General features: G+C 45.3%; 9 protein-coding genes across 10 annotated transcripts in view; 5 read left to right on the forward strand and 4 right to left on the reverse strand.

Annotated features, from left to right (window-relative positions):
• The window catches only part of LOC120711286 (lysine histidine transporter 1-like), a 2,958-nt gene extending 2,211 nt beyond the window's left edge, over positions 1-747 (forward strand). Inside the window, exon 7 of the mRNA XM_039996751.1 lies at positions 1-747. This exon is cut by the window's left edge and continues 115 nt beyond it. The gene's annotated coding sequence lies outside the window, so the exon portion shown is untranslated.
• A 2,844-nt stretch (positions 748-3,591) lies between these two features.
• LOC120711285 (lysine histidine transporter 2-like) lies at positions 3,592-6,268 on the forward strand. The gene is made up of 8 exons (XM_039996750.1): positions 3,592-3,749; positions 3,850-4,055; positions 4,185-4,571; positions 4,716-5,115; positions 5,349-5,454; positions 5,540-5,631; positions 5,766-5,834; positions 5,939-6,268. Exons 1-8 carry the CDS (start codon positions 3,711-3,713, stop codon positions 6,056-6,058), a joined length of 1,419 nt encoding a protein of 472 aa, XP_039852684.1. The 5' UTR covers positions 3,592-3,710; the 3' UTR covers positions 6,059-6,268.
• Positions 6,269-20,967: 14,699 nt separating this feature from the next.
• Positions 20,968-24,361, forward strand: LOC120711287 (lysine histidine transporter 1-like). Its single transcript, XM_039996752.1, has 8 exons — positions 20,968-21,162; positions 21,348-21,547; positions 21,753-22,139; positions 22,255-22,648; positions 22,750-22,855; positions 22,970-23,061; positions 23,205-23,273; positions 23,888-24,361. The coding sequence occupies exons 1-8, from the start codon at positions 21,121-21,123 to the stop codon at positions 23,999-24,001; spliced, it is 1,404 nt and encodes a 467-aa protein (XP_039852686.1). The 5' UTR covers positions 20,968-21,120; the 3' UTR covers positions 24,002-24,361.
• Positions 24,362-27,394: 3,033 nt separating this feature from the next.
• On the reverse strand, positions 27,395-33,568 carry LOC120711288 (transcription factor GTE9-like). 2 transcript variants are annotated; one of them, XM_039996754.1, is made up of 10 exons: positions 31,729-33,568; positions 31,604-31,652; positions 31,368-31,523; positions 29,776-29,846; positions 29,602-29,641; positions 28,890-28,952; positions 28,678-28,790; positions 28,520-28,586; positions 28,316-28,458; positions 27,395-28,230 (listed from the first exon to the last, which is right to left on the reverse strand). In XM_039996754.1, exons 1-10 carry the CDS (start codon positions 33,055-33,057, stop codon positions 27,976-27,978), a joined length of 2,286 nt encoding a protein of 761 aa, XP_039852688.1. In that variant the 5' UTR covers positions 33,058-33,568; the 3' UTR covers positions 27,395-27,975. The 2 variants fall into 2 exon arrangements, with proteins under 2 accessions (XP_039852688.1, XP_039852687.1); XM_039996753.1 differs by having other exon boundaries at positions 28,884-28,952.
• Positions 33,569-36,316: 2,748 nt separating this feature from the next.
• LOC120639318 lies at positions 36,317-36,868 on the reverse strand. The gene is made up of 2 exons (XM_039915286.1): positions 36,590-36,868; positions 36,317-36,505 (listed from the first exon to the last, which is right to left on the reverse strand). The coding sequence occupies exons 1-2, from the start codon at positions 36,866-36,868 to the stop codon at positions 36,317-36,319; spliced, it is 468 nt and encodes a 155-aa protein (XP_039771220.1).
• On the reverse strand, positions 36,346-38,778 carry LOC120711289 (putative nuclease HARBI1). The gene is made up of 4 exons (XM_039996755.1): positions 37,726-38,778; positions 37,418-37,656; positions 36,590-37,332; positions 36,346-36,505 (listed from the first exon to the last, which is right to left on the reverse strand). The coding sequence occupies exons 1-3, from the start codon at positions 38,567-38,569 to the stop codon at positions 37,087-37,089; spliced, it is 1,329 nt and encodes a 442-aa protein (XP_039852689.1). The 5' UTR covers positions 38,570-38,778; the 3' UTR covers positions 36,346-36,505; positions 36,590-37,086.
• A 2,693-nt stretch (positions 38,779-41,471) lies between these two features.
• Positions 41,472-44,076, forward strand: LOC120711292 (uncharacterized membrane protein YuiD-like). Its single transcript, XM_039996757.1, has 5 exons — positions 41,472-41,802; positions 41,907-42,063; positions 42,909-42,959; positions 43,404-43,496; positions 43,747-44,076. Exons 1-5 carry the CDS (start codon positions 41,657-41,659, stop codon positions 43,816-43,818), a joined length of 519 nt encoding a protein of 172 aa, XP_039852691.1. The 5' UTR covers positions 41,472-41,656; the 3' UTR covers positions 43,819-44,076.
• A 472-nt stretch (positions 44,077-44,548) lies between these two features.
• LOC120711290 lies at positions 44,549-48,343 on the reverse strand. The gene is made up of 10 exons (XM_039996756.1): positions 48,077-48,343; positions 47,879-47,987; positions 47,694-47,798; positions 47,519-47,596; positions 46,973-47,028; positions 46,506-46,563; positions 46,071-46,196; positions 45,579-45,674; positions 45,342-45,413; positions 44,549-44,972 (listed from the first exon to the last, which is right to left on the reverse strand). The coding sequence occupies exons 1-10, from the start codon at positions 48,196-48,198 to the stop codon at positions 44,910-44,912; spliced, it is 885 nt and encodes a 294-aa protein (XP_039852690.1). The 5' UTR covers positions 48,199-48,343; the 3' UTR covers positions 44,549-44,909.
• A 76-nt stretch (positions 48,344-48,419) lies between these two features.
• On the forward strand, positions 48,420-52,470 carry LOC120711293 (pre-mRNA-splicing factor SLU7). The gene is made up of 9 exons (XM_039996758.1): positions 48,420-48,588; positions 48,879-49,042; positions 49,148-49,260; positions 49,469-49,879; positions 49,998-50,133; positions 50,243-50,542; positions 51,106-51,322; positions 51,896-51,999; positions 52,090-52,470. The coding sequence occupies exons 1-9, from the start codon at positions 48,573-48,575 to the stop codon at positions 52,234-52,236; spliced, it is 1,608 nt and encodes a 535-aa protein (XP_039852692.1). The 5' UTR covers positions 48,420-48,572; the 3' UTR covers positions 52,237-52,470.
• Positions 52,471-68,258: the final 15,788 nt, after the last annotated feature.

Here is a 68,258-nt window from a genome sequence, read left to right on the forward strand (position 1 = left end):
CAAACACCTTGTTTTGACCTACAGTTAACAGGACTGCAGAATGTCTCGGATCATCATCAGCTGAAACCAGTTCTGGATTTGATACAGCTTGACACTACAATTTTTTTGGCACCACAAAAAACTCGTATTAAGTGGTGCAAGGAAACCGACTACTGTGTCTAATATGAGCCTTTTGGAAAGAAAAAATGGGAATGCCATGGCATCAATACAAATTTGGAACATGTTTCAGTTGATGACGCCTCTTGACATGTCCTGTTAGTTAGTGTTAAACTAGGAATTTGTGCTGAGTTAAACATATACATATTCTTGGGCAATTTTTGCTTTTATGCGCATAGACTAGGGAGAACAAATCCTGGTGGTTTGTTTTTCTTCCATCCAAAGTTCACTAATGTTTTGGAGTTGGAAGTTTGAAATAGTGCCAAGAATATGTTATTTGGGACTTGGGATTTGGCCTTTTCATTTCATTTCATTCCTACTACTACATAGTAATGTTTCTTCTACTCAGCTATCCATTGGCTTCATACTTGGACTATCCTACGGAAGACAGCTTAGTGGGTTTGGTTGCAGCTGTTTTGCCCTTGTGGTCAAAGAGTGTTTTACCCAGGAATATGATGGTGGTCAGTCTTCGGATTGATAGCTATTAGCATGCATGTACTCTTTTGTTTCTTTTTTATTTTCTATCCTCCAAGATCTTGTATCATCTTGATGTAAATTGGAAATTAATAATATTTTTCTTATAATAAAACACACCAATCTTTCTTTCTTTCTTTCTCTTGAGAGCACTCATAACGTATACAAGTGAGATCTGACAAGTTTGCACTCAAGATTCAACTAGAGGGAAGTGAATAGCCTCTGGAACAAAGATGGCCCCATTAGACCATTAATTGCATATAATTAGGACTAAATTTAATTGGTGAATATTTTTAGCCTTTTAGGTTTCACGGATGAAGTCCAAATAACTCCAAGACCATCCAAAATCAAGTGATACAAGTTATAGCAAAAGAAAGTCGTCATAGTCAAAATTTAGAAATAGAATAATTTTAGCACGTCCAAATAACCAGATAAAATCCAAGGCACCGGATGATCCGCTAGTATCATTTTGTGAGCAGCGGATTAATAGATCAAACACCAGCATAAATTAAAACTTAATAGCATCAAGTGATCCGGTACTATATTTTTGTTGCACTAAGTGCTATACAATCCACCAGAAACGATGTCAAAGCTTGGAGTTGGGAACTCTTCATCACCGGATAATCTACTAGGCGTTGGATTAATGCAGCGGATCAATGTGATTGATCCGAAGAACTCTCAAAAACCTCCAAAAGTTTTTTTAAGAACTCTCTTCAGCACCGGATGATCTGACACCTTAGGGGATGAAGCCGCATTGGGGAAATTTTGGACAGGGCATCCAACGGCTATAGGGTTCAGAAGGGGGCGCACGTCTACGAGTGTGGAATAGAGAGTCTCTTGACTAATTATTTTTGTAGTCACAGCTAAATGTACATCAACAATAAGGCGTCTACGGTGATGTCAGACCCGGAGCCACGTGATACCTAACATGGCACAGATCTGTATAAGATATGGGATGGGACATGTCCCATTCCTTGACATCATGTAATGTACTCGTGTACGATTATGACTAGTCGGTATAGAAGGAAACTACTCAAGTAGTACTCGAGAAGGACTCGTAGGTTCATATGAGTATCGATCTAGGGTTGCATGTAGCCCCTATCCCCTATGCTATATAAGGGCGCACAGGGGACCCTCCAAAGCATACATCATCATAACCAATCCTCAGGCAATACAAACCATCCAACGGGATGTAGAGTATTACGCAACTCATGTCCCAAACCTATCTAAACCTTGTGTTGTTTGTACTATCGTATTCCTGATCTCAGCGACTCACTGCCTACAATCTACTGCCTTATGGTATCTCTAGATAGGCTTTCCGCTAAAACACCGATAGGTGACTTTATTAATCTCCAGATATACCAGTTTCAGTCTTTCAAAGGTGCTCATAATTAACTAAGGATATGATGTACGTCCACATATTCATAGTGGGCTCAATGTGCATACATGTGTGTGAGCGTATGTGTGTCTGTATATATTAGAGTATATTTAGGATATCTTTATAATATGTAGATTAGGATTGTATTCGGACTCTATTATACCGTAGGAGAGGCTTGCCCTCCATGTACCTCAATATATACTGGCCTAGACCTCAATACGATACAATCCATCCATTATACATCAATTCTACTATCCTACATACTTGATACCCATGATTGTCACCATCAAGTCACCCGTCAACTCTTTTTATTATTAATACATGCTGGAGGTAATTCTAAGAAAAAAAAAAGAACGTCCAGTCGTCCATGACCTCCCTGTGTCCTCAACAGGCCGGTCCATAGCTATTTCTATCCACATTTCGCTCAGCAACGTGGCCATTTTTTAGAGATAGTACATTAAAGATGCCACACAACACACGCTACACTCACACCACCACTAACGTATGCGTGTCTCCTACACAGATGACCAGTTTTACATCAGAGTTATGGTAGAGTCGTCTTGAAACTGTTTAAATTTTTTCAAGCATGGTTAAGATCCGATCAGGGGTGAAAAGTCCAAAATTATTTCATTAATCAAACCTGTCATTTTCTTTAAAAATAATCAATAGAACCGGACTCTCTACGGCTCTACCACCGTTTACCAAGACCTGCATGGTCGAGGCATGAAAGGGACTAATTGCTGCAGGCCGTCCAGTTGTCGTTAGCAATTCTTACAAATCACAATAGCAAGAGGCCAACTGTGAGTCTAGGTCCGTGATGGAGCAATGCAAGCTAGACCTATCTGCTGCAACCGGAAGTCTCCTTGCAAATTCGGATGCAGAAACTGGATCATCTCTGGAGACATAGTACAAACCAGCTGTCATTATTTCATTCAGCTGAATGACAAGCAAGGTTGAACAAGTGAAGCTGCTAGGAAACTAGACCAAGACCAGGTCGGTTTCATCATCAAGAAGATCGGAATCTTAACTTCCGAAACAGTAAAAAATGAAAAGGATGTGTGGCACACATGAAGACTTTTTTAACACAGGACACAGTCACCTACACACCATACCACCTCTATGAGGCTATGAACCTACGCACACTGTATTCTACGAAAAATCTATGAGACTGGATCTCCACCAAGAACGTCTCATTATCAATGGGGCACATCACCTACCACTAAAAGAAGCACTTGCGCACATATTAACGCGTATTTTATGAGAAGACATGTATGACTTTTCAGGGTGCGCGTCGTGACCCGCACAAATTTCTACTCCTGTTTCCAAATTTTACTTGTCCTATTTACATGAAAGCTCTATATATGGAATTCAAGAAAGTAAGTAAAATGCTGCAAGCCTGCAAGAAAGTACTAACTACCTAGGAGATTCAAACAAAAGGTGAAATCGACCGCCTGGTAGCAATGGCCGCTCTCACCCTGGCCATTCGATGGCGATCGGACACCCGGCATGGAGCCACGCAGGACGCCCGAGCCAGCTACCCTGGTCGTCATCCGCGGACAGCAGAGCTGGAGCTTGACTTTTCCATTAGCTCTATAAATTAAAGAAGAAGAGCGCTTGCGCTGTCTGCCGCCTCCGCTCCTTCCCCATTGCTGAAGGCTCAGTGGCATCCATCGTCGACGTCGAGGCGCTCCTGCCGGCGGCCATGGAGATACAGCAGCTCGACGACTACTCTCCGGCCAAGGCACGGCCACTTCCGCTTCAGTTTCATGCCATGTTTGCCGGCGATGTCGGCATCCTTTAATTTGTTGCTTGTGTCCGTGCTCACCAACCAAACTCTGCAGCTTGCCAGCCTTGCTCTTGCGCCCAGAAAAGGGCGTACGGACTCCAAGGAGGGCAGCTGGAGCGCGCCGGAGAAGCCGGTCGAGGACTGGCGTGCCATCAACTCGAGGAGGAACGCCAAGTGGTGGTACGCCGCCTTCCACAATGTCACCGCCATGGTCGGCGCCGGCGTGCTTAGCCTTCCCTTCGCCATGTCCGAGCTCGGCTGGTCCGTCTCATGAGTACACAGTCTAATTTCATCAGTTCAGTCATCTGTGACAACGTTTAATTTCTCATCATGAATATAATTTTGTTGCTTCGTCTTCCTTTATTTCTTTCCGGACGATCACGATTGCAGGGGGGTTGGCATCACGGTGCTGGTCCTGTCATGGATCCTCACGGTGTACACCCTGTGGCAGATGGTGGAGATGCACGAGATCGTGCCGGGGAAGCGGTTCGACCGGTACCACGAGCTGGGGCAGCACGCGTTCGGCGAGAAGCTGGGCCTCTGGATCGTCGTGCCACAGCAGCTGGTGGTGGAGGTCGGCCTGAACATCGTCTACATGGTCACTGGCGGCCAGTCCCTGCAGAAGTTCCACGACTTGGTCTGCCACGGCAGGTGCAATAACATCAAGCTCCCCTATTTCATCATGATCTTCGCCTCCGTCCAGTTCGTGCTCTCCCAGCTCCCCAACTTCCACTCCATCTCCAGCATCTCCCTCATCGCAGCCGTCATGTCAGTCAGGTACAGTTTCTGCTCCCATTGTACTGTAGCTCGTCCGACACATTTCCCAAAACTGCAAGTGTAGATCGAAATAAGATTGCTTTTTTTTAACGAAAAAAAAACAAATAAGATTGCTGAGTTCTTGGACACTATGATCCATGCCAGTTACTCGACGATTGCATGGGCTGCATCAACACATCATCACAAGACAAATTCGGCAGAGGTGGACTACAGCCTTCGTGCAACGACGACGCCCGGCAAGGTGTTCGACTTCTTGGGGGGACTGGGCGACGTGGCGTTCACATACGCGGGGCACAACGTGGTGCTGGAGATCCAGGCCACCATCCCGTCGACGCCGGAGAAGCCGTCCAAGAAGCCCATGTGGAAGGGCGTCGTCGTCGCCTACATCATAATCGCCGCGTGCTACTTCCCTGTTGCGCTCGCCGGCTACTGGGCCTTCGGCAACCAAGTGGATGAGAACATCCTCATCGCCCTAAACAAACCCAAGTGGCTTATCGCCGTCGCCAACATGATGGTCGTCGTCCATGTCGTTGGCAGCTACCAGGTACAAATTTACATACTTACATGTAGTACCGGCAATTTTTCGGCCCGAATTCGTCTAGAGTTTGGAATTTCGGTGAAAATTTAGCCACATTTCAAAAATTATAGACAAAATTTCGGCCGAAAATCAGTCTACCGATCTTACCGGTCCCCTCCGATTTTTTTTTTTTTGTTAAACCGGTAGCTTGAACACTGATCTGAACTAGCTCTGCGTCCTAAGTGTGGTTGGTGGCGCAGGTCTATGCGATGCCGGTATTCGACATGATAGAGACGGTGCTAGTGAGGAAGTTTTGGTTCACTCCAGACCTGAGGCTCCGTCTGATTTCCCGGACTGTCTATGTTGGTAATGCCTCTGTCTGAACTGAAAATTCTGAAGGTCTGCTCACCAATCTACTGTGAAGTCTGATAGTCAGATGCAACCTGTGCAGCGTTCACAATGTTCATAGCCATGACCTTCCCCTTCTTCAGTGAATTGCTCAGTTTCTTCGGTGGATTTGCCTACGCGCCAACAACTTATTTCGTAAGCTCCCACGGATCCATCTACCCATTTTATTCTGCTACCCACTGTGCAGTAGTTTCTTGTAATGGCTAATCAGGTTCAGACTTTTGGCATCTGAACTGAGTAGCTGATCAAATCCTACTTGCTTCTGCCAGCTTCCCTGCATCATGTGGCTCAAAATCTGCAAGCCGAAAAGATTCAGCCTCTCATGGTTCGCCAACTGGGTAAGAATAGATATTGATCTAACTGCCCAGGCTATTTTTTTTCTTCCATAAAAATGGCTCTGTTTAACCTTTTCGTTTTTCTCTGCGCTGTACATGTTCTTCAGACGTGCATTTTTATTGGAGTGCCACTGATGATCCTGGCACCGATTGGAGGTCTCCGGCAGATCATTTTGAGGGTCAAGACATACAAATTCTACCAAGACTACCATGGTTTAAGCCATTAGCCATAGTTAACAGAGCTCAGCATGTCTCAGGCCATCATTAGCATTTTTAAAAAAATTGTACCATAAAATTCCTCTTTTTTTTGTTTCTGGCATGATAAGGGAAATTGACATCATCATGTATTGTAATTTGCCCGTGGAAATGCGAGTTTTATGCCATGCAAAAAAAATACGATAATATCGCTGATGATCGAATTCAGATCTAGTTCGAGCTCTTGATGATCCGTGACATGTCGTGGTTTATCTTGAACCACGAGATGGTTTTGAGTTATCATATATAAATGTCATTGGGATGTTTATATTCTAATGCAAACACACTCAGCTCCAATAGTGAGCCGTTACTATTCAGCTAGGTACTTGCCTCGTGCACTTGGGCAAGCATGCTGAGTTTTCTATGGCTCTATGAGAGCACAACTGCCCGGGCCTTGGCTTTAATTTATGCCTACGTTTTGATCAGTGACTTGGTCCATTTTTACAATAGTACTACTTGTAGGATTGTTAGGAAGCTGAATAACTTATCATTCCGAGCAAGATAAACAATCACAGAAGATGAAAACTCCAAAATTTCGTCAACCAAACTGTAAATTTCGTGGAAACAAAATCAGTGGAACTCTCACCGTGCGTCCTGATCCGCATGTTGAATGCAGGAAAGAAAAAGTGCATGCTCTATAAACTATCCCATCCTTTTAAATATATATAACAATTAGGACAAACTAGTCAGTTCTTTTTTTTTTTGCTAAATAGCTTGTCCTAAACATCATCATATATTTAAAAATGGAGGGTGTATCTGTAGGCCAATCGGTCAAGTGAACTATTCACGAATAGCATGGGCAGAACACTTCATTTTCACAAATGGATTAAAAAAAGTAATGGAATTGCGGAATTAGGTTAACAATGTTATCAGCCAGGGTCAAGTCAACGGTGGATACTGGAAGTCTCCTTGCAAATCCTCACGCCAATGTACTCTGGATCTGATCAAACAAAATGTCACCATCTCATCCAGTTGATCAGTCGGGCTACAAGCAACTTGAAGAAGCAAAAAAGAAAACGAGCTAAATAGGCAGGTCGCTTTCACCTGCAGGCATGTCCATGTTATGCTTCTGTCCAGTGCAATGTCATCTCTGACCAAACGCCAACTCACAACCATACAAACTCAGCCATACACTGAACTTGTGAACAAGAAATTAAAGTGAAAAGTAGAGTAGCTCCAAGCCATGAGGAATCGAAACCGGCGACCAGAGGTGGGGTGAATGGGAGCCGATCAAAATTTCTTTCGAAATCGATTCGTCGGCTTATATCCCAAAATCTCCGCAAACCCTCAACCTAATGGATGAGAGAATAGCTATGGACTAGCTATCTCACAGTAGCACACCCTAGGAAACTCCGCGGAAGCAAAACGGGAAAAACTCCCCAAACAGCAGCACTGCTGAGTCAGACCGGTCTGACCGCTAGCACAGACCGGTCAGACCGGTTGGCCTGGAAATTGAATTTCCAGATCGGTCAGACCAGTTACCCAGACCGGTCGCTCCCAAACAGCCCGCAACCAAAGCTTCAAATGGCAAATCTCGAGCAAACAAAGTCGAAATCCAGTGAAACTTGGAGGACAGGTCCGCAACTAACCTGCGAACATATCCCCAAGAGATCTCTCCCAAAAGATTAAAGAATCTTGATAATTCGGGGGAAGATCAAAGTGAATTGGGGTTTTCTCAAGAACACAAAAACTCCAATTCGTGAGAACTCACGATTCCAGTGGGTTTGGCACTAGGCTAGATGCATGGAATCGTTACAAAGAGTTCAACAAACCACGAATTCAAAAGGTTGTCTCCTCCAAACACAAAACACACAAAAGAGGAGAATTCGAACCCAAAATGCACGAGAGGAAGGGGAGGACGAATACTTAGCACATATAGATGATCTCAACAAGATTTCATTCATAAAATTCAGAGGAATTCACCTATACAAAGCTAGAGCCATCCGCCCATCATCCTACCCACTAAAATTGAGAGATTAGCTAAACCCTAACCCTCTTTTGCGTTGGAGTCCTTGGCCCTAACCTGGAGCAGGGGCAGGGAAAAAGAAAAACGAAGAGAATACAAAAGACTCAAGAGACTCCACCAGCCACGGGCTGGTGGGGGTATTTATACCCAGCTGCTGCGGCCAGACCGGTCGGACCGGTCCATGGGACCGGTCAGACCGGTCGGGTCTGCAGCAGCCCGCTTCGGCCTTATTCTCATTTTTCTTGCCCTCTTCGGTGACACGCCAAACATCAAGCCCCCGGGCTTTAAGATGTGCTTGCATAAGCACTTTCCATCGTGGAAATCCCGTGCCATCGAAAAACGGAGCCCTATCGGTACTCATCCCTTTCTCGGACATGATACTCACTCGACGGTTAAGTCGACGGGTCTCCTACGAGCTTTCTCACAAATTTACCAATAGAATTGGCTAATCCTCGTAAGAAGTGTGAGACCAAGCTCTGATACCAATTGTAAGGATCACCGGGGTGTCCGACCCTAGAGGGGGAGGGGGTGAATAGGGTCGCTAATCGCTTTTTAACCTAGGGCTCAAACTATTTGCATAAGATAAACCTAACACGTCCTATACATGCTAGTTATAACTAAGGTTTATCTATGCTACTCTCTACTTACCCCTAAAAGACTTGCAACCTAGCCAATCCTAATCAAACTAACTAGGAAAGTAAAGGTATGCAAGATAGAGTAAATGCGGAAACGTAATGAGGTAAGTAAAGAGGTAAGTGCAAGAGGGATGCAAACTCCCGAGTAGACACGGTCATGTAACGTGGTTCGGCATAAACGCCTACGTCCACGGGACACCGAGGCTCTTCCGATCACCGTCTTGCTCTACGCCACCAAGGCGATGCCGGCAAGCAAAGGCAAGTGCCCCTAAGACACCGAGTCTCGTGCACCGCCACCGTCTCTCTCGGTCACCCGGCCGTAATCCACTACGGAGCTTCTCCACCAAGGAGGGGGCATCCTCTTCCCCCGCACAAAGTGTCGTTGCCACTCCACACCAAGACGGAGGGTCACACGACGGATCACAAGTTGCTTGCCGCAGCAAGACTTCTCTCAAGGGAGCTCTCGCAAGAACTAATCCCTATTACAAGCACTAAGCACTCTCACAAGTGTGCTTAAGCCTATATGATGTACAATGAAGCTCTATGGTGGTTGGAGATGATCTTTAGCTCTTGTATACTTCCTTGAACTCCAGCACTACTCAAATGGCCCGGCCTTGGGGTATATATAGGCAGCACAAGCAAATATAGCCGTTGGAGAAAAGCTACCCGAAATGTGCTTAACGCCGGTTAATCCGACGTACCCCAAAAGCCATCATCGGTTCAACCGGTGTATGTAAACTGCTACTTGAAAAACTAGCCGTTACCAATCAACCGGTGTATCGCCGGTTTAACCGATGTAATCAACCGGTGTATGTAATATTAGCGTCGGTTTAACCGGTGAGTGTAACTTCTTCACGTTCCTCCAAAAACCACCTCTCTGGACAACTGAACCGATGCAATTGACCGATGCATCGTCGGTTCAACTGGTGTATGTATTTTCATCGGTCTTTGTTTGGCAATGCACCGACATATGCATTTTCTTCAACGTCGGTTAATCCGGTGAGTCTATCTTCAGTTTCCAGCTTCTGGACAATTACACCGGCGTGTGTCTTTTCCTTAACATCGGTTCAACCGGTGTATTGAATTTCTACGCCTCTCTTCTCTTTGTCATCACTTGAACCTAAAAGCCTGAGAATAGTCATCTTAACAATCACATTAGTCCAAGTGTTGTGTGCGTCATCAATCGCCAAAACATTATATTGAAATATGGCATGAGAGGCCATTTTCGCTACACGTGGCCCTAGACGCCGTTCCCGCCTCGGCCTTCTGACAGCCCTAGACACCGCCCGATGCCCGTCACGTCCTCGCCCGAAGCGAGGCCCTAGACGCCGTCGACGCCCGTCGCCTCCGTCAGTCTCGAGACCGACGCCTGTGCCTCCACGACTTGGCGTCTTCAACCGCCGTCCGCATCCTTTGTTTTGCGGCGCAAACCAAGAAACCCGCCTTCCGTCGCCGCTTGCGCCCTCGATCCAGGAGTGGACGCCACAGCTGCCGCCCGGCCTGAGCTCCTCCACGGCAACTCTCCGTCGACACTCGACGCCCGTGTACCTGCAATCCAAAGACCAAGCGCACGATCACACCGCACGGTTGACAATTCACTCATCACAAGCAGGATAGAGTACTCAACATTCCTCAATCTCCCCCTTGATGAGTGCATTGTCAACACACCACCTGAAAACATAGAAGTGATAAAATAGAAACCAGAAAGTGAAGAACTCAAGCAAGTGTCAAAAAGCTCAGAAAGGCAAGAACAGTCACTTACTCAAGCTCAGATCGATTCCCTAAGACAAGGGCAACGGCTCGACGCAATCGATCAAAAGCCAAAACATGACTCCTCAAAGACAGAGGTAACGATCGACGCAATCATGCTGGAAGTGGAGGGAAACGAGGAAACCAGGAGCCAAAACAAAGCAGAAACTCCCCCTGAAATGCATTTCCCCCTCACACGTGCAACTCTCACCACATGTATGCACTCTCAAAGCCCTGTGCACAACAAGTTCAAAAATCAAACACCCCCTTGTTTGATCACTTCTCTCCCCAAAAACTTCTCCCCCTTGTTGGCATATGCACACATCAAGCCTAAATAGACCTAAAGCTCCCCCTGAAGCTGATACTCCCCCTGAACAGATGCTATGCAATGAATGCAATGCAGGAGGTGTAAGTGAATGCATTCAGGGATACAAGGATGTGAGCAATATCTAGTCACAAGCACGTGTGCATCCATAAACAAGACATGCATCTAGCTCAACAGGGTATATCAGATCAGTCTAGAGCTAGGCAAGTTCAGTTTAGGAGAAATAAAAGCATCACCCATGATCTAGCACTAACAAGTAGGGAAAGGAAAGCAGTGCTAATCATACTCATACAGGTGAGCCAAACCAGCCAAAACATGTTGCAAACATTCATTTTTCAGTCAAATTATATCAAGCAATTCTTACTGCCAGGGGTTGAAAGCTTGTCATGCTTTACTTAGCAACGAGGCCAAGCCTATGCCAAAGACAATCAGAAGCTTAAGACACCCGTTTCAGTCATGCACAGCCTTACCCGGGTTCTCACAAGTGCAAAGTGAGCCGTCCCGAATCAGTGCGACAAGCAATCCCACCTGGATCTTTTTAATCCATTTCAAGAACAGTTCAAGCAATTTTATCAAATTTAGATTATTTCAAGTATTAATTGCTGAACGAAAGGCTACACTAGCATGCATAAGATAGCAAAGCATATCAACACGCCCTAACATGCTAGTAGTCACGATAGGGTGATCATGTTTTCAGATTTTCAAATCAAAATAGCTTAACTCAGATGATGTCATATACACAGTGGAGCAAGCTATACATGATCAAATTTATCAACTCACACTAGCAGGCACTAGAAGATCATAGCAGTGTATACAAGAATGCTAGTGCAAGTGAATCAATGCAAAATGCATAAATGTACAATGCATATACACAATGCAACTACAAATCCTAGAAGACAAAGAGAAAGGCAAACAAGACCTACAAAGCTAACCAAAGAAAAGTCAGCGATCAAAAGGGGTAACAAACCCCAAGCTCCCCTCGCAAGCGAGCAAAGGTGTCCTGCTCAAGCGGTTTGGTTAGGATATCTGCGGTTTGCCTCTCTGAAGGGACATGGATCAAGTCTATGTGGCCTCTCTCATGATTGTCTCGCAGGAAATGGAACCGGATATCTATGTGTTTGGTTCTGGAGTGTAGGACATGGTTCTTTGCAATGCTAATAGCGGACATGTTGTCTACAAAGATGGGAACCCTACCAAAACTCAATCCATAATCCTGCAAGGTTTGTTTCATCCAAAGTATCTAGGAGCAGCAGCTAGCAACGGCAACATACTCAGCTTCTGTGAAAGAAAACGCTATGCTAGCATGCTTGCGAGAGGACCAAGACACCAAAGATATACTGAGAAATTTACAAGTGCCGGATGTCGACTTGCGATCCAACCGACACCCACCGAAATCAGCATCAGAAAAGCCCACCAAAACCAGAGAAGAATCCGCAGAATACCAAAGACCAAATTCAGGGGTGAATTTCAGATACCTGAAGATGCGTTTCACCACCTGCCTATGGGAGGTGCGCTGAGAAGCCTGGTAGCGCGCACAGAGGCAGACACTGAACTGGATGTCCAGTCGTGTCGCCGTCAGGTACAGGAGAGAGCCAATCATGCTCCTGTACTCCTTCTGGTCCACCGCCTCGCCGTCCAAGTCCTCATCAAGCGCCGTCGATGTGCTGATCGGAGTCGGCTGAGGAGACAAGTCGCTCATGTCAAACTTCCGCAGCAAGTCTCTAGTGTACTTAGCTTGATGGACAAAAGTGCCCTGAGGAGTTTGCTTGATCTGCAGCCCGAGGAAGAACTGCAGCTCACCCATCATTCTCATCTCGAACTCCCTGGACATCTGCTCAGAAAACTTGGAGATAAGAGCGTGAGAAGAGCCACCAAAGATAATATCATCAACGTATATCTGAACTAAAAAAATCAGTGCCAGATCGCATGAGGAACAAAGTTTTATCCACACATCCCATTTTAAAACCCTGAGCCAGCAAAAATGTTTTCAACCTATCATACCAGGCTCTAGGTGCCTGTTTCAAACCATAAATAGCTTTCTGAAGTTTATAAACACGGTTTGGAAACTTGGGATTTTCGAAACCAGGGGGTTGCTTCACATAAACCTCTTCTTCAATAAAATCATTCAAGAAGGCAGATTTAACATCCATTTGGAAAATTTTAAAACCCTTGGAAGCAACAAATGCAAGAAAGATTCGAATAGCTTCCAAACGAGCAACAGGGGAAAAAGTCTCCTCAAAATCAATACCCTCTTTTTGGCAAAACCCCTGGGCAACAAGACGAGCCTTGTTTCGAACAACCAAACCATCCTCAACTTGCTTGTTTTTGAAAACCAACTTCGTTCCGATGGGATTACAAGCAGGTGGAGGCTCGACTAAAACCCAAAATTGGTTTCTTTCAAAATTTTCAAGTTCATCATGCATGGCATTGACCCAATTAGAATCAGAAAGTGCGTGTCCAATATCTTTGGGCTCAAAAGAGGCAACATACGCTGAATGAGCAAAGCCAGCGATACTTGTTACCTTGGACCTGGTGACTCGCTCGATGAGATCACCTAGCATCTGTTGAGGTGGATGGCGGCGCTGAATGTGTCGCGGTGCTTCCCTTGTCGAAGTCGCCTCCTCCTCAACCAAAGCAGGTGTCTCCTCAGGTGCATCTGGTGAAACCTGAGTCACCTGCTTGACCGGCCCCCGGGAAGTAGACGTAGTTGGGTCGGGGCCGTCGTCATCGTCTGAGCTCGTGGCGGAAGCAACTGGGTCCACAGCACGCGTGGTAGCCTCAGGGTCGCCCTCCGCAGCTTCTTCCTCCTCATCTTCAAAGATGGAGGTGCCGAGCTCATCATCTCCTGCAACTTCAAAGACAGAAGAATTGCACGGTGCATTCTCGTCGAAAGTGACTTCACAAGTCTCTCTGACGATGTTAGTATCAATAATCAGCACACGGTACGCTCTAGAGTGAGAAGCATAACCGAGAAAAATGCCGTTAGACGAGCGAGACTCAAACTTATCAAGATTTCCATCTTTCAGCACAAAGCACCGGCAACCGAAAACCCTGAGATGGTCAACACGGGGCTGGCGTCCAAAGTGCAACTCGTATGAAGTCCTGTGCATGAAAGCACGCAAGAAAATGCGGTTGGACACGTAACAAGCGGTGTTAACCGCCTCAGCCCAGTATTTGTGATGAGTCCTATGCTCATCGAGCATCGTCCTCACCATCTCAACTAGCGTCCGATTCTTCCGCTCTACAACTCCATTCTGATGTGGAGTGTAGGGAGAAGAATACTGGTGTTCAAGCCCTTGGTCACTGCAAAAGGTGTCAAAACGAGTGTTTTTGAATTCTGTGTCATTATCACTGCGAATCGCTCGCATGGCCTGGGGTAGCTCGTTTTTCAACCTCAAGATCAAGTCTCGAACAAACTCGAAAGCCTCATCCTTGGTTCTCATGAAAAAGACCCAACAATAGCGAGAAAAATCGTCCACGATCACAAGAACGTACCACTTCCCACCAACTGACATCACCCGAGAAGGACCTACTGTGTACATGTGTAGCAACTCTCCAGGGTGAGCGGTCATCACCTGATTAACAGGCGGATGAGAAGCGGCAATCATCTTCCCGTGGCAACACGGATGACAAACAAGGTCCTTTTCAAACTTCAATTTGGGGAATCCTCGGATTAGGCCAAGTGAGTTAAGTCTCGACAACAAATCGAAGCTCAAATGTCCAAGTCTCCTACGCCACTTCCACAAATCGGAAGAAGGACCAGCCAACAAGCAACGAGAAGGGCCAAGAGGAGTTCCAGAAAAGTCAACCAAGAAAACCCGATCGCGAGGTGTAATCCGGCAAACCAAATCTCCTCTGGAATCCAAAACACGTGAACAGCCCTCCTTGAAGCGAACCTCAAACCCCTCATCAAGAAGTTGCGAAACAGATAGCAAATTAAAGCCAAGATTTGAAACCAAAGCAACCTCTCTCAGGGTAAAGCGATCAGAAACTCGAACAGCGCCAAGTCCACATACCTTTCCTTTTCCATTATCCCCGAACACAATGTACTCCTTTGAGCGCATCGGGGTGAGGCTGGAGAACCATTTGTCATTTCCGGTCATGTGGCGCGAACAACCAGAGTCCATGATCCACCTGTTCTCCAAGCCTCCAACCTGCACATCAGTAGTGAGATAAAGGGTGAGCAAATGTCTCAACACTGGGGTTATCAAAGTGAGAAGCAAACCAGTGTCGAGCCATTTGCTCTACAGAAGGGTTAGCAAAACCAGGCAAAGCATATCCCCCGTCCCATTTACCGCGTGACTGACGAACACCACTGCGAGGAAAGCGTGGTGCCTCGAAACCTCCTCCAAAGCCTCGGTCCCGTGGTCCATATCCGTACTGAAAACGACCAGGAGCACGGCCGGCAAAGCGACCACCCACTGGAGCACGGTAACCACCACCGTCTCCCTGACCTCCACCTACACGGCGCGCCCTAGCATCTTGCCTACCACCACGCCGAGAAGGACCATGCACCCGAGCAGAGTACATGTCCGCGTTCCGTCTCTCCTGCTCTCGCCTCACAGCCCGCTTCCTCCTGAAGCAAAACTCCTCCAGGTGACCTTCCTTGTCACAGAACTCGCAGTGGTACCTCACGTCACGCTTGGGAGGTGGAGGCCTAGCCTGCGGACGGGAAGGAGCAGCCTCCTTCTTCTGGGCAACCTGGGCTGTGGCAACAGGGAGCGTGTCGAGGGGATTTCTCAGCTCATTGGGCTTTTGAACCCAAACCTGTTTCTGCGGAGGTGCTTTCGGTGGTTCTTTAATCACACCATCCGCGGGGTCAACAAGCGAAGGCTGCGTGCTCGCGCTAGCAGTGTTTCCAGCAGCCTTGCCAATCTTACCATACAACCTGTCAAAGTCTGACTTCGTGTATGTGTAACCGACCCCAAACCCATCACCACGCTTGAACTGCTTAATCATCATGCCCAACTGCGGCTCGCTGCTAGAAACCCAACTCAGAATCGCCCTAAGATAGGTATTCTCATTCTCCAAGTTGGCTTTCTCTACCGCAAGACTATCCAGATCAGCAATCAAATCAGGGCAAACAGAGCAGTCAATAGGTGGGCTAGACTCTACGACCTTAGTCTTCCCAAAAGACTTGATCAAAGCGTTCTTCTCATCTAGCTCCGACCTAAGCGTGGGACAAAGCTTACAAGCACCAAGCAAAACTGGCCTAGACTTCATCTCCTCTAGCTCGCACACAACAGTAGCAAACTTGGACTGCAACGAAGCTAGATCAGACTTAAAAATAGGACACTCATCACATTCAAGCACATCGTTAACAATAGGAGCGTCCTTAACCAGTTCTAGTTCATGCTTGGCCTTAGCGAGCTCATGAGACACGTCAGCAAGCGAGGTCTTAGCAACATCTAAGTTCGCAATGTTCTCATCATGCTTGGCACGAAGAGCAACAAGATCATTCATGTGAGATATGCAGCCAGCGCACTCATCCTCACTAGATTTATCCCTAGCAAAAGCCAGCTCAGCCCTAAGCTTTGTACGCTCTCTAGCTGCTTCCTTAAGCAGCCTTTTCTGGTTGTCGAGAGCAGCGTACAACTCCCTAACCTCCATATCAAGCAGGTCAATCGTGGAGTTTACCTCTGAATCACTCTCGGATCCAGGAGAAGAGCTGTCATGCGTCAGTGTAGCATGTCCACCTGGAGACGCACGAGCACCATTGGCCTCACCCGCCATGGTGCAGAAGCCCTTGCGCCGACCGGCCGCCAAGCAAAGGCCGATGAAGCTGGTGGCTTCCTTGTCCCGCTTCTTCTTCTTCTTCTTGTCGTCGTCGTCGGAGGTCGGTGAAGAAGAGCGGTCGGTGTCGGAGCTCTTGTCAAGGTCGCTGAGCTGCGCCAGGAATGCCTTCTCCCGCTTCTTGGCCTTGTACTGGAAGCACTTCTTGAGCGACTCCTTGTCGAAGCGTCCTCCCCTGTCACGACTGCGGTGCTTGTGGAGCCGACGCTCCTTGTTGGAGCCTCCCTCGTCGCGGTCGCGGTGGCGGTAGTAGTCGAAGTGTTTGTTCTGGCCACCGCCGGACTTCTTGGGGCAATCGGCGATGAAGTGGTTCAAATCGCCGGAGTTGTAGCACCCGGAGTTCTTCTTCCTCTGTCTGTTGTGGTAGACGCGCTGGAACTTGCTGATGAGGAGGCACAAGTCGTCGTCGCCCAGCGTCTCCAGCTGCTCATCTGTAACAGAAGGCAAAGAGGCAAGAGAAAAGCCAAGAGTAGAGTTAGCGTTAGAGCTCGATCCACCTGGACCAGTCACAAGAGCGATACTCTTGGAAGGAGGGGCACCATTGAGCTTTGCTCGTGTCTGGTTATCCACCTCTGTGGCCTTGAGCTTGCTGAAAAGCTCGTTCACGGTCAGAGTCTCATAGCCAGCAGACTCAATGACCGTGTTCTCCTTGAGATCTCACACAAAGCGGTCAAGTGCGTAGAGCAACTTGAGGGCCTTCTCATACTCTGTGTACTCAAGGGCATCAGCAGATCTGTTCGTTTGACCTTGTTCACAATCGATTGAAACCGACTGAACATGTCGCCAATGCTCTCACCCGGCCCCTGTGTGAAGTTCTCGTATTCACGCCAGTAAGTCTCGAATAGTCTGGCCTTCACCTGAGGTGTGCCCTTGTGGTAGTTCTCAAGGCACGTCCAAACTTTGTGGGCTTCCTGAAAACCCTGGACACGTGAGAACTCTGCACGAGAAACGCCAGCGAACAAGGCATTGACAGCCTTGGCGTTGGTCTCGTGCTTGGACACCTAAAGAGGTGTGGTCTGAACGGCAAGCACCTCGTAAGCCTGGTTCTTGGTAATCTCCCAGACCTCGTCTGCAATGCTCTGCAAGAAGGCTCTCATGCGAACCTTCCAGTTGGCATAGTCCTTGCCGGAAAACAACGGGATCTTCCCAAGACTCGCCATGGTCGCCAAGTGAATTTCGAACCGGTTAAGGTACTGAAAACCTCAACCAAGCTCTGATACCAATTGAGGGACCGAAACCGGCGACCAAAGGGGGGTGAATGGGAGCCGATCAAAATTTCTTTCGAAATTGATTCGTCGGCCTATATCTCAAAATCTCCGCAAACCCTCGACCTAAGGGATGAGAGAATAGCTATGGACTAGCTATCTCACAGCAGCACAACATAGAAAATCCCGTGGAAGCAAAACGGGAAAAACTCCCCAAACAGCAGCACTGCTGAGTCAGACCGGTCTGACCGCTAGCACAGACCGGTCAGACCGGTTACCCAGACCGGTCAGACCGGTCGCTCCCAAACAGCCCGCAACCAAAGCTTCAAATGGTAAATCTCGAGCAAACAAAGTCGAAATCCAGTGAAACTTGGAGGACAGGTCCGCAACTAACCTGCGAACATATCCCCAGGAGATCTCTCCCAAAAGATTAAAGAATCTTGATAATTCGGGAGAAGATCAAAGTGAATTGGGGTTTTCTCAAGAACACAAAAACTCCAATTCGTGAGAACTCACGATTCCAGTGGGTTTGGCACTAGGCTAGATGCATTGAATCGTTACAAAGAGTTCAACAAATCACGAATTCAAAAGGTTGTCTCCTCCAAACACAAAACACACAAAAGAGGAGAATTCGAACCCAAAATGCATGAGAGGAAGGGGAGGATGAATACTTAGCACATATAGATGATCTCAACAAGATTTCATTCATAAAATTCAGAGGAATTCACCTATACAAAGCTAGAGCCATCCGCCCATCATCCTACCCACTAAAATTGAGAGATTAGCTAAACCCTAACCCTTTTTTGCGTTGGAGTCCTTGGCCCTAACCTGGAGCAGGGGCAGGGAAAAGGAAAAACGAAGAGAATATAAAAAGACTCAAGAGACGCCACCAGCCACGGGCTGGTGGGGGTATTTATACCCAGCTGCTGCGGCCAGACCGGTCCATGGGACCGGTCAGACCGGTCGGGTCTGTAGCAGCCCGCTGTACAGACTCAATCGACGGCGGAGTTTCTTTCTTCGACTCAAAGTCTTTGCTGTGATGCCGCCACGTCGATGAAGTTCCGGCCCGCGGTTTTGGAGGGTCCGCGAAACCCGGGTAGGTGGCTGGTTTTGAGAAAACCGCCAAAACTTCACGCACGGGAAGATTCCCGCCTCCACGCCGTGGCCCTAGACGCCGTTCCCGCCTCGGCCTTCTGACAGCCCTAGACGCCGCCCGACGCCCGTCACGTCCTCGCCCGAAGCGAGGCCCTAGACGCCGTCGACGCCCGTCACGTCCTCGCCCGAAGCGAGGCCCTAGACGCCGTCAACGCCCGTCACATCCTCGCCCGAAGCGAGGCCCTAGACGCCGTCGACGCCCGTCGCCTCCGTCAGTCCCGAGACCGACGCCTGTGCCTCCACGACTTGGCGTCTTCAACTGCCGTCCGCATCCTTTGTTTTGCGGCGCAAACCAAGAAACCCGCCTTCCGTCGCCGCTTGCGCCCTCGATCCAGGAGTGGACGCCACAGCTGCCGCCCGGCCTGAGCTCCTCCACGGCAACTCTCCGTCGACACTCGACGCCCGTGTACCTGCAATCCAAAGACCAAGCGCACGATCACACCGCACGGTTGACAATTCACTCATCACAAGCAGGATAGAGTACTCAACATTCCTAAAGCCAAGTACTAGATTCAAACTGAAGATAAACTGATCACCTGATAGCTACTAGATTCAAACTGAAGATAAACTCATCACCGAGCTGACTCCTATTCGTAGGCAGGTTGAAAGGATCACCGGGGTGTCCGACCCTAGAGGGGGAGGGGGTGAATAGGGTCGCTAATCACTTTTTAACCTAGGGCTCAATCTAATTGCATAAGATAAACCTAACACGTCCTACACATGCTAGTTATGACTAAGGTTTATCTATGCTACCCTTTACTTACCCCAAAAGACTTGCAACCTATAGACAATCCTAATCAAACTAACTAGGAAAGTAAAGGTAAGCAAGAAAGAGTAAATGCGGAAACGTAATGCGGTAAGTAAAGAGGTAAGTGCAAGAGGGATGCAAACTCCCGAGTAGACACGGTCATGTAACGTGGTTCGGCACAAACGCCTACGTCCACGGGACACCGAGGCTCTTCCGATCACCGTCTTGCACTACGCCACCAAGGCGATGCCGGCAAGCAAAGGCAAGTGCCCCTAAGACACCGAGTCTCGTGCACCGCCACCGTCTCTCTCGGTCACCGGCCGTAATCCACTACGGAGCTTCTCCACCAAGGAGGGGGCCTCCTCTTCCCCCGCACAAAGTGTCGTTGCCACTCCACACCAAGACGGAGGGTCACACGACGGATCACAAGTTGCTTGCCGCAGCAAGACTTCTCTCAAGAGAGCTCTCGCAAGAACTAATCCCTATTACAAGCACTAAGCACTCTCACAAGTGTGATTAATCCTATATGATGTACAATGAAGCTCTATGGTGGTTGGAGATGATCTTTAGCTCTTGTATACTTCCTTGAACTCCAGCTATCTCAAATGACCCGGCCTTGGGGGTATATATAGGCAGCATAAGCAAATATAGCCGTTGGAGAAAAGCTGCCACAAAACTGCGTAACGCCGGTTAATCTGACGTACCCCAAAAGTCATCATCGATTCAACCGGTGTATGTAAACTGCTAATTGAAAAAATAGCCGTTAGCAATTAACCGATGTATCGCCGGTTTAACCGATGTAATCAACCGGTGTATGTAATATTAGCTGTCGGTTTAACCGGTGAGTGTAACTTCTTCATGTTCCTCCAAAAACCACATCTCTGGACAACTGAACCGATGCAATTGACCGATGCATCGTCGGTTCAACCGGTGTAGGTATTTTCCTCGGTCTTCATCTGCCAATGCACCGACGTATATAACTTCTGTAGCGTCGGTTCATCCGGTGTAGAACCCTAGCCCGCAGACCTTCTCTGTGATTGCACCGGTGAGTTCATTTTGCCCTACGTCGGTTTAACCGATGATAGCAAAATGACTCAATTCTTGTCCCTTGGACCGAAGAGCTTGCTACGTCTCTCTTCTCTTTGTCATCACTTGAACCTAAAAGTCTGAGAATAGTCATCTTAACAATCACATTAGTCCAAGTGTTGTGTGTGTCATCAATCACCAAAATATTATATTGAAATATGGCATGAGAGGTCATTCTCGCTACACAGGTCGTCCTCCGCAAACACATCAGCTATTCCCGAGTTCAGACGCTGCCAGGCTGTCGCCCTCCCTTCACCTGCGCTGCATAAAGAAGACGACGACTTCTCTGCCGGCCGCCTCGGCTCGATTCCTCGCCATTGGTGAAAGCTCAGCGGCGGCGTCCATCGTCGGGCTTCGGAGCTCCTGCCGGCTATGGACATGGATATACAACTCGGGGACTATTCTCCGGACAAGGTGCGTCCCCCCCCCCCCCCCCCCCCCCCCCCCAGCATGAGCTTATCTAGCTTGGATTTGGATGCCATGTTGAATTTCGGTTGTTACAAAGCACAAAAGTTTGTTGAAGAAAAGAAGATCAAACAACTCGAGATAGATTTGATTGCTTGTCTGTGATGATCCGTTGATGAACTCGATCTCTGCAGTTTGCCAGCATCGCTCTTTCACCCAAAGGGCGCACGGACTCGCAGGAAGGCCGCTGGAGGGCGCAGAAGTCGATCGACGACTGGCTGCCGATCAACGCCAGGAGGAACGCCAAGTGGTGGTACTCCGCCTTCCACAATGTCACCGCCATGGTCGGCGCCGGCGTGCTAAGCCTTCCCTACGCCATGTCCGAGCTCGGCTGGTCAGTGCCATTAACTACCTTCCTCATTCAAAGAAAAAAAAAAGCAGATCAGTATCTTCCATTCTTCCCTATGCAAAGTCAACGCACTATGCCATGACATGGTGATCAGTTCAGTCAGTCATCTTTGGCATTATTTCTCGTAAACACAATTTTGTTGGTTCTTTCTTTTCATTTAATTTCCCGGTCGATCGATCACGGTTCTCAGGGCGGCCGGCGTCACGGTGCTGATCCTGTCGTGGATCATCACGCTGTACACGCTGTGGCAGATGGTGGAGATGCACGAGATGGTGCCGGGCAAGCGGTTCGACCGGTACCACGAGCTGGGACAGCACGCGTTCGGCGAGAAGCTGGGCCTCTGGATCGTCGTGCCGCAGCAGCTGGTGGTGGAGGTCGGCCTGAACATCGTGTACATGGTCACCGGCGGCCAGTCCCTGCAGAAGTTCCACGACGTCGTCTGCCACGACAGGTGCAAGCACATCAAGCTCACCTACTTCATCATGATCTTCGCCTCCGCCCACTTCGTCCTCTCCCAGCTCCCCAATTTCCACTCCATCTCCGGCGTCTCCCTCGCCGCCGCCGTCATGTCTCTCTGGTACAGTTTCAGAAACTGCATCTCTGAAAGCTACATTTTTTTTAGAGTTTTTCTCTGAAAGCTACATCATAATTATAGCCTGAAAGAAGATTACTGATAAGAATACCCATGGCAGTTACTCGACGATCGCGTGGATCGCGTCAGCTGCCAAGGGGAGGTCGGCGGACGTGGACTACAGCCTGCACGCGACGACGACGCCGGGGAAGGTGTTCGGCTTCTTCGGGGCGCTCGGGGACGTGGCGTTCGCGTACGCTGGGCACAATGTGGTGCTGGAGATCCAGGCCACCATCCCGTCGACGCCGGACAAGCCGTCCAAGAAGCCCATGTGGAAGGGCGTCGTCGTCGCCTACGTCGTCGTCGCCCTGTGCTACTTCCCGGCGTCGCTCGTCGGCTACTGGGCCTTCGGCAACAAAGTCCAGGACAACATCCTCGTCACCCTCGACACACCAAGGTGGCTCATCGCCCTCGCCAACATGATGGTCGTCGTCCATCTCCTTGGCGGTTACCAGGTACGCAGACATTTCTTCAATTCAGACATCACGGTGATTTCTTTGTGTAAATGCAGTAGCGATGCTGGCATCTGATGCATTGAGTGATGCATGATTGGCAGATTTATGCGATGCCGGTGTTCGACATGATAGAGACGGTGCTGGTGAGGAAGTTTTGGTTCCGTCCAGGCCTGATGCTGCGCCTGATTGCCCGGACTGCCTACGTTGGTAATGCCCATGTCTGAACTGATGAGTTCTTCAGTCTAATATGATCTGAAGGCCGGCTTACCAATCACGCTGGAGTCTGGACACACAAAGACTGATGAGATGCAACCTGTGCAGGGTTCACAATGTTCGTGGCCATCACCTTCCCCTTCTTCAGTGAATTGCTCAGTTTCTTCGGTGGATTCGCCTTCGCACCGACAACTTACTTTGTAAGCTCCCAGATCAATTTAGGCATTTACACATTTTGTTTCTGCTACATTAGCTTCTAGAGATGACTATTGTTCGTTCAGATATAGAAGCAGCTCCAGAATTTTAATCCGAGCTGACCAAATTTGGTACTTGTTTCTGTCAGCTTCCCTGCATCATGTGGCTCACAATTTACAAGCCCAAAAGGTTCAGCCTCTCATGGTTCACCAACTGGGTAAGATTGCCTCCTCAATAAAACTAGGCGTATAGCCCGCGCATTTGCGCGGCTAGTATTAAAAATTCAAAAATATGCATGTCGTTGTATCATTTACTTAAAGGTTATACTCTTTTTTTTAACCATACATCATTCTGTTCATTATCGTAAATTATGTCTTATTGTTGATTAAAACAATTCAACTATGATCTACCTATAATAACAATTTGATTTGTTGAGCTTTAATAATATTATGCAGATAATTATTCTTATTTTTATTTTATTTTGATTGATTATTGTTAGCTTTAGTTTTTATTAATAGTATATATTTGTAACTGATACTTAGCTAAATGGTATTTTATATTTAATTTTTTATAATGGCATTGGTGGGTGATTTTTATTTAGACACAGGGGTATTTTAGGCTAATTTTTATCGTAATGGCAGTGGTTGGTAATTTTTATTTTTCTATTTTTCTCCGATTAACGTGGAAATTTCTAGGCCTTGAGAGCGAACGTGGAGGCTCCGTTTGTTGGACAAATAATAAGATAATAGATGTTTAGGTTTAAGCTTCCTTTTTTTCATTTTTTTTCTGAACGCAAACATTCTTTTTCTCTGTGTTCTATATGTTCTTCAGGCGTGTATTGTTATTGGAGTGCTGCTGATGGTACTATCACCAATTGGAGGACTCCGGCAGATCATTGTGAAAATCAAGACATACAAATTTTATCAGGACTACCCCCAGCAATGATAGATTCAGAACAATCCCCTGATTTAAACCATGAGCTTTGCTATGGTATGATGAAGTAAATGAGGATCGCCCATTTATTTAGATCTAGATGGATATTATCATATATTATCTCGTAGAAGGTAATAGGAAATATATATATATATATATTGGAAATAGGACAGATATGTAAATATCTTGCAATTAGATCTTTTAAGCAAAATAGATTGCAATTAGTCATAGCTAATGCGTTGACGTTATGGCGTGCAAACATTTGTAATTTTTTTAACATGATGGATCTCTACGTCTTTAGTAATGCGTACCTAACATTTGTTGTAATTTTTTTAATATCATTGATTGATTCAGTCCTCGACTTTGTGCCAACTTCGACTTATGTTTTCTTATTCATTCTTGAACCATTACACCCCTATAATAATTATACTCGAATTTTCAATTCTTTGAAGGTAAATATATCTGTTTATTAATTTTTGTCGATTTTGTAATGGCAGTATGACAAATTTTATCTAGCACCTATTTGATATAAAGAAAGGGAAATGCTCGCAAATATACAATACATTTCAAATGGATAAAATCAAGATTGTTTGAAATATTAGTCCACAACACAATTGATTTTCAAATATTTTCAATAAAATTTTTTTCTATCAAATACTCCATCATACCATAGAGTAAGAATACCATCATACATGAATACGTGGTGTCACCACATATTCATATATGATGGAAGAGATAAGAATACCAATTTATAAATAAATTGTTCAATTAAATATATATCAACTAAGTTGTGATGAAAAATGAAATCTATTGCAACTAGATAATGCTAAGTATGTATTTTAGAGTATTTGTTAGAATATTTAATTTTTAGATAAAGAAACATATTAATATTCTAGCTTCTACAACATAGTGTGAAATATCCGGCCATTATTACAAATAGAGAACCATGGACGGAGGAGACAACGATGAATATAGCAAACAGTTATTATAAACAAAATCTGTTAGTTACTAAACTGCCACTCATTTTTTGCGAATATCTCCATGGCCATGGACTCCAATACTCGACATGTCTCTGATAGTATTCATGTTCTCCTCTTTCCGAAGCAAAGTCCAAAATTTTATCTAGTGTATCGTCCTGAAAAGAATCTGCAAACAAGGTTGTCTGTTCACTGTATTAAAAACAATATCCTTTCTACTTGGCCACATGGCTCAACAAACAACACTTACACCTGTGAGTGTTAAATTTTTTTCCTTCCACCTAATCCCCTGTAGCCAAGTCCCAAACATATGAGTGACATTGTTAAGTTTTTTAGACTAAAGGTGGTATGAATTATTCTCCAAATTAATCTAGCCATATTTAATGGATGAGAAGAGCGTAAGATAGATAATTATAATGATTAGCTATAAGTTTTATTTTTTATATTAATTTTAATTAGTCTATGCGAGAGTACGGGTTAATAGGCTAATGTGTACATAATTTATCTTTTTTGTTGAAATAATTAATCAAATTGTAACTTGTAACTTGTGCTGCGAATAGATAAGCTGGTAAGGTTTCTTGTGGTGGAACTTATATATCCACCAACTGACGCTATTTTTTTAGTGGTAGGCGATGTGCCCGTCGATAATGAAGGGATAATGATGACTTTGTCAATCTCGAGGATCTACCAGCGCAGTCTTCCGGAGGTGCTCGTAGGAGTAGGATTTCGTGCGTGTATTTATAGAAGTGGTTGTGCGTGGGTTTATAAACGTCTGCGTTGGTTTGGGAAAAAAAAGAACCGTAACTTGTGCTGAAATAATGCCTGTCCTTGTGCTCCACACACCTGTGCGGTCGCGTGAACTATTCCATCTGTAGTTCAGTACTCATACAGCAAGTCAAGTCGCCGTGGAGCATGACTAGTCTGAAGGCTACCGCCCTACCGGAAGTCTCCACGCAAATCCGCGTGCCATTAATAAGCACTGCACCACTGGACGACCAAACTAACTAGCTGTCACCGTTAGTTTCATCCGGCTGAATTATATTCTTGTCGCCGAATTAAAATCCATTCAGCTAAACTAATACGTACAAATCCTGAAGAAGTCAAGCGAGGAAAAATAGCCAGAGAAGTCAGTTTCAGCGGCAAGAATGAAACTGAACCTGTGAAGAGCAGCACACACTGTGCCTATTGTTCTTTTTTTTCCTAGGTTTGATGTTTCGGGGCGTGACGAGATGTTTGACCGGAGCATAACCGCACAAATTTCTTTTCTCCTATATATTCGCAAATTTTGCTCGTGTTTATTTATTACATGAAAGCTATGGAATTTAAGTGTCAAAGTACTAAGAAGGCTACTGCTCGGAAACTGAACTGCCTAGACTGAAGTAATGAGAGATCGACCACCAGATGATCGAGTCATCTGTCAGGCTGTCACCTCCGATCCTTTTCACTTGCGCTCAAAAGCAAGACGAGCTTCAGTTATCTGCCGCCTACTTCCTCTCCATTGCTGAAGGCTCAGTGACATCCATCGTCGAGCTGAGGAGATGAGCTCCCACGCCAGCCATGGAGATGCATCCACTCAACACTGTGCTCCGGCCAAGGCACGTCCACCATCATATATGCATTACTACCTTCACTTCGATTTCTGTTCGTGTTTCCCCAGCCATGTCAGCATCGATCTTCTTCTTTCTCTCATCATTTCCGCCCGCTCTTGCATTTATAAATTTTTTTTCCCTTTCGAAAGAACGGAATAGGACTAGTGTGAGTTTCAACAGGACACCTAGCTTAATTGGAAGCCAAGTCAAATAGCAATGGTTACAAATCGCTTTTATTTAAAAGAAGTATAAATATTCTTACTAGTACAAATATTTGTGGAAGACAAGAAGATCAAAATTCAAAACTTGCTCTGTAAAAATCCAACTCTCTGCAGCTTGCCAGCTTTGATCTCGCACGATCGCACCCAACAGAGAGCGAGTCGCAGCAAGGGCGCGGGAGAAGGCGATCGACGACTGGCTCCCGATCAACGCGTCGCGGAACGCCAAGTGGTGGTACTCCGGCTTCCACAATGTCACGGCCATGGTCGGCGCCGGCGTGCTCGGCCTCCCCTACGCCATGCCTGAGCTCGGCTGGGGCGCCGGCATCACCGTGCTGGTCCTGTCGTGGAACAAATAACAGGATTAAACCCAACTACACACCTCACTACACAATCTTGCATATCCACTCGACAATCTTGCATATTTCTACACTAATGCCAGCAGACAATGGCATGAGGAACTAAACATGTCTCCTACGACAGTACCATATGACAGATGGTTAACATCACTTCTAAAAGTAACCTGTACCTCCTTTCAAAAAAAAAGTATCTTGTACCTACATGACAAGCTACATCTCAAAACTTAATGTCAAAATAGCAACAGGATCCCAGAGCAATATGTATCAGCAGTATCTCATGAGAACCAGTAGTCAAAAAGATAGTTATCAATGACGAACAGGCACTGCATAAATTAAAGACTGTTTTCCATCTACCAGCCTAACTTTTGTACAGTTTCTGATATTACATTCACAACAGGAAACGGCTCTAAAACTAACCCTCAAAAATGGCTCATACATAAGGTGTTCAAGAGCCAAGAACCCATCACTCCTTATGCTTTCCCTTGATTCTTCCCCCTTTTTCATCCTCTTTTATGGCCTCACCATATATATATCCAATAAAATCACCAAACCATTCTGTGGTTATGGAAAGTACAGAGATATTCTCAAACGAAACGATAAGCACGCTCCTTGCAACTGCTCACATGCACCACAATGCAGCTTCCAACACATTTGGGGCTTGCTACATCTGCCAAAAATTGGCTCCAAAACTTGGGCAGTTACAAAAGTGAATACAGGACCTGGTTTTGAAGAGACTCAATCTTTCATCAGGCCACTTTGTATATCAAAGACATCAAAAGAAGCTATGCTGATCAGTCATGCCACCAGGCCTCCTGTAAAGTATCAAAAATGGTCCAGAAGCAGTTAATCTATTTCACCCTCTTCAACATCAACCACAGGTTCATCTGTGAAATCGCCCTCCTCATCCTCTTCATCATTTTTCATATATAATCCTAGCTTTTCTAGGGCGTTGCCTCTCAGTGGATACTGGAGAGCGCCTGGCGTATCAGTTGGAATTTCACCAACCGAGTTGGGTATCTGTTCACCCGGAACACTTCCAAGCATTTCAAGATCTTTCAGAAAGAGGCTCCCTTCATTGATGTCAACAGTTTTCTCCATCTGCAAATCAACAGTATTTATGCTTCATATATATGGTAACAGCAGAGCAGGATAATGCAGGTGGTAAACGTATAGCAGATATTACCTCTTGCAAAGCTTTACGAGCTGCTTCTCTCTCAAGCTCCCTTTGCCGCTTAACTTCTGCAGCAGCCTCAGCTGCTGCTGCTGCTTCAGCCTTCTTGCGAGCATCCTCTGCAGCTTTAGCCTCAGCTTGCAACCGAGCTCTCTCTGTAATAGAAATGATGTCACACAGCTGCCGTGAGCTTATAAGGATTCTATTGCATCTCACCTTCTCTTTGTAACCTCTCAAGCTCCTCCCTGTCACGCCGAAGCTTCTCAGGATCCTTTTTTGTAACCTTGATATTAACAGTCAGGTAAGCATACAGAGAATAACACCAACCAAGCCCAGACAACAGTGCCTTCAACGAACCGTTTTCACATACACACCTGGTCAAGGGCCTTTTCATGAGCCTTGAGAATTGTATCAGCAAAGCGGCTTCTCAGAAGGGCAGCTCGGATTTGCTTTTCAGGGGAGACCTGCTTCTCAGACACATTTTCCCCTAAAATTTCCATATATAGACCTGTAAGGCAACCCATTTTTCTACCATAGAAGTTTTGGGTATTCACAGGCCATCATGAAAATTCATGCTTACCCTCACCATCTGCGGTGACAGATATAGGGTCTGTACTTTGCTCTGGTAGATTTAATGTGTTCAGTGAACCTGAAAACAGAATTAAAGAGAGTATAAGATACAAGCAGCTATTCTGGGGTTGCAAAGTTCAGCAAATGCTATCTACAAGCAGCATTTAGAGGTGCAGTATCACTTGTCCTTTCTTTTCCACAAAACAAGCTGATGATATATAGAAATTTTATAGAAAAATTGCAGTATAAAGGTTCAAAGGGAATAAGGGATGATCCCAGCCAAAAAAAAAACCTGTCAGTTATTGAATTCTGAAGATCACATGCCATAATTGACACTATGAAACAAACTCTGGATCTGCCATGCTAACAAATTGCCATTTGGGAGATTAAAAGAAATAAAATTTGGATGGGCAGTTCGACCTTGTTTGGATTATTTTGGGTCAAGTGTAGCTCATATCATTATCTATGTCTAAAGCTACTTAGTTTGATCCATCAGCTCAAGCAAAGATAGCAATTGCAAAACATAGCATGTGCCAATAGTCTCATCCAGATACACGTGTAAAATACTTGTAAAATCCATGGACTTTGGGCTTGAATGTCATTGCATCATTACTCTGGTTAATTTTGAGTTGGGTTCCATGAGGATACAATAGTAGACAGGAAGAGGAAATATGAGGTCTTGGTTGGCATTCAAAATACTGATACACAAATAAAGTGAAACTTCTTACCCTTTTCCTGATCCAAGTTATCCAAAGGTAGAACATTTTCCTGTATACCAAAAAAAGGAGAGAACCATTGAGATACGTGTCATTAAACATCCTTTGCATCAACAGAAAGAAATTAGCTTGGTCGTGCCTTATACTATTGCAAAAACATTCAGATAAAGAGGTGTGTATAAGAACCTTTAACCCGCTGTTTTGCAGAAGAGCTTTGGCATCCGTATCACTTCCAGATGAGCTACTTGAATCGGAGTCTTGAGAGGTAAAAACCGAAATATCATCAGTGTGTTGGACATGACAACCTAGACAAACTAAGGAGACGATAAAGAGAAACAGTATGCTGCAGGAGATGTCAACAGTTTCTCTCCATTCTTGTTCTACCTACCAAATAGTAGGCAAGACTGTAATAGGAAGTAAACATCCAAGTTATATGTTTCACATTTTTCAATTGCAGTTGGTTGGCTGAATAGAATCTAAAATTTTAGATTTGTAATTTAAATGGAACTACATCATCTAATTATAATGGGAACATATCAGGTGCAAACCAACCTTTGTGCAAACCGTGCAAACTTCAATATGGGCCACCTGATCAACATCAAGGGGGTGCGCAGGGGGAGTGGGAGGGGGGATTTGCAAAAGTGTGATTAGAGGTGGGAGGTTAATTGTAAAACTATCCAATCCCCCATGCCCCTTGGATGTTCATCTGGTGGCTCAGATTGAAGTTTGCATGGTTTGCACGAAGGGGTTGGTTTGCACTTGATATGTTCCCAATTATAATATACCCCCATCAAAATCATGGTATTTATAGATAAAATGCCACTTTTCAAAGATGAACAGTACGGGACTGATAATTAAACCTCACAAGAGACTCTTTTGAAAGCACACTGTTTTTGTTTCAACAAGGTTTCATCTTTCTAGCCAAAGGATTTCCCAGAATTGCTGTAGTAGCATACACAGTCAGTCCGGAAATACAAAAGGATAGTCTTGATTGATCAGCTGACCTTTCTAATAAACAAATGATTCATAAGCATGTATCAATAGTTGAAGCTAGATCCTATTATTCAGTGTTACTTGGTGAAAATGTTTCTTCATGGAAGTCAGCATAATTGGTCCATTCATAGTACAAAAGGTGCTAAAACAAGGTTTCTCTATGAAATTACTGCTGCCATGAATGGGCATGCAGGTGAGAAGTAGGATAGACCATCAAAAAGAAGCACACCAGTTTTCTATTCTCTTATTTCCCTGGACTTAAGGTGAAAAGTGCACAATACTATAAAAGATGCAGACTATAGAAGAAATTGAGGCATGATCATGTTGGCTTATTGTTTTACATTCCATCGAACTGGTGAGCATGATGTAAATTCCTTATGGAGCAAGTACCCTTCACTGAGCTCAACTGCTAACAACACAAACACACAAGCATAATGGCTCTTTCTGTGGGCATGCTAATAAAGTCCAAAAGCTAGCATGGGATTACTACCAGTAACATGTAGTACTTACGGAATACTATAGTTCAGAACTACAAAAGTGTCCACAGCCAGTGTGAATTCAATATATCACAGATCGATCCCTCCCTTCTCAACTATGATTGCTTATTTAATGAACTTTAATGATGAGACCATCAATACAATCACCAATTGCATCGTGCAACATGCAAAAAAAACATGGGCAGAAAGCTAACAGCAATTTGCGACAGGAAAAAAAACACATTGCTGGTTCCAGTATCATAGTAGCCAGAAAGGAAAATTTAGGATATAACTTGTGAAATTGCATACCACTAGAGGATGATTCTGACTCGCTACTTGAGCTGCTAGATGTACTATGCTTGCTGCTTCTATCTGCTGTTTCAACTTCAAATACCACAGGAGGAAGTGTCGAAACTGGAAGGTCATTCTCCCCAATGTCAACATCCTCATCAATGAGCTCATTGCCTGTTGACATGCGTATAAAATTTTTTAACTTACATGAACAATCAGTATCATAGATGAGCAAAGGATGAGGAGAAATAGACCTTCTTCATGACATACTGATGGATTGGTAAGCTCATACTGACTTCGGGACTGTTGAACAGAACATAAAACAATCATTTACCAAATTAACCAATGAAATAACAATTTCTAATACCACAGCACCCACCTCAACCTCATGAGGGTCCTCTTCTGTAAGGTTTTTTGACGGATTAACCCTGTCATAGTCATCAAGTAGCTTCTGTAGTTCAAATAGTGTATCATCACCAAGGGCATCCATATCAAGCTCTAATTCATCTTCATCAGCATCGCAATCATCAGCATGACTCCTTATGAACTCAACAACATGATCTGGAATCAATGCACCGTATGATTGTAGCCTTGCACTTAAATCATATTTTTGCTCATTCGTCATTATTCTTTTTTCAGTTGGAGCAACGGCCTCTACCAATGGAGCATCTTGTAGCAAAGGAGAGGTTTTCCTCTTCTTTGGTTGCAAAACTGGATTGTCCACTAAATCTTCTTCATGAAAGATGTCTTTCTTAGGTGCACTTTTCTTGGAGGGTTTTTTCTTGATGGGGTCTTCTTTCTCAATGGTATCTCTCTTAGTTGAATTCTTTTTTGCAGGCTCCCTCACAGGAGGCCTCTCATCTGGTTGAGGTGGCTTCTCGTCAGGTCGAGGAAGCTTCTTTTCAATAAGCCTCCATCGACTTTCAAAGATCTTGCTCAGAGTTTTGGCCATTACATGGACATCATTATTGACCGGATTGTAATTCATAGCATTGCTGAAAGTAAGCCTCACATCTGCAGCAAATTCCAGAGTTGTAGGGTACTTGCCTGCATTCATTTTTTTCTGGATCGTACCCAAATCCATGGGCTGCTTGACTATATCAAAATAATCAGGGATGTTCAGCTTTACAACGTCAACCGGGGCAAGAAACGGGTTTGCCCAGGCATGGGCCATAAGTGACTTCAGAAGGTTGGCACATTGCTTAAACGATGCTGTGTAGTTAGCCGAGCTGGCAACAGGTGGGGCCACGGCCACTGGTGGCGGCACTCCCCTGTCTGACTGTACCGAATTGCTTCGCTTGAGCTTCTCAACCTTTTTCTTGGGGTGCACATCACCACCACCTCCGGGCGCCAAAGCTGCCCCACCATTCATGCTGACTGCAGGCCCTCTTGGGAACAGCCTGTTCTGAAGGGCCCTCACCTGTGCAAGCTCGTCCCGGAGCCTCACCTCCAGGTCCTTCCTGTCCAGAGCTGTCAACCTAGGCAGCAAGAACACCTCGCGGCGCACATTGAACCCCGAGGCCCCTTCCCCCTCCTCCGAATTCACGCTGGTGCATTTCCTCTTGGGCGGCGCGCAGGAGCTCCCCGAGTCGATCCTCGGCGGGCTCCCGAGCCCCTTTGACTCCCCCACCGTCTCCACCCCATGCCGGTAGTCCGGCACAAAGCCGAGCGGGTGCCCCTTGGAGAACCTATGCGTCTTCCCCATCATTGCTGGCGCGGAGACACGCAGCGCCACCTCCCCGCGGCACCAATGCGCCTCCTTTGCGGCGGAATTCCGCCGCAATTCCGGAAAACCTAACCCTAACCCTCCTGAAGCGAGAGGGCTAGCTTATTCCGCGGTCGCCTCGGGAGCAGGAAGGCCGACCGCAAGAACCCTCGATTCGAGGGGCGAGCAGCTCGATTGGGCGCTCCCGCGGCGAGGGGGATCGAGCGAACTCACCGGGCACCCGCCGCACCGCCGCCGCCCCCCGCCGAAACACCAGCCGGCGGCGCCGCCGCGAGATCTCGAGGCCTTCCGCAGGCACCGGCGCCGGCGCCGCCGTCCGCGGCGCGACCCCCTGGGGTCCTTTCCTCCTCCTCGAGCGGCGGCGGGCAGCGCGGGAGCGGAGGCGGCGAGGGGTGGGGGAGGGGGAGGCGAGGCGAGGCGGCTGGAGACTAGGGGTTTCTCTCTCCTCCGCCTCTCTCTCTCCTCTCGCGACTTCTCTCTCTTCGCTGCCTCGCTGTTGCGCCGCTCACGAGCCTTTGGGGCTTTGTCAGGCTCGAATCGCGGAGGCGGGGCCCGCCTGTAAGCGGCGGTGCGGGGGGGTGGGGAAGTGCCCGTGACTGGTCTGCGGGGCCGTTCGGGGCGCGGGCCCCGCCGACCAGGGAGCGCGACGCGGCGGGCGTGACTGGCTGGGAGATCGGGGCCGTTGGGTTTTTGGAACGGACGGCGATGGCCGCGGTTGCGTGTCCGAAAGGGCTAGGGCTTCCTCATTTGTTGGGAGCACGTGCGGATTCTAACACAACAGTTAGGTTCCAGTTGGGAAAAAAAGAAAGATACACTAGCCCCTTGTTTAGTTGCAAAGTTCAAAATTCCAAAAAAAAAATTCCGGCATCTGCATGGAGAATTAAATGTAGACGAAATAAAAAATGCATTGCACAGTTTGCCTGTAAATCGCGAGACGAATCTAATAAACCTAATTAGGCCGTAATTAGACGCTAAATTGCCCTTCAGAACAGGCTCTAATGATGGATTAATTAGGCTCATTAGATTCGTCTCGCGATTTACAGACGAGTTCTGTAATTTATTTTGTGATTAGTCTATGTTTAGTACTTCAAATGTATGAAAATGCCCTTTCAAAAATTTTACACAGCGCAACTAAATAAGGCCTAGTTCAAGCGAATCAGCGGCAGATTGGGAGATTCATTGGCATCCACTAGTACTTTTCTATAAATTACAAAGTAGAGGTAGAAGTATGTATAAATTGCATGTCATCATGTTGATAATAAGAACAAAACTGATAGTCTCAAACTCTCAATACTTAAGAGTTTGGACAAGATAATATTTATACTTAAGACAAGATAACGATTATAAACCATCAATACAAGACAATATTTAAGTGATCTAAACTGAGGGTACAAACTATTCAGAAGTATAAAAGGGATTGTGAGGCATTGCAACCTTCTATCACTTAAAAGCAAAACGAGACCAAGATCATGCAATATGACAGTAATGGTGTGGTAGGCAACAAGTATGACATGTCGTGGTCCAATATCAGAAATATAGGCTTGTGGTTACTTTGGTAATCTTAAGATCCATCAGTAGAGTCTCATGGATATGCTATAAATTGCTATTAAGCGCATGGTGCGCGCATGCGCATCCACAAAGGTGAGGAGTGCCTACGTATATAATATGCTTTGCAAAAAAAAGCTTGAATTTTTTGAAAAAAAAGAAAGAGATAGGAGGTGGAACCTCAAAGGTGACTTTCTTAAACAAGAAAAATGATGAGCTCCTATCTATCTTGCCTATCAAATATTGGTGAAACGATGAACAAAGTGGACTCATATGGTCACATGCTTCCTCCCATCCTGAGTTTAAGTTAATTTATGTTTATTATTAGCAAAATTATTTTTTAAGCTGTGAACATCTAAATATTACATAGATTGACAAAACAAGATCAGTATTACTAACTTTATTATAAAGTACTTTATATATATATATAAACTCAAGATTATATTTTTTATGAATATTGCTAATCAAAGTGTTATTAGTGATTGTGTCAATGCATTACCAAGTTACATTTGCAATTGGCGGAACTAGATAAATCATATGTTAAACACATAGTAAAGTAAAGGGTGACTTGGATTTTGCCCAATAAATAAACTAAATAAGAAACTAATTGTCGTAATAAGTCTATCCCAAGTCACGAGACTTGCTCTTCTACTTTTTGTAACAATATATTCACAAGACATAGCAAAAGTGCAAAACTACACTTCGACGAAACCATTCAAAACACATCCATCGATATTATTTCTATGTATGCAAACTCGACACCTAAACTCTGCGTGGCATATAACTGGAGTCTAGAATAACGACTAATGACTTATCAAAACCTAAAAATATCACTTATTCATGAGCGGAGTCCCCTAAAACTTTTAGGCTTCGTTTGGATGTAGGCATTCAGCTGGAGGAATTGAATTGGGCTTGAATACCAAATCCAAGCTGCATTGGAAATGGTCTGCAATGCCAATGTTGTTGTTTGGATGTGCTTGTAATTAGTAGCTAGAATCAAAGGCTGGAATGAATTCCAATTCTTGTTTGGATGTACAACTCATGGAATTGTGAATGTTGAAAGGTTTGAACATTATAAAATTTGTTCCTATATGAGACCATATTATCGACAAGTGCGTAGTATATGTAAACACAAAAGAAGCAAGAAAAATAATTTTCTTGTTCCGAAAATATTCTGAAAAATGTCATAATATCAGCAATATTTTAAAAAATACGTGAAAACAGCAAGAATATTTAAAAATAAAATGACACCGGTAGCATAAATATTTATAACAAGAGCCATTTTTGAGGCAATAACATGACATCAATATTTTTCATGTCTCTTACAAGTAGTAGCAACAGATTCAATCATACTTTGTGTCCATCATAGCAGCAACAAACTAATTAGGATAGCAAATCTAGGCATTACATAACAACCATGCAGAACCGCACTCAGTTGGAATTCTTCTCATTCAACATCAAGAGCCATTCCTTCCTCATGTCCATGGGGAGTTCCATAAGCGCTTGGAACAAGCGCTCATTAAGGATCAGCTTTCCATAAGATTTGAGCATGTCACATCTATCCAAATCTGGTATCATTTGAAGTGCAGCAAGGATTTCAGCAGGAGGAGTTACTTGGGGCATTGGTAATGGCTCAGTGGACTTCAAAGCATCATTGAACGAGGTTTTCATATCTCCAAGCATGTAAAGAATTGCATCACCAGTTCGCTGCCTCTTTGGGGGGCAAATCTGGGGATGCATCACCATCTTGTTCAGGTGAATCTTGAGCATCCTCAGCACCTGTCCTGGCACCTTGACCATTGGCATGATCAGTTGAGTAAATGGTGCAGATTGCATCCCAATTCTTCACTACTTTGGTCTTGTAACAAATTGCTGCCTTGTTGCCCTGCATAACATACACCACAAACTCAGTCAAGTTGTTATACTTTTAAATAGAAAGTAATCATGGTTTAGACGTGCATGTACTTACCTCCACATATCTATTCCAAACGTCATCACTATCCATTGACAGCTTATTATTGTCCCAATCCCAACCAAATCCACTCTGAGAAAGGATCTTGCTAATGATCTCATAGTGCTTGTCAAAAGTTTTGCACCTTGATGTTATGTTATCCTTTGTGATCTCCACATTACACTTGTCACGCACATTTTTTATAGCAGCATTGTAGACATGTGGCTTCCATCCATTTTGGGCATGATCACCATTGTTGTGATGCTCCACAAGGACAGCCAACAATGCACTGTCCATCTCATCTGTCCAGGTTAGGTAAACTCTCTTTCCCTTTGGTGCAGACATGATGCTATCCAAAAAAATACCACAAATAATTTACAGAAGTTAGTTAAGATAATATCATATAATATTGATTTCTTTTCCAAGATGATGCATGTACAAAAGCTAACAAAAGGCACCACCAACTAGCTGTCCCACACAGCAAAGAAAAGGCAGCTATGCTATCACACATCAACCTATTCCAAGGCAAGTTCACCATGCCTCAAAAGGTACTCAGCAAACATATCATTAGCTAGCTCCTCCCTAAAGGCATTCAATTCAGGACTGACTTCAACACTTGTAATTGAGTTAGCATCATCTACTGGCTCAATTGGCATAGCTGCTAGTTCAGCGTCGACTTCTTGCAATAATAGATCATCCATCTGATGTTGTCTATCCCTTGCAAAGTTGTGTAACACACAACAAGCATTAATAATTCGAATCTGCAATAATATTAGTTAGCTGTCAGCAATTGCCATTCAAATTGATCATGTTAGCTGTCAGCAATCCCATATGTACACATGTTACCTGATCATGTATTCTAAAGAAACTTTGTGTACGTAGGACAGCCCATTTTTTCTTCCACAAACCAAAAGTTCTCTCTACAACATTTCTAGCACGAGAATGACACAAGTTATACAACTCTTTGGGAGTTTTGGGTTGTTGTTGACTGGAAACCCATTCTTTCAAGTGGTACCGAGTGGATCTGAATGGAGCTAGAAATCCAGGTCCATTTGTGTAACCAGCATCCACTAAATAATATTTTCCTATTGTCAAGTAACTGAGTTAGTTAACAAGCAAATAAAGAAAGTAATTGCCAAGACAAAGAGTCGTACCCTGAGGTACAACAAATGCATCTTGGCGGCTCATTGCGTCGCGTAGAACTCTGGAGTCAGAGGCTGAACCCTCCCAGCCAGGTAATACATACAGAAATTTCATGTTCCAATCAACCACACCTAGCATGTTAGTGCTGATTTGTTGCTTTCTGTTCCTGTATCTGCCTTGGTCAGCCACAGCTACACATACATCAACATGACACCCATCTAGTGCTCCAAGTGCATTGCCAAACCATTTCCATTTATAATCATCAGGTGGTTGAACAGAAGGATCAGGAAACTTAACAAATTCTGTACTTATAGATAGAATGGCTGTCAACACATCATTAAAGTGCCTACTAATAGTCTCTAAAGACCGCTTGTAAGTGCCACGCAGCAACCTCATTTTTAAACCATGTCCAACTACTAGCAAGAACATAGCAACCTTTTCTTCCACACTAACATATACACTGTCATGAAGGCCACATTTCTCACGCAACATGATGCACAGGCCATGAAAGTTTCTTTTAGTCAATCGCAAGTTATCATAGCATGTAACTTCAGATCCATCATACATTTCTTTGAGCAAATACTTCCTAATATTGTGCCTGATCTCATCGTCACTAAAGCATCCTAACTCCCTTGGTCTCCTCTGCTCGCTAAGATATGCAAACCCAAGAAGAACTGACTCAAAATATAATTCTGTCAACACAATCCTTCTCTTCTTTCTTCTTTTATTTTCTTCGATTATATAAGAAACCAAATCATGATCTGACATGGTATAACTACAATTCACATGCATCATTTGTAAGAAAACAATTCTAACACAGTCACACAAACACCATGCCATACAATGAAAACACATCCATTAGTAGAGATCGTGTACCTTCAATTGGCCTCAACAGCAACCAAAACAAGAGAAGCAACCTGAAAAAATAACACAGAACAGAGGATTAGGCTAGAAATCCCAACAAAATCCGATGGCTGCCCGCTCGCAGCTCGCGCCCCGTGCCCTCTCCGGTGCCCCGCCTGCTCTCCTGCTTGCCTGGCCCCACCTGCTCGCATGCTTGCCACGGCCCGTGGGCTGCAGCACCACTGTTAGGATCACCGGGGTGTCCGACCCTAGAGGGGGAGGGGGTGAATAGGGTCGCTAATCGCTTTTTAACCTAGGGCTCAAACTACTTGCATAAGATAAACCTAACACGTCCTACGCATGCTAGTTATGACTAAGGTTTATCTATGCTACTCTCTACTTACCCCTAAAAGACTTGCAACCTAGCTAATCCTAATCAAACTAACTAGGAAAGTAAAGGTATGCAAGGTAGAGTAAGTGCGGAAACGTAATGCGGTAAGTAAAAGAGGTAAGTGCAAGAGGGATGCAAACTCCCGAGTAGACACGGTCATGTAACGTGGTTCGGCATAAACGCCTACGTCCACGGGACACCGAGGCTCTTCCGATCACCATCTTGCACTACGCCACCAATGGCGATGCCGGCAAGCAAAGGCAAGTGCCCACAAGACACCGAGTCTCGTGCACCGCCACCGTCTCTCTCGGTCACCCGGCCGAAATCCACTACGGAGCTTTTCCACCAAGGAGGGGGCCTCCTCTTCCCCCGCACAAAGTGTCGTTGCCACTCCACACCAAGACGGAGGGTCACACGACGGATCACAAGTTGCTTGCCGCAGCAAGACTTCTCTCAAGGGAGCTCTCGCAAGAACTAATCCCTAAACAAGCACTAAGCACTCTCACAAGTGTGCTTAAGCCTATATGATGTACAATGAAGCTCTATGGTGGTTGGAGATGTTCTTGGGTGTGTTTGGGATGTTCAGCAACTCCAGCACACTTCAAATGGACGGGGTGAGGTGTATATATAGGCCACCAAGTCTTGTAGCCGTTGCTCCAACGGTCAGCTGTAAATCTGCGTATCACCGGAAGAACCGATGCCTCTTGGTGGGGTAGCGTCGGTTCATCCGGTCACTCACAACATGAAGTAGCCGTTGAAGTCCTGACAGCAGACGCAGAGACCACCGGTTGAACCGATGCAATGCACCGATGCCTCACCGGTTCAACCGGTGCTGAAAGAATCTTCTCCTGGACGCTGACGTCATTACACCGGTGGTATGCACCGATGCCCCATCGGTTGAATCGGTGCTGAAGACACTTCTCCTGGCACTTGACATCGTCTCTGGTACAAAGGACGGCCAATGCACCGACGGTATGCTCCGATGCACCGTCGGTTGAACCGGTGCTGAAGAAACTTCTCCTGGGTGCTTGACATCGTCTCTGGTACATAGGACGCCCAATGCACCGATGCCCTATTTTGGACCGTCGGTTCAACCGGTGCCTATAGGCTGACTTGGCTTCGATTCCCTTCTGCACCAAGGTATTATGGCGTCGGTTCTTCCGACTACCACCGGATGCTCCGATGCCCTGGCATCGGTTCTTCCGGTGCTCCTGAATCGAAGAGCTTTCAGGGCGCTGCCCTGAGACCCGCGAGGGGCGGCTCCCCCTCGACCCCCGGCCGCTAACCGGGTAGCGGAACCCCCGTAGGGGCGGCCCTTTGGGCCTAGCTACGCCTATCTTCTCTTTGTCATCACTTGAACCTAAAAGCCTGAGAATGGTCATCTTTAACAATCATATTAGTCCAAGTGTTGTGTGTGTCATCAATCGCCAAAAACATTATATTGAAATATGGCACGAGAGGCCATTTTCGCTACAACCGCGCTGCCTCCCAGGCCCGCGCGCCGCAGCACCGCGCGCCGCAGCACCGCGCGGCCTCCCAGGCGCGCGCCGCAGCACCGCGCGGCCGGCCTCTGGCGGCGTCGAGTGGCCGGGGGCGGCGGGATCTGGGGAGGGGAGCAGTGCAGTGCCACGGGATCTGGGGTGCCACGGGATCTGGGGAGGGGAGCAGGCGCCTCTACAGGTGCCTCTGCACTGCCTCTGCAGAGCCACGAGAGGACGGGGAGGATGGCCGGAGATGCCAGAGGATGAGGAGGAGGGAGGGGAGGGAGGAACCTGCAGCGCGGCCGCCGTCGACTTGCTCCAGGTGTCCCTTCCATTCCCCTCGAGAGGCAGTAGCTTTTGTTTTTCACGAGCGCCAACGAAGGGGTACGCGCGGTGGGAGGGGTAAAGACTCGATTCCAGCCAAATTCGGAGCGGGAAGGCTCGGTATTGTAGGCGGGCTCCCGCAAGGGTGGCCAAATGTCTCGTGGCATTGTTGTCCGATTCCAAGGGCTGATATCGAGACCATCCAAACAGCCGAATTCGAGCCCATCTAATGCCAATGCCTGATTCTGGACCTCAATGTCAACATCCAAACACTGCCTTAGATGAATTTACGTTTGGAGCAATCACATCATAGATGCTTTTTGTGCCTTTTAACTACCCCTCCGCCCCCCCCAAATACAACTCTTATGTATATACTTCTTAAAAGTCAAATAGTTTCAAATTTGACTAAATTTATATAAAAATTACTATTATTAAAATCACCAAATAGATCTAGTATGAAAATATATTACATGACTAATCTAATTATATTTATTTTTAACATAAATATTAGTATTATTTTATATTACTTTAGTTAAATTTGAAATTACTTGACTTCTCAAAAGTGAGAATTGTATTATTTGTGATCCTAGGGAGTAATTTGAGCAGAACATATATCGAATCTACTCCTTCTGACCAAGTCATGAAGGGCCCACCATCTCTCCTCCCTGGGTGCATCTTGACGGGATCTGCGCTCGGTCGGATCGTGGGGGTACGCGTAGCAGATTCTGCTTCCGTGCCGTGCGTCCACAGCCACGAAAGGAAACCCCCCTGCTCCTGCGCTGCACACCAACCGGAAGCGAAACGGGGCAAGTGGGGGAGGAGCCGACGCGGTCGGTGATCCAGCAGGCCCGCGCCGAGCGAGCCCGACCGGACCATCCAGAGCTCCAGAGCCGGCCGCGAGCCATGGACGCCGTCACCGCCGCCCCGCCGCCGCCGTCGCCGGCGGGTGCCCCCGCGTTCTCCTACCTGGCCGTGTTCTCCAACTGCCCGCTCGTCGCCGCCGTGCTCTCCTTCGCCATCGCGCAGTCCATCAAGGTCTTCACCACCTGGTACGCCCGCCCTCCCCTCCCCGCGGGGCCCGGCCGGCGGGCGGATCTGAGCTCCTCCTGACGGGATCTGCTGCTGCTGCGCGCGCGCGCGCGCGTGAGTGCAGGTACAAGGAGAACCGGTGGGACGCGAAGCAGCTGATCGGGTCCGGCGGGATGCCGTCCTCGCACTCGGCCACCGTCACCGCGCTCGCCGTCGCCGTCGGGATGCAGGAGGGCTTCGCGAGCTCGCTTTTCGCCACCGCCGCCGTCTTCGCCTCCGTGGTTGGTTTTCGCTCCCAGCCCCCCCCCCCCCCCCCCCCCCCCCCCCCCCCAAAAGAAGGCGTTGACTAACTTCGATGAGCTGTGGATCTGATACGTTGTCTATGTTTTTTACGTTGTGGTAACTGGGAGTGTGTAAAACTGTAAATGAATGTTCTTTGCACCTTTTTCTCGATTGCTTCACTAGTTCAGTTCACTTGAATGAAGCCTGGACTGACTTCTGGTTCTGGGAAGTACATTTTGCTCTGCAGATTGTGGGAAAGAGCAGTAAATAGTTCTGATAGGTAGTTTCATGATGTTGCGTTCTGATGACTGGGGATCAGTAAATGGATGCCCTTTGCACTTTTGCTCAATTGCTTCACTTCGCTTTGAGTTCGGTCTAGCTGAGTTACTGCAGGTGCATCTTGATTGGGGACAAAAGTGCGGTAGCGGTACAAAGTACAATATGCCTGAGATGATCAGTAATCTGAGATGTTGCATTTGGTTGCATCTTGCATGTGCCTTGTGCATATACCTTCAGACCTCACCATGTACCTGACATCGTTATGCAATTTTAAAGAAACCCAAAGAACACAAGACGACAACTAGCCCGAAAGATTATCTGTTTTTGTATATCCTCGAAATGATGGCATATAGTACAACAACACCTAGGCATGTGCCATCATGTGCTTTAATTCCCACCCACTTGTTCCATCTGTTGCATTGTGATATCCTCGAAATGCTGATGAGTTCTTAACTTATGCTTATTTTCACCACCTCTTTCAGAAATGGATTCCAGATGCACTCTATGCCTTGTATTTCATTATTAATGACTTGGCTGACTTTTTTGCTTCTGCAATTGCTTGCAGGTGATGTATGACGCTTTTGGTGTTAGGCTACATGCAGGGAAGCAAGCAGAGGTATGACCTAAAGCCTTCATGTTTGTGTTACTGAGACACATAATAATTTATTAGAGGCCAAAATTTTCAGTCATCAAATGATAAAGGGCGCAAAAGGATTTTCCTTCAAAAGAAATACATGCGAACTACCTCCTGAGTGGCAAGTAGTCCAACCACTAGAATTTTGTTCTCTTATTCAGACAGAATGGTTAACACCCAGCTGGCCAGTTACAACAATTTGGTAATAGCAGATACAAATGTCTGTGGTTGTAGAGTTGCTCATGGTTATAACAAATCTCATTGGTTCTGTGAATAAAAGGAAGAAAAGAAAATCCATATCTGAGAAATTGGGAAGGCCTTGCTATTGGAACCCTTATGTTCATTTCTCAGTTGTGTTGCTTGGGTATATCCTGAATTTATTTACTTGTCTGCTGCAGTTCAGATCTAACTATTTTAAATTGCCAGGTCTTGAATCAAATTGTGTATGAGCTTCCGTCAGAACATCCACTGGCTGAAACAAGACCACTGCGAGAGCTCCTAGGGCACACACCTCCACAGGTTCGACCTTTTGTTCCAATGTAGAGCAGCTGAGGACAAGGAATGCCTTGTCTGCATATGGACTCATAGTAAACCGTTAGTGAAATAAATTTTGTACCAACCAATTGCTCCGTATCCAGTCATGTTTATGTCGTCCTAACATTAAGTTGACGCTATCCAGATCATTTGACTGAAAAATCTGCCATGTGTGTGAATATTTGATATTCTTACTCTTACATGTCACATTAATGATTCCAAGTTCTCTCATCAGGTGTTTGCTGGCGGGGTGCTTGGATTTGCAGTAGCCACATTTACGGCAATGATAGCTGGGCTTGGTAGTTGATTCTCCTGACTGGCAGATTCACATTTGCATTGGAGTTTTGGAATCCAAATTGGATACATGTTTTCAGACAGCGTGCAATAGATAATGCGTTGTGTATAGGTGTATTTAATATTGCTGCAAACTATTGTCAATTTGTTAAGAGAAATTCACGTCATTCTTTTGTAGCTAATTGACGGATTAAATATATGTTGTATATTTTTTTTTGCCCAGTATTTGAAGTGATTGAAGTAAAATATTGTCCTGAGCATTTTCAAGAGATTATGGCGCAAAACCTTTTTATGATTATTGCAATTTAGCAGGCAATCCTAAATCCTTTTGCACCACTGTTAATTGGGCAAAAACTGAAAATGAGTCATCTTTCAGCATCAGCAGCGTGAAATCCTAAGTGTTGAACTTTGCACCACTGTTCATTGGACAAAAAATGAAAACGAGGCATCTTTCAGCATCAGCAGTGTGAAAACCATAGTGTTGAACATGTGCGATGTTTATTGGATTGATTTTGTTCATGTGAACGAATTGGATTGTCATGAAAAAGAGCAACTCCTTTGCAATTAACCCTCGTCTTTCAGTAGCAAGTACATGCAATTATGATGCTTACATGGGCTCCATTGCGGCAACAAGTTTTGAGGCTGCATCTGTTCAAGTGATCTTATCTGCTGAATCAACTGGCAACTGACTGTTATTTACTGTAGCTATTCAATACTAATGCCTGACAAATTGGAGCTCCAGAGGCAGCGCAACGCAAAAGAAACTACTTTCATTGATCAAATAGAAGAGCGTCGTAAGTATCATCAAGCCTAAGCAGGTCTAATAAAAATTTCATAAATTACACTGCTGTTGAAACATGCACACGAGATGTTTTCATCGGCCATCAGCATTGTACCAGTGAATCCATAACCTGCACTAAAACTCGCTACCTCAAAAGATAACAGGTGCTGGTGAACAGGTGAAGTATACTACAAAATTTGTGGATTCTTGGCTTTCCCTCGATGCACAAGGCACCACCAGTCCACAAGTTGGCCTACAACTGAAACTCGGCATGTCCAAGCATCTCAGAATCATCTAATCCTGGACACAATATCGCCTCGCGTTTATCGATAGTATGAAGCTGTGATGTACAGAAGAACGGATGCAGCTGCTGTAACAATCAGCTCCTGGGACAAAGCATCAGCCAATTAATTTTGCCTCCTTGCAAAACACACCAGACCAACTAGAAGGATTTGATACATCAAGAGCGTGCAGTAAGATTAATAAATATTTCATAACATGTAACAAAGGACCAAAGGAGTGCTTCTTCCATGAATAATATCCACCCAGCACCTATGCTTTCAGTTCAAATCATATCCTACATGCCACCACATGCACATACAATGACCTACTGCTATGTCTTTGATTGTTTCTGATGGACTTCTACACATTATGTTATAATGAGGCGAACAATAATCAAATATTCTAACCATATAACTGATAGATCTGCAGGCACTCTGATTTTAGCAGGGGAATCAAACCAACAGTTATTGTACCTGGTAGTAATAAACAATACGTGGAGTATACTGCCATGAAAGCTCAATCAAGTTAATAGCTGCTGTATAACCCTGAAAATAGTAGGAGATGACAATTAAACCAAAATACTATATACACATCACGACCACAGGCACATAAAATTGGAGCAAATAGGCTGAGAAAATTTGAGCAGAGCATAAACTGGAGCACATAGTCTGAGAAGAATTGAGCAGAGCATCAGATAAGAATCCACGGACCAGTGATGCAGTGAATATACATCCAAATATCAAACCCAAAGCACGGACTACTCTTTTCGCCATTCGTATCCCCCGTCCTTCGACCTCACCATATTCCTGTCACCAACACCAGATGCAATTATCTTATTAATCATTTCAAAAACCCAAAATAACAGCCCACGTCTTGTCGTCAACAAGCACCATACTATAAATTTGCATAAGCTTTTTGTATACCATATAATCAGTTACCAGGACATTAATAAGCTGAGCTGAAACAGACTATATGTTTGCATGTCAATCATCAAAGAGAACACATAAGAAAATGAAATACATCTCACACAGCACCCATGCTTATACTATTTCTGCCGCAATACAACAACTGTAATGAGAAGAGGAAACTTGGATAACCAAATTGTGACCAACAGGAGCATCATTGATGACATTACCATAAAAATGTACATACACACTGTAAGTCATTAGATGGCAGACATGAAGCATCAGAAAATGTCTTACATTGTATATTGGAGTAATTGGTGGTTCAGTAGCTCTTAGCTTCTGTAGTATTCTGTAGAAGAAAGCAAAACATAGGAACTGCAAAGGCTTCCAGTCTGCATTGCCCATTATAGCTATCCAAACAACCTGGAAACAGTGTAAATAAATATTTTTTTGGAGGAATAGAACATATTTTAAGTAACAAAGGTACGCGGAAGGAATTATTCGGAATTGAACAAAATGAAAAAAACAAACAAACCCTAAAAGTGCTCTGAATTATCATTAAGCTTCCAAATATGTTTCAAGCTGATAACTTATAATGATAGCTTTGGTTACAAGAATAGTGACATAAACCCTAGTGGATAACAAGATACTTGATACAGAAGTTAATAACCAAAACAATGAGCATGCCAGCAGTAGTGAGATATTGTTATGAATTAAGAGAAGAGCACATACAAATGCTGCTGATATTGCCATATTTATGCGCATGTCCTTCACGGTTGATCTGGAGAATCTGCAAGAGAAATTGGTCATCCATTACCAGCTTCAAACAGGGTTTCTGTTTAGTAGTCAGAAGCATTCAGATTTATCTGCCTTGTAATCAATGTTTCTGCTAGATCATTTACAGGACAAGAACACTGATTCATAAATCATAATCATCAGCAGAAAAATAAGAGAGGCAAATAGAAAACAGTAGGCAGGACATGCCTGTCAGTCATGCTAATCACATTTCATCATGTTTCCATAAAACAAAAAAGGCTAACTTAAAAATCGATTACGTGCCCACATTCACTAAGGTCACCACTTCCCGCAACATGCTTCTGACAATCATACCATTGACATGCTTCACATAACCATTCCCGGTAAAATTCTGAATTGACTAATGAAATAGAATCTTCAAAGTTAACTTGAATAAAAAGTACCTTGGTCCCCAAGGCACTATTGGTTGATTGTCAGCATACTTGATATCCTTGGATACCTGATAGTGGGAACAAGATTACACAATAGATGAATAAAATCACCATAAGAGGTTAACTGAAGAAAATTAGATTGTTTTGACCATTGCATCTTGGAAAAAGCAACCATAAATCTTAAATCAAACATAAGCTAACCATACAAACAACGAGTATTGCCCTTCCTGGTGTTTATAACATATTTTCGATGCAAAGCTCATATTCGTAGGAGCATCGCACCTATGACCTATGGTGGTGCCATCCATAACAGCAATTAGTGGGCCCAATCCACATGTTAGGGCTTCAGTAACGCTCAGTGACAAGAATTTATGTAGAACAACTCTCGAAGGCTCATTATTAATCCATAGCACTTTTTAATCTTTTTTAAAATAGGGTGAATAATCACTGAAGAAGGAGCATATAAAGAACACCACGTACTTCTTGCAATCACAAGAACAGTGTATCAAAGTCAGGAGAATCATGTGCATCCATGCATGGCATGGCATGTCAACTGACCTGAACCGACCCATATGTGACTCCCTTCTTCCGATACTCCAGCTGCTGCATCATAACTGTGTCATAGGCCCTGTCCAACTATGACCCCAACAACCCAACAAAATTAGTGTTGTAGCAAAGCTAATACCATATGCTCGCCCAGATAACTCTGAGAAAAAAGAACATTCTTCCCAACCTTGGCCAGAAATTCCTCCTCTCCAATCTCCTCTGCTTCCTTGCGCTTCTTCTTGTAGGCCATCTTCATGTGGTCGAAGTTATCTAGCGGCCTGATGCCCAGAAGCTAACACCCAAAACAACATAAAAATCATCACACGAATCGAAAAGATAGAATCTTCGCCCCCATTTTCAGCTAGATTCTACCTCGTACGGGTTCTCCTCGTCCCCAAACTCCGCGCCTCCTGCCGCAGCCGCCGCGTCCGCCGCAACCACGACCGCGCCGCGGGGCCGCCTCACGGCCGACGCGACCAGCCTTCTCTTCCCGCCAAAAAGACGAATTCAGAAATTTATCCGCCCACGAACTCCTCCACAAGAAAAAAAAACAGGTGGCGCAGGATTTACCGCAGCGAATGGGGGGCGGGCCGGCCGGCAAGACGAGGGAGCGTGACGAAGCCTCGCCACGACAGGGAAGGTTTGAGCGCGAATGCGGGCGCCGCCGCCGCGGCGGTGGCCGCCGTCGCCATCGGGGTCTCAACGCCTAGGGTTTTCAGAAGAGTCTCACGCGTGACGCGACGGCGAGGGGAAGAAGCCGGAAGCCATGGGAGCGACGGGCAAGGTCTATCTGGGTGGGTCGCCGTGGAAGGTGGGTAAGGTGCCCTTGGGCCGTAATGGGCCTGGTTACCCATGGGCCCAAGTGGGCTTTATAAGCCCATGGAAGACGCGGTAACCGCCACGGGCTCTGGCGGCTCGCCGCCGGGTAGAAAGGGCAAATTCGTTTCGCTCTTATCCTCCTCGCTTCATTATTTCGCCGCCGTCCGCCGCTGAACCCGCGTCGCCGCCGTCGAGTCGTGCCGGCGAGGCGAAGGGAAGGGCAGCGGGGAGGAGAGGAGCGGAAGCCATGGCGACCGCTTCAGGTGCGTTGAGCATCCGGTAACCCTAACCCTAATCTCGCGTGGGCTCCTTGTTCGATCCACCGATCTCCGCCACCAATTGACCTTGAAAACAACGCGTGAGTTCGCCGCGTTGCCGTTGGGTTTTGTTCTCCGGGCGATTTCGCCGCGGCTTGACGGGAATCAGGTTTTATTTGGTGGCGGTGTATCCTTTTTGCTGCTTGATTTGGGGAACCTGCGAATATTTGGGGATTTTTATGTTACTGCGGCGAATTCGCGTCTTATGATATATCCTTGGTCCTTGTTTATGGCAGTGACTTTCAAGTCGCGGGAGGATCACCGGAAGCAGCTCGAGCTCGAGGAGGCGCGTAAGGCGGGGCTCGCTCCTGCTGAGGTCGACGAGGATGGGAACGAGATCAATCCCCACATCCCCCAGTACATGTCCTCGGCACCTTGGTATCTTAATGCTGAGAAGCCGGTAAGTGGTTGGTTGCTCTAGTATTTTGCGCGCTGTTGTCTGACGCTATGCATGAGGATCTGGCTGATTGGAGGGCTGATTCCTTGTTGGTTTTATGGTGTTCAGAGTTTGAAGCATCAGCGGAAATGGAAGTCAGATCCGAACTATACCAAGGCGTGGTATGATAGGGGTACCACGCTTTTCCAGGCCAACAAGTACAGGAAAGGCGCTTGTGAGAAGTAAGTGGTGTGATTGTTTGACGATATTTCTTTGGAGACCCAATTCGACATGTATTTATTGCTTACTGATATGTGCTCGCCTCATTGGTTCTAGTTTGTAGTTGGGGATTGAGTTTTTAGAGTTTGCAGTGTATTTAGTAGCAAATATGCGTGAATGTTTAGCCTGCTAGTATAGAATTTCTAACAAACGATTCCCTTGATGTTTCAGCTGTGGAGCCATGACTCATGACAAGAAATCATGCATGGAGCGGCCTCGAAGTGTGGGTGCTAAATGGACGAATGTCAACATAGCTCCTGACGAGAAAGTCGAATCGTTTGAGCTGGATTATGATGGAAAGCGTGATCGCTGGAATGGTTATGACCCGTCAACCTACACTCGTGTTATTGCTGACTATGAAGCTAGAGAAGAGGCTAGGAAAAAGTATCTGAAAGAGCAGCAGCTCAAAAAACTTGAGGAGAAGGATAGTGAGAAGGATGGTGAGAATGCAGGAAGTGAAGATGATGAAGAAGATGGCCTCAGGATCGATGAGGCCAAAGTTGATGAGAGCGCCCAGATGGATTTTGCTAAGGTAGAGAAGCGTGTGCGCACAACTGGTGGTGGAAGCACCGGTAGTGTTAGGTATGTACTAACTAGAAAATAAATTCTGATTCTTCTTCTACTACTGGGGTTTTCCTGTGCCAGGGATTTGTCAGCAACCAGTTTAAATGCTGATGATAAATTTTTTATGTCTCCACAGGAACTTGCGTATCAGAGAAGACACAGCAAAATATCTTCTGAATCTTGATGTCAACTCTGCATATTATGATCCAAAAACACGCTCCATGAGAGAAGATCCCTTGCCAGATGCAGATCCGAATGATAAGTTCTATGTGGTAAGTCACAGATGACATATAACTTACAAGATATACACAGTATTAAATGTGAAAACCTCTGTTCTCTAGACTCTTGGATTCAGTATTCTGATGTAACCTTGTGGTGCAGGGTGACAACCAAAATCGTCTCAGTGGGCAAGCTCTGGAGTTCAAGCAACTAAACATCCATGCGTGGGAAGCTTTTGATAAGGGGCAGGATATCCATATGCAAGCAGCTCCATCTCAAGCAGAACTACTGTACAAGAGTTTCAAGATAAAAAAAGAAATGTTGAAGTCTGAACACAAGGATAAAATTATGGAGAAGTATGGGAATGCTGCGTCAGAAGATACAATGCCTCGGGAGTTGCTTCTTGGACAAAGTGAAAGAGAGATAGAGTATGATCGTACTGGTCGAATAATCAAAGGACAGGTTGGTACACTATAATGATCATTGTTAGTTACAGCATTCCTACTTTCTGACCACTTATTGTTCTTACAAGACTTCTTGCTTGTCGCGTTCTGTATAAAATTTTGAAGGCTGTCGGTTATGATAAAATGAAACTATTTGAACATCCACAATCCTGTATCCAATCTTTATAATGTGAACCAATGGAAGTAATACCTTCTCTAGTCTCCAAATGCTTATGGACTTTGTGGAGTTCTTACAGACAAACTTGAAACTAGGATTGTGCTATAAGGCTTGGTTTATATTGTTTCAAGTAAGTTGGGATATGTTAGAGATTGAACCCAACAAGAAACACAAGTATAAAAATTTGAAAAGAAAATGTTATACTAGATCATGGTTCGAGCACATTGAGTTGGCTTGTATACTTCTTTTTAACACTAAGAACTGTCCTCCTTCACTTTAGGTGAGTGGTTATCCTGCAGTAGATTGGATGCTACCATTCCAGTCTAATTATTTGCATCAATTTCCATGTTTTGGTATGGTCGTGACTCGTGAGTGCTAATGAGTAACCATAATTCTTACTACAGGATGTATCTCTGCCCAAGAGCAAATACGAAGAGGATATCTTCATTAATAATCACACGACTGTGTGGGGTTCATGGTGGAAAGACCATCAATGGGGCTACAAATGCTGCAAGCAGACTATCAAAAATAGTTACTGCACAGGTTTGGCTGGAATTGAGGCTGCGGAGGCATCAGCAGACCTGATGAAGGCCAATATGGCCCGCAAGGAGGCTGCAGAAGGTACTTTGTTGAGAAATACATTTACTTATTTATTATTCTGTACAACTTACACTAGATGTAGGATAATTGGTGCCATAGGGTAAAACCATTGCTTGTTGCAGAAATATGAGAAAATTCTCAGCTACCATGGTAAAATCACAAAATCCCTTAAATGCCACTGTCCTTATGTGTCATTGACACATCGAGACATGTAAGGTATTGGACGAGTTTCCAATAAGGATGCCCCGAGACAATTATTGGCTGATTTGTCTAGAGTATGAGGCTATGAGCTCACACGAGCTAATTGTAAAGCTATGAATGTGGCATCAGTTAACTATTCTCAGGCCCCAAGCATCAGTTAACTATTCATATGAAGAGTCTATTGTTCAAGATAGTGAGGTCTCAGGTCTTGTTAGTTTCATACTGGCTGATTTCAAAATAAGTTGTAACTGACAATGAGATGCAAATGTAACTAGTGCAATTTGTTTTTGCTTACGAATAAACTTGTTTAAATGAGATGGCATGCCACTCTATTTTATTACCCATGTGTGACAACCATGGTTCATTGTATTAACTTAAAATTGTTCAATGCAGATGAACCTGTACAACATGAAGAGAAGCGACTAGCCACTTGGGGCACTGATGTGCCTCAGGATCTTGTTCTTGATAAGAAGCTGCTTGAGGAATCTCTAAAGAAGGTTAGCATCTAACATCTGATTTTGTGTGTTTTCTCTTACTTCGTTATTCCCCCCTAGTGTAGATGCTGAAGCTTGTTTTTGATTTTGTAGGAGAATGCAAGGAGGAAAGAGGAGAAGGATGAAAGGAAGAGGAAGTATAACGTGAAGTGGAATGATGAGGTTACTGCGGAAGACATGGAGGCCTACCGAATGAAGAGGATTCACCATGACGATCCTATGAGAGATTTTCTCAGCTAAGCGTGAAAACCTACACCCTGCTGTATCGTGTGTCGGTAGCACCCTGGCTTGCAGAAACGTTGTCATGTAATCTGGCTATGCCTTTCCCTAACCAGGGTGTGGCGCTGTAACATAGAATGTAATCTGGCTATGCCTTTTTATGACCTTCGTGTCAAAAATGTATAATGCTATAATATCCGATGTCAGAATCATTGTTTCAGTAATGCCAGTATCTGTTATAGTGATGTGAACAAATGTATTGCCTATTTGTGAGCTGCTGAAAATTGGGAGTCCACGAGGACCAGCGGATGTACATAGCTCATGACTCAATGAGTAGGTGTTGCATTGTCTCCAGCTGTGGAAGTGTAACTACGAATCCTTGTAGAATTGTTTTAGTTGTGGCACTGAGTGACGCGATATTTTGATAGAATTTTTTGCTTTAGCTATTCTATTTTAGTGATGAAGCAACACCATGAGTGCGCATGCCTGAGAATCTACCATGAGTTAGTTTGTGCCCATGGAGCTAGAGCAGAGCATCAGAAACTGTTGGCTTCCTTGGCTACAGAGGCTAAAGAAGCGTATGAAGAAGCTCATGAGACCAGCTGAAACCATTGCATCTTGATATCACATCTTTTCTTTCTCATTTTTCTGTGTTTCCTGGTGATGAACATCCAACAAATGTGTACTTCAGAACACGAAGAAAGCTAACCTCACAAGTCGCAACCAAAGACAACATGATCATCTGGCCCCCAAATCGTTTTTTTCTTCTTCTTCCAAACCGCAAATCCAAACTCTACTAGCCACCAACACAATCAATCAATCAATAATCCCCTACGCTATGCTAATTTGGTACTATGATGGCGAGCAAATGAAATGTCATAGGCCACCGTACCTCCCCGTCCCCTGTCCCCTTCACCAATCACCACCCCGAGGCCCGAGCACGCGGCCGCCACTACCGCCACGGCCTCCTGCCGCCCCAAGGCGGAGCACCGCAACGTTTGGTACGTAGAACATCCTGAGCGGCTTCGATTCGACACGGAGCTGCTTCCAAGACGGTGGGCTGGTGGAGGTGCCGCCAACGAGGATTTGATGTGCGCAGCGGGAGCTACCCCCTTCACGGATGCCCAGGATCGACTACGTTGCTTTAAGATTCGTGAAGCAAAGCAAAGCATACTTTCGCCTGTGTCACCATGACATTTAAGGTCAATCTCCGTGGGAACCCCATAGCGTGTCATAGACATTAATTTTGCTGACATGGCAGTTTCATTATGAAGAGAGAGGAGTGGGAGCGTCACATGACACTCCTCCGGCTCGATTACCTAGTTTATTTTTTAGATAATTGTGTCGATGATACTCCACTGAGACTAATTTAAGAGCTAAAGTTAGCTCACGTAGATGTGATTACCAGTCCCAGTCCCTCCCTCCGTTGACTAAAAAAACATGTAGAACTAGTGACCGACTCCAAAAAATGAACCCTAGGTACGCCAATGCATCCAACAAATTTATATTTTTAGCAAACTAACAGAAATTAATTTGGCCATACCCAATTGGTTTGGATTATCTTGAGTCAAGTGTAGCCAATAGCTTCAATCCATTAGGCTACATGAGAGAGTAATTGTATAAGATATACTAATATTCTTGTTAAGATAAACTCGACAGAATTGTTGTAGCAGGTTTGGCCTTTGGGATTGCAAGGTCACCGCATCATGTAGTCTTGTTCATTTTTGACCTCCACGAGGTTATGTTAATCAATCGGCAATGGCAAGATTAGTTGAGAATATACTGTTGAAAAATAATAATGCATACTTAAGGTTCCAGAAGCACTTGGAAATAGCAAGAGTGAGAGCATGACAAGATAGAAATTCTCTAAAAGAAATATTTAGCATAGTTGGATAAGAATGAGAAAATTCTAGAGTTACATATTTTGTAAAGAAGAGTGTGAAAGTTGTCATATTGCAACACCACAACACTCATGCCTATAAATAAATAGAGCTGCTCCTCTTCCCTCCTACCATACCATGACATAAAAGATCTCAAGTAGGAGGTAACATAGTATTCATGTAGTATAGTTGTATCATGACAGATTAGCCACATAAAGAGTTGTAATATCAAAATGGATGCTCTGTTTTTCTAGGTCGACTACTCTTTATCATGATATACGCTTGCTGTTACTCTACACTTGATTTAGTCAGTGTGTTAGATGAAAAATGAATCTCTGTGATCAGTTGGTTGATGTTAGCATAAACATCCTTACGTTCAGTTCAATAAATTCACGAACCTTGATATCATACCCACTTCAATTGGAACCTTCCATCCTCTAATACGACCAAATTCTTTATTGTAATTCTAGGGAGGCAACATGAATGAGAATGAAAAAACTGTCAAGCATGAGTAAAGTCCTCAACAGATGCAATCCTTCATCATTCGGAAGCAGTATAATAGGCAAACGACCATTAATGTCAGGCTTAGAGTCATGAACAATATTCTTCCTAACTAAAGGTAAAGAGTTTATGTACTCTAGAGGCTCGTACTTAAGAAGGTATGATGATGAATCCACATCCCCCTCCCTCCTCATCTCCCCCAAACCGGCATCCCCATTCCAATTTTGAATTCAACCCCAATCCCCCACACCTCCACGCTGGCTCCTTACCTCACCAGCGAGGGCGGAGCGAGATCGAGGCGAGGAGGATTCGGCGAGCGAAGATAGAGGAGACCCTGACGATTGCGGTGTCGTCGCTGCGGCAGGCGATGTGGGTGGTGCTCAAGGTCCCCCACGGTCGTCGCGACATTGTCGTCCACACGGTGCGCGTGGACCACGCCTTGGCGATGCGGGAGCTCTGCATGTCTAGACTGCCGGGAGAGAGTGGAGGCCGAGGAACACGCACCGGCTCAGGAAGCTCTCCATCGCCGACGGGCTCCTCGCCATCGTGGGGGGTGCCATGCTCTTCGTTCCGATCGATAGGTCCACCGACCGGCCCATCCTCGCGCTGCTCCGCCGTTGCGCCCACCGCATTAAGAGGTGCACCGGCGAGGTGGTGGGATCTTCCAGCAGCCCGTGGAGCATCTCTGCGACGACATCCTCCATCACGTCAATGAATGACGCCAAATGCCCCACCACTGCAAGGCATTCTGGCTTTTGGAGAATGCTCAGGACCTGCAAATGCGGATCACCAGGTTGAGGACTAGTGATTTTAGTTTGTCCCCTCACGACGAAGCTTAGTTCTCGCTTGATTGAAAGCACAGGCCCCCAACCAGCGCCCGCCGCATATATCATATACTTACATACTGTATCTAGCATTTTAGTGGTAGTGGTAGTATATCTAACTATTATTTCACTACAGAAGGTGTGGTAGATTTGGCCATTGGCCTATAATTGTCTCAATCTTTATATATATATATATATATATATATATATATATATATATATATATATATATATATATATAGTGGGTGGTAATTGGTATAAAGGAACTTTATAGTATAATATACGGGATGCAACATTTGTTTGTTCTCTACGAGTGTTGTTTTTCTTTTCAATCATCTTTCATGTAAGTGATGATGTTCAGTTCAAGTTCTAATACAACATCTCTTGATTGTAATATATGTCTGCTCCTGCGGTCCTTCCTTTGTCATCTTCAATTCAGACATTCATGCCATGGGTCATGGGTGCTTCCTTTTTTGCATTGCTGATGATTGCAGCAATAAGAAGGTTTTTATGCAACACCATCTTTCATCAGGTTGTATGTATCAAAGATATAAAAAAGAACAACAAACATGGCAACACATCTGTAAAGTAGCAGAAATGGTCAAGAAACAGTTAAAATCATTTAGCAATCTTGGACATCAACCACTTGGTCTTTACGTACGATTTTCATATGGTTATAACTTTTCTAGAGAACTGCTTGCCAATGAAACTAGAAAAGACTTTGGCATATGAGTTAGCCTCGCTTAAGCTCTAGTAGTCTTGAGAGTACATCTTCATTTTCAATCCATCTTCCCTAGTTTAATCTTCTTTGCTACCAGGCTATCTTGAGTATATATATCTTCCCCGTCTTAATCTTCTTGGCTAGCACGCTATCGCCAAGGGGGTCTTCAGTTGATCCTCCAAGTAGCTCCACCATTCGGTGGTTTCATGCCAAGTCCTACAAGTTCTATTGTTGAAAAAAAAAATTATTTCTCGTTAGCCAAATGCCCCTTGACAATAGCCGGCTAGCCAAGAAGATTAACAATTTACTGGCCTACTTAAACACATGTCCAATTTATTGGCCTCTAAACATGTAGAACGAGGCTTTGTAACAAAAACCTTTGTTAACCTCACGAGCCGTTAAGGGGGCTGTTATGAAATGAATCAGGTGGGGGATTCTCTCCCCAAGTTGACCCTAAAAAAACATGTAAAACTAGTGATTGACCCCCAAGAAATGAACCCTGGGTATGCCAATGCATCCAACAAATTTATATTTTTGGCAAGTTAACAGAAATCAATTTCGCCACACCCAATTGGTTTGGATTATCTTGAGTCAAGTGTTACCAATAGCTTCAATCCATTAGGCTACATGAGAGAGTAATTGTATAAGATCCACTAATATTCTTGTTAAGATAAACTCAGCAAAATTGTTGTAGCATGTTTGGCCTTCGGAATTGCAAGGTCACCGCATCATGTAGTCTTGTTCGTTTGGTTGACCTCCACGAGGTTATATTAATCAATCGTAATGGCAAGATTAGTTGAGAGTATACTGTTGAAAAATAACAATGCATACTTAGGAAGATTTTGACAAGGTTCTACAAGAACTTGGAAACAACAAGAGTGAGAATTTGCATGCTTCATGGCAACATAGAGATTCTCTAGAATAATATATTTAGCATAGTTGGATAACAATGAGAAAATTTTAGAGTTAGATATATTTTGTAAATAAGAGTGTGAAAGTTGCAACAGGGCAACACCACAACACCTAACACCCATGAGCACCTAAAAATAAATAGATGTGCTCCCCTCCCCTTTTGTCATACTATGGTATAAGAGGTCTCAAGTAGGGGGCGACATGGTATCTAATGTAGTATAGTTGTATCATGATACCATGACACAAAATTATTGGAGTTAGTTACACAAACTGTTAATTGAAAATGTGAGAAATACCTCGAAACATGTATGATAGTTCCTCAAAAATAATTGCACCAAAAGCATAGTAGGACCTACGAGAGACTGAACAAATTGTTTTTCTGTCCTCTTTTCGTTGCTGGAAATAGAGCAAAAGGAATAATTCATTATTTACCAATCAATCCAACTAACTTCCAGGACCTAACACTTTATAGCTTTTCAGGAATATCCCAAATTGAAAGAGAGAGTGGTACTAGTTATATCTCCCAACGTCCAACGACCATGACTAACATTACATTTAGAAGTAAAAGTGATAGTTCATGGAGTAACACAAATCCCACAAAAGTGCAACAATACCAACACACAACATCTGTTTGTGATAGTGCCCGAATAGCCAAACAACTCTGAACTGTCAGACAATCTCAAAACTAGAAATTCTGATGCCAAATTCTGCGGAAAACGCTCTTCCAACTGAAACTTTCCAAGCTCATCCATGTTCCATAAGTTGTACTGTAGTGTACAAAGGAGTTTGGGATATGTAGCAAATAGCAAAAAATCAACGAACTTATCAGTCAAATTAAACTGGAGCTTGTGGCTTAAAACATTCTCGACAAAGCAGAGAAACTCTATTGGCTCATCCGAATAAAGCCTATGATCCAACCATTACTTCAAGTAAGCATTTCCCTGAGCTAGTCTCTTCCATTCTGATGCCCTCTTAGCAAACCTCGCATCTGGCAGCTTGATACACCGATCTATATATGGGAGTCGATACACTAGATCCTTAAAAGCAATAGTGCAAGGTGGCAAACTAACGATAAAATCTATCAGCCTTAGAGCAGGTCTCTTGTTCTCGAGAGGCCGAGAGGAAGGAAGAACACATTGTAAACTATCAGGTATTGATGGATAAGGTGCCAAAATATTATCAAACTTATGAAGAAGACGGGGACAATGCTCTAGAATCTTAGATGTTTTCCCATAAGGATCAAAAATCTCTATGATCAGTTGGTTGATGTTAGCATAAACATCCTTGAGATTCAGTTCGGTAAATTCACGGACCTTGATATCATACCCCTTCAATTGAAACCTTCCATCCCTGATATGATCAAATCATTTATTGCAATTCTAGGGAGCCTACATGAATGAAAATGAAAAAAACTAGCAAGCATGAGTAAAGTGCTCAACAGATGCAATCCTTCATCATCCGCAAGCATTATTGTCGTGTTCTGAATCAACGTCTAGTAAATTGGTGCACGCGTCACTAGTTCGGGTGGTAATGCAAGGATGGGACACAAGATTTATACTAGTTCAGGCAGAATGTCCCTATGTCCAGTTTGAGCTCCCGTGTTCTTGCACTCAAGTTTGCAGTAGGGGTTACAAATGGGCGAGAGAGGGAACGGGGGTCCCAAGTCTCTGGATTGCGAGTGTGCGGGTGTGTGTGTGTTCGATCCCCCGGCACCCCCACGGGGTATGCCTCCTCCCTTTTATAGTTCAAGGGAAGAACGTTTACACTGAGGGAGGAAAAAGAGAAGCGTGGGGGTCGGGCAAATCCCGACCCCCGCCTATCGCTTATTTACTATCTATGGTCTATGGTGGGCCCTGCTGACCTATCTTGTCTAAGACAGTAGGGTGTCTGCCTCCCATACCGGCACTATTCCTATCGTGGCTGTAAGGGAGGCGCGGGATTCGCGCTGCGGCTCATGTCGTCAACTATGAGGCGTGGCGGCCCGTCTCGTCCCGACAGCATATGTCACTATGTCAACTGCTGATGATGTCAGCTGGAGCGGCCGAGCCATGTCTCTGCCCGGAGGAAGCGGACTGACTTGCCGCCCACTCCAGTCCGTACGGGGGCGTGGGGCGAGCACGTCATTGATTCCCTGGGGCCACGTCTGTCGACCGTTCTTTGATAGGGAGAACTCCTCCTTCTTCGAAGACTTGTCGTCATGGGTCGAGCGGGCCCCCTTTGGGGAGGATGGCGTCCACTTGCGGGGTCAGGCAAGGCGGAACTCCTCCACGGAGGTCGGGCGAGGCGAATCCCTTCCCGTGGAATCGGGGGTCGGGTGAGGCGGGACACTTTGGAGAGGCGCGGGCTATCTCCTTCATGCTGGGCCGCCCCAGACTGTTGGGCTTTGTCCCCGGCCAATTGTTCCCGCGCCCCTACCCGGTCTGCGACCCAGGTGGTTAGGCACTTCGACCGACGGGTTTGGGGAGCCTATTATTTTTACCCTCATCAATTATAGTAGGCAAATGATCATTAATGTTAAGCTCAAAGCCATGAACGATGATTTTATTCCTAATTAAGATAAAGAGTTTATGTACTCTAATGGCTCGTAGTTAGGTAAACAGTTTATGTACTTGTTGTCGGTCGAAACCCACCGGCGAGCAGCGACAGGCAACACGAAGAGCCGGGAGGTCGCCGGGGCGCTGGCAGGCACTGCTCTCTCGTCGACGGCCCGCAATTCCGTCACGCGCCCGGAGATTCCGGAGAAAGTCGGGCGTGCCACCTGACCTATACCCGACCAGGAAGGTGTGAACGTGCTTGCAACGATTTGCCTGCATGCACAAACACGTGGAAACATAAGTCCGAGCCGTGGTCGGCTCCCTGGGACGACTCTTGCATCGGCTTTAAAGAGCCAATCGAGTCCCAGTGTCAGATTGGATCTGCATCTATCCGGATATTGATAAATAAAGCAAATAAGTGTAAAGCTGCTTCAATTAAATCTAACAAATCTAGTCCACGATGGTAAAAGCTTCACTGCTAGATCGGAACATCTTACACGTGATTGGGCCTAATGAACGTAAAAGATAACTAAACCATAACAAAAAACAGAGGCCTAAGAACTAGCAAAAGCCGATTCCCGGATCAATTCCTTGTTAAGACTAAAGCAAAGCATCTAACACGTCACCAGATCATCCAATCCGTTTGCAAGGCCTAACCTAGCAGATATTACGCCAACTCTCAAGAATAAGAGCAAACCATAACAGATTAGATCTACTAAACGGAAAAGAACCAGGATGTTGACTCTGTGCAACTAATTCTACGCAACAAGAACTAGCATAAGATTGAAACACAAATGCACGAAAACAACATGATATTCGTAGATGATAAACGATAAAGCACAATAGATCTACTAAAAGCCATGCTACGAACATTAGGATAACTAGCATTACTCGCCATAAAAAATGCTTCAGTACGAGTAATGCCAAGGTAAAAGCAAGAACAATGCTGCCCTGATCGCAAGAAGCGATTAGGGCAGCATGGCGCTTACTTGGATGAAACCCTAGAATTAGGGGTGGCGATGCGCCGAGAATTGTTGATTGCGAGACGTGATGACGTTCTTCTTTCATGAATAACATAGAGTACATATTTATAGTTCGGAGACTTGGGAAACAATCTAACCCTATCTTGTCCCGATCGGACTCTATCTCTAACCTTGAACTAAATCTAAAGATACATGGCCCATGTGGCCTAAATGCTCACGCAGGAGCCGATTTACAAGCCTTCTTAATCTTCTGCTTTAAAACCAACTTGCTTTCGGCCTATAAATTAACCCTGTTAATTTATGGCGATAACACATGCCCCCTGGTTTTGGCAATGATAATTCCAAAACCACTCCGTTGCTTCATCTTCCCATTAATGTTCATTAAAACACACTGCAACCACCAAAGAAGACGCAATGTCTCTGCAACTGGCTCCTCGTAGAATGTGAAACTGCCGATCTGTCTTCCACCCTTTTACTATTTAATCTCACCCCAAATCGGCTCTTCTTCACGGCAAACTCTTCTTCCTCCCAAGCCAAGTAGCACAGAAAAAACCCCAATCCTCCAGCACCAGTAGTCATGGCGATATCTTCCTCCTCCGGCTCCAACTCCCTCGGAGACTCTTCCTCCTCCTCTTCTTCTTCCCTCTCCGCCTCCTCCATCGACTCTATCCCAGAGAGCCGAGAGCCGACCCCCGAATGGGACCCGACGGAAGCGTACGAAGCTCTGGCTCCTCTGCATTGGGATGCAGGGGAGTTCGACTTCGGGGTCGTCTCTGAGGAGGATGAGCCCAAGACCGAGGGGGAGGACCTCCAGTTCCTGTTCCAGGAGGAACTGGAGAGCGTCAGCGATGACGCCTTCTCCTGGGATGGAGTCGACTCCTCTTCGGAAGAAGAGATCGACTCCTCCTCCGGCGACGACGAACCGATGGGCGGAAAGCCCTTTCGGTTCCTCGGGTCCTCCGAGGAGGACAGCGAGGAAGAGAAAGGCGGCGGCGGCGACGGCTGGAGCGACTTCGGGTCCGAAGGCGGCAGCAGCGCCTTCGGCAGCGACGACGACGACGACGACGACAGCGACGACGGCGGAGATGTGCCGACCCGGAGCCCCAAACACCGTAGGTACTAGGCACCTACGAGCAGTAGAAGTAGTACTGTAGGAGTAGGATTGTAAAGCCGAAGGATTAATTCCTTTGTAAAATCGGCTTTCCTCTGTAAAAAAACCTTTCCTTTTAATGAAATCAATTTCCCTCAATTTTGTGTGTCTGATTTACTTTCCAAAAAGCCGATGGCAACGCATCAGGCTTCTATAAATATCCAAGAGCCGACGAAATTCAAACTAGAAGCAACCCGCATAAGAGTAGAGTATCACTTCCACCTTGAACCGAACTCGAAACAAGCTCTCAAATCCGAGCGTAATTCGAAAACCCAGCTCTACAAATTCGAGCAAGAACTTCTCCAAGCATCCAAAATTCGAATAAGAACCCATAGCAATTAAACCCTAAACCAACAGATCTGAACCATGGCAGATTCTGCAGCTCAGACGACAAATTCTGCAATAGATGATGAGGCAATCTGTGGCCTGAAGGTAACATTCAGCCTAATTCTTTTGGTATTCTTCAGCTTATTAAGCTTCTGAACATTAAACTCTGAAACCTGACACCATATGCATACTTCTGAATTTCTGAACTTCAGGTGTCAAACATTCTTCTGCCACATCCTTCCAACCCAAAATCCTTCTGTCTTGGCCCACGAACTTATGAAAATCCCACAGATTTAATCTCTTGTGAAGCAAATAGGATTCCTTTCGTGAGTCAAAAGCTTAAGAGCCTGGCCTAACCCCCCTGAGAGCTGGACTACATGGTACAACAGAGTAGCAAAAGCTTACATGCCCTTGTGGCAAGAATTAAACATAGCCGATGCACTTAACTTATCATTATCACCCCTTGACAAAGATGAAAATCTTCTGAAAACCATCGGCTATTTTTGGTCTGATGCTCTGAACTGTTTTTTCTTTGGTCATGGACCCATGACTCCTACTCTGCTAGATGTCACCATGATCACTGGCCTAGATATTGGATCTCCTAATCCAGCTGCCCACAAAATGGCAGAAGTCCCCTTTAAACTTTCTTCCAAGGCAAACTGCACAAACTGGGGCACTTACATGAATCAGCATATGAAAACAAAAGGTCCAGTGACTGAAAAGGAACACACAGCCTTCTTAAATCTTTGGCTAGAGCACTTCATCTTCTGTGGTCCTTCTTTAGCTCCAACTAAAAATTATCTTCCATTGGCCTATCATTTGGCCCATGGCAACCGCACTGGCCTAGGTAAACTTTTCCTTGGAGAAACCCACAGATATCTCCATTTGATGACATCTAACTTGCTTAACCAAAAGAAACTGAGAACTGGAGGCCCTTGGTGGTTCATTCAGTTGTGGGCACAACTGTACTTTCAGCACCAGATCCCAAACTTCCAAGGCCTGACCAAGAACTCTTTTCCTGATGAGAGTGGCAAACCAATTAGATGTACTGGTTACGGCCAAGCTTTATTTAGTCTTCCTGCTAGCAAACTGAACCCAACAGATGCAGCAAAATGGTTCAGAGTCTTCTATAAAGGACTAGACAATCCTCGCTTTTTCCCATTCACTGAATCTGAATCCTTTGAGAATCCAACTACCTTTAGACTGGATAGTTTTGCCGATGACGACAACACTCGGCATCTATACTCTTTAATGATCCGACCTGGCTTCCTTCCTATTGGCATCAGCACCTCTAATAGAATTATCAAGCCAGGTTACGAAACTTACCAACCAGTCATAGCAGGTCGGCAATTTGGCCTAGGACATGTCCCTCCCCACTTCCATATTCACCACTTAGTGGAGAGTAGAGCCGATCTGCCTGATGGTCTCACCAGTTCAAGATGCTACAGCATGTTTGATGATCTCCACATTCCAATACCAGCCGATTTGTCCTTCACTTCCTCTTCAATCGACTTCTGCACATGGTGGGGAATGTGGAAAACCCATGTTTTCAGAAAAGCTCTAGGTCCTCAACTGCAGCAAATTGATCCAGAATATGTAATCCCCGAGGAAGAGGTACTGAATTTATACATTCATCCTTTCTAAATCCTCCATTCCTTTACTCGACTAATCCTGCTCATCCTGTTAGCAGCAACAAGATGGTCCAGGACCTATGACCAGCAACGGGGAGCCATTCCACTTTCTTCCAACTGCCCCTGATGTACTCTTCTGCAAAAAATCACCATCAATGAAGAAAGTGATAATGACTATTCAGCCGGACTTACTTCAGTCAGCTTCCAAACGAAGACAAGCTTCTGCAATTGTTGCCCTCGGAGTCTTAATCAAGAAAAGGAAGATGATCACGAGGTAAGTAATCAAGAAACCAGCACCAGCTTCCCCAAGTCCATCAGAGTCCAACACCAACCAGGTAACTCATCTTTCTAAAACTTCTTCTTTATTGCACACACATGTACTCTGGTTGACCGTAATTCTATCTCCAGGACGCAGCTGAAGACATCTCCAATGCAAAAAGCCCAGTACAACATGAGATGACTACAAATCCTAATGTACTGATAGAAGCAAGCGAGAGGCAAGCTGACACAGTCAATGTTCTTGATGTCGAGACAAGCTCTACTAGGACGATCGCTCTTGAACCGCCCAATGCTTCTCCTCCAGAACAGGTAACACTACAAGAATCAATTCAGCCGATAGCTTCATAAATGCACATTGCTCTAACTTCAGATATGTCCATAGGGCTTTGACATTTCAAGTTTGCTTTCCTTTGACCCAGCATCAATGGGTCTGACTGCCCCTGAAGTAAAAGCACCATCTTTGCAGCAATCGGCTAACTTGGCAAATCAGCTTCAACTCATCAAGGATCTACTATCTGCTCCAATCATTACTCTGGTTGATGATTCCAGCAAGATAAAGAAATTCTCGAGCAGATAGAATCCCAGCTTCCAGAATCACTTCGAGTCAAATTTTGGCCAGCCGGCCATCTTCCTTTCTTTCGGGCAGAGGTGAAGGCAACACAACAGAGAATAGAACTGCGTCATTCTCAAATCCCTCTGAAAGCCGACATCGCTCAGAAGTGCAAACTACTCAACCAAAAGAAGGCAACTCTGGATGCTAAAGCTGATATCTCTGAGAGTACAAGACGACTCAACCTCTTGGAAAAGGAACTGATGGAACTTGAAGAAAAGGTCCGCAATACCCAAAGACTAATCCAAGAAGAGAAAGCTTCGATCGCAAACTCCAAGCAGGAAGCCCAAGAAATGACTGAACAAATACAGGCAGAGTTTGCAGAGATAAGCACCTTGAGTCGACAGATAATATCAGGCGATGACAAGGACGACGAAGAAATCATTGCAAGAGCTGATGTTGTACGTGCAGACGCCATCCATGCCATAGAAAAATTCCTGTACTAGTAGAACTATTCAGAAAACATTTGATGTTGCCTGTTAAACCTGAAACTTGTACTCATTTAAAATATCTTAAGTCAATGGTTACACATTGGCTGTCTTGCTTCTCATATGTATTTTTACTAGCCAACTCAACGTGTTGGCCTCTCATTCTTTTTTTTCTGCCGGCCAACTCAATGTGTTGGCCTATATCTTTCTTCTCTTTTTTTTCTGCCGGCCAACTCAACGTGTTGGCCTATATTTTTTTTACTGGCCAACTCAACGTGTTGGCCTTCATCACAGCTAGATGGATCTCATCGGCTATTGTCTCTCGCCTTCCCACATGCTCGGAAAATATTTCTTGAGGTGTTGGCCATTAACCGCCACGGGAAACTTGACACCATCCAACTCTTCAAGCATGTAGGCATTTCCAGGCAAAACCTGATCAATCTTGTACGGCCCGTGCCAAGTTGGAGACCACTTGCCATACTTTTTATCTTTAGTTCCCAATGGCAATACTGCCTCCCAAACCAAGTCTCCAACCTGAAAATTCTTTGGCTTGACTTTCTTGTTGTACGCACGAGCAACTTTAGCCTTGTTTTCCCTTATCTTCTCTAATGACCAAAGTCTTAGCTCTGTCAAGTCCTCCACATTGTCATTCATCAAGGCTGCATATTGTTCAGTTGTCATATTGTTCTGGAACTCGACACGCCTTGATCCAGCCGTAATTTCCCATGGTAGCACAGCGTCTTGGCCGTAGACTAAATGGTACGGCGATGTCTTGGTGGACCCGTGACATGAAATACGATATGCCCACAAAGCTTCTGACAAAACCTCATGCCAGCGCCTAGGATATTCATCAATCTTCCTCTTTATGAGCTTGATGAGGCTCTGGTTGGATGCTTCAGCTTGTCCATTAGCCTGGGCACAATATGAAGATGATCTGATCAGCTTAATCCCCATGTCATCGGCAAACTTCCTGAATTCCTCTGATATAAAGACCGATCCCCCATCGGTCATAATGGTCTGAGAGATCCCAAATCTGTGAATGATGTGCTCTTTGACAAAGCTGATCACATCTTTTGACGCTACTGACCTCATGGGCACTGCTTCTACCCACTTTGTGAAATAATCTGTAGCAGCTAAGACCCACTGATGACCCTTGCTAGATGACGGGTTGATCTGACCAATCATGTCCATGGCCCAACCTCTGAATGGCCACGGTTTGATGATATGATTCATTACTGATGCTGGCACTATCTGAATTTTGCCAAACCTCTGACATGCATGACATCCTTTGTAATATTTAAAACAATCCTCAAGCATAGTGGGCCAGTAATAACCCGATCGCCTAATCAGCCACTTCATCTTATGAGCCGATTGATGAGTACCGCAGGTTCCCTCGTGAACCTCATGCAAGAGCCGATTTGACTCTGAAGGTCCCAGACATTTAAGCAGTAATCCTTCCAAGGTCCTGTAGAACATGTCGTCCCCAATAAGAACATACTTCATGGCTTTAAGTCTTATCCTTCTGGGTGCCCTCCGAGCCGAATCTTTCAAGTAATTGAAGATATCGGCTCTCCAGTCTCCGGGTTCTAGAAACTGAACCTCTACATCGACTCCATCGGCTGTTTCCTTATATCCAGAAGCCATCTGTGCCAAATCATTGGCTTCATTGTTCAGAGTCCTGCGTGTCCAGTGGAAATTGATGTACCTGAATTGTGACATCAACTCACGGCACTGCATCCATATCGGAAAAAGAGCCTCGCTCTCACATCTATATTCTTCCGTGAGCTGAGAAATCACCAGCTTCGAATCTCCAAATATTTCCACCGCTTCTGCACCAGCTTCGAGGAGCAGTTCCATCCCTTTGCGAACGGCTTCATATTCCACCAAATTATTGGTGCATGGGGCAGTCATCCTGATGGAAAAGGAGTAAGTCGCCCCTCGAGGCGGCACCAACAGAATTCCCACACCGCACCCATCATCACAAGCCGATCCGTCAAAAAATATAGCCCAAGCACGAATAAATAGTGCGGTAATATCAGTGCTGATCCTGTCTGCAACAAGATCCGCCAGTGCCTGTCCTTTGACTGCTTTTGTAGGCTGATATCGAATATCGAACTCTGACAATGCAAACATCCATTTTCCAAGCTGGCCTTTCAGAACAGTAGACGACAGCATATGCTTTATGACTTCCGATTTGCATATGACAATTGTTTCCGCCGAGAGCAAAATATGACGAAGCTTTGTACATATAAAGAATAAGCAAAGGCAAAGCTTCTCGATTTTAGGGTACCTGGTCTCGGCATCTAACATGTGCCTGCTGAGGTAGAAAACCACCCTCTCTTGGCCGTCGTGCTTCTGGATTAACACCGAAGCAATGGAAGTGTCGCCCACAGATAGGTACACATAGAACGACCTATCTTGCTGAGGCGGAACCAACACTGGAGGCTTTGATAAATATTCTTTGATCTCATCGAAAGCTTGCTGCTGTTCTGCCCCCCAGCAAAACTCATCATCGGATTTGATCTTCACTAAACCCATGAACGGCTCGATGCGCCCAGACAGATTAGAAATAAATCGTCTGACAAAGTTAATTTTACCGATGAGCTTTTGCAACTCTTTCTTCGTAGTAGGTGGCTTCATCGTCTTCACAGCTTCTTGACTCTTCAGGCCGATCTTGATTCCCCGTTCATGCACCAGGAACCCCAAAAATTGACTAGCCGATACGCCAAAAGCACATTTCTTTGGGTTCATTTTGAGCCCAAACATTCGAGTCCGCTCCAAAACTTGACGCAGATCTTCTAGATGCCCCCCAGTTGATTTGGACTTGACCATAACATCATCAATATAAATTTCTACCAGTTTGCCGATGAGATCATGAAAAATGTAATTCATGGCACGCTGGTACGTTGCACCAGCATTTTTCAATCCAAAGGTCATAACCAAGTACTCGAACAAGCCGACCGCGCCTGGTACTCTGAACGTGGTCTTGTGCACGTCTTTTGGGGCCATGAAGATCTGGTTGTAGCCGGCATTACCGTCCATAAAACTCATCATTTTGTGGCTGGCAGCTACGTTGATCAATGTCTCTGCAACAGGCATCGGGTATTCGTCCTTTGGCGTCGCCCTGTTGAGATCTGTAAAATCGACGCAGACACGCCATCGGCCATCCTTCTTTTGTACCGGTACCACGCTAGAGATCCATTCTGCATACCGGCATGGCCTGATGAACCCATCATCCAACATCTTCTCCACTTCTTTCTTGA

The sequence above is a fragment of the Panicum virgatum genome, chromosome 6K, assembly GCF_016808335.1.
Source record: "Panicum virgatum strain AP13 chromosome 6K, P.virgatum_v5, whole genome shotgun sequence".
In the NCBI taxonomy this organism is placed as follows: Eukaryota; Viridiplantae; Streptophyta; class Magnoliopsida; order Poales; family Poaceae; genus Panicum; species Panicum virgatum.

What these genes read in the sequence shown, in the direction of transcription:
- LOC120711285 (XM_039996750.1), top strand. Translation starts at nt 3,711, where the DNA reads ATGGAGATACAGCAGCTCGACGACTACTCTCCGGCCAAG. An exon ending in ACGACTACTCTCCGGCCAAG is followed by an intron (nt 3,750 to 3,849) that starts GCACGGCCACTT and finishes CAAACTCTGCAG; the next exon opens with CTTGCCAGCCTTGCTCTTGC. An exon ending in TTCCCGGACTGTCTATGTTG is followed by an intron (nt 5,455 to 5,539) that starts GTAATGCCTCTG and finishes CAACCTGTGCAG; the next exon opens with CGTTCACAATGTTCATAGCC.
- LOC120711287 (XM_039996752.1), top strand. Translation starts at nt 21,121, where the DNA reads ATGGACATGGATATACAACTCGGGGACTATTCTCCGGACAAG. An exon ending in GCCGCCGTCATGTCTCTCTG is followed by an intron (nt 22,140 to 22,254) that starts GTACAGTTTCAG and finishes TACCCATGGCAG; the next exon opens with TTACTCGACGATCGCGTGGA. An exon ending in TCGCACCGACAACTTACTTT is followed by an intron (nt 23,062 to 23,204) that starts GTAAGCTCCCAG and finishes TGTTTCTGTCAG; the next exon opens with CTTCCCTGCATCATGTGGCT.
- LOC120711288 (XM_039996753.1), bottom strand. Translation starts at nt 33,057, where the DNA reads ATGATGGGGAAGACGCATAGGTTCTCCAAGGGGCACCCGCTCGGCTTT. An exon ending in TGAGAGGTTACAAAGAGAAG is followed by an intron (nt 28,459 to 28,519) that starts GTGAGATGCAAT and finishes TTTCTATTACAG; the next exon opens with AGAGAGCTCGGTTGCAAGCT. An exon ending in CTCGTAAAGCTTTGCAAGAG is followed by an intron (nt 28,231 to 28,315) that starts GTAATATCTGCT and finishes GTTGATTTGCAG; the next exon opens with ATGGAGAAAACTGTTGACAT.
- LOC120639318 (XM_039915286.1), bottom strand. Translation starts at nt 36,868, where the DNA reads ATGGACAGTGCATTGTTGGCTGTCCTTGTGGAGCATCACAACAATGGT. An exon ending in TTTGGAATAGATATGTGGAG is followed by an intron (nt 36,506 to 36,589) that starts GTAAGTACATGC and finishes TATGTTATGCAG; the next exon opens with GGCAACAAGGCAGCAATTTG.
- LOC120711289 (XM_039996755.1), bottom strand. Translation starts at nt 38,569, where the DNA reads ATGTGTTTTCATTGTATGGCATGGTGTTTGTGTGACTGTGTTAGAATT. An exon ending in TGCATTTGTTGTACCTCAGG is followed by an intron (nt 37,657 to 37,725) that starts GTACGACTCTTT and finishes ACTTGACAATAG; the next exon opens with GAAAATATTATTTAGTGGAT. An exon ending in TCTTTAGAATACATGATCAG is followed by an intron (nt 37,333 to 37,417) that starts GTAACATGTGTA and finishes ATATTATTGCAG; the next exon opens with ATTCGAATTATTAATGCTTG.
- LOC120711292 (XM_039996757.1), top strand. Translation starts at nt 41,657, where the DNA reads ATGGACGCCGTCACCGCCGCCCCGCCGCCGCCGTCGCCGGCGGGTGCC. An exon ending in ATCAAGGTCTTCACCACCTG is followed by an intron (nt 41,803 to 41,906) that starts GTACGCCCGCCC and finishes GCGTGAGTGCAG; the next exon opens with GTACAAGGAGAACCGGTGGG. An exon ending in ATGCAGGGAAGCAAGCAGAG is followed by an intron (nt 42,960 to 43,403) that starts GTATGACCTAAA and finishes TTAAATTGCCAG; the next exon opens with GTCTTGAATCAAATTGTGTA.
- LOC120711290 (XM_039996756.1), bottom strand. Translation starts at nt 48,198, where the DNA reads ATGGCGACGGCGGCCACCGCCGCGGCGGCGGCGCCCGCATTCGCGCTC. An exon ending in AGGAGGAATTTCTGGCCAAG is followed by an intron (nt 47,597 to 47,693) that starts GTTGGGAAGAAT and finishes TTGGGGTCATAG; the next exon opens with TTGGACAGGGCCTATGACAC. An exon ending in GTATTGTTTATTACTACCAG is followed by an intron (nt 44,973 to 45,341) that starts GTACAATAACTG and finishes GCTTTGTCCCAG; the next exon opens with GAGCTGATTGTTACAGCAGC.
- LOC120711293 (XM_039996758.1), top strand. An exon ending in GGAAGCACCGGTAGTGTTAG is followed by an intron (nt 49,880 to 49,997) that starts GTATGTACTAAC and finishes ATGTCTCCACAG; the next exon opens with GAACTTGCGTATCAGAGAAG. An exon ending in TTGAGGAATCTCTAAAGAAG is followed by an intron (nt 52,000 to 52,089) that starts GTTAGCATCTAA and finishes TTGATTTTGTAG; the next exon opens with GAGAATGCAAGGAGGAAAGA.